The 60,948-nt window shown below is 37.5% G+C and overlaps 2 protein-coding genes and 1 pseudogene across 4 annotated transcripts; all 3 read right to left on the bottom strand.

Moving 5' to 3' along the window:
- Window positions 1-536: 536 nt before the first annotated feature.
- Window positions 537-8,229, bottom strand: LOC116260639 (sodium/calcium exchanger NCL2-like; annotated as a pseudogene).
- A 1,676-nt stretch (window positions 8,230-9,905) lies between these two features.
- Window positions 9,906-37,757, bottom strand: LOC116259865 (probable pre-mRNA-splicing factor ATP-dependent RNA helicase DEAH9). 3 transcript variants are annotated; one of them, XM_031637826.2, is made up of 23 exons: window positions 37,449-37,757; window positions 37,226-37,370; window positions 36,219-36,293; window positions 35,093-35,182; window positions 34,794-34,873; window positions 33,594-33,663; window positions 33,408-33,493; window positions 32,630-32,702; window positions 32,416-32,511; window positions 30,220-30,325; window positions 27,194-27,240; window positions 27,025-27,108; window positions 26,898-26,951; window positions 23,414-23,514; window positions 21,067-21,157; window positions 18,069-18,233; window positions 15,348-15,437; window positions 15,174-15,245; window positions 14,749-14,814; window positions 14,541-14,627; window positions 13,080-13,133; window positions 11,022-11,101; window positions 9,906-10,941 (listed from the first exon to the last, which is right to left on the bottom strand). In XM_031637826.2, the coding sequence occupies exons 1-23, from the start codon at window positions 37,559-37,561 to the stop codon at window positions 10,794-10,796; spliced, it is 2,073 nt and encodes a 690-aa protein (XP_031493686.1). In that variant the 5' UTR covers window positions 37,562-37,757; the 3' UTR covers window positions 9,906-10,793. The 3 variants fall into 3 exon arrangements, with proteins under 3 accessions (XP_031493686.1, XP_031493684.1, XP_031493685.1); XM_031637824.2 differs by having other exon boundaries at window positions 9,908-10,941; window positions 14,749-14,847; XM_031637825.2 differs by having other exon boundaries at window positions 9,908-10,941; window positions 14,749-14,847; window positions 32,630-32,699.
- Window positions 37,758-41,054: 3,297 nt separating this feature from the next.
- LOC116259866 (homogentisate 1,2-dioxygenase) lies at window positions 41,055-47,436 on the bottom strand. Its single transcript, XM_031637828.2, has 9 exons — window positions 46,785-47,436; window positions 44,864-45,094; window positions 43,442-43,521; window positions 42,724-42,891; window positions 42,443-42,618; window positions 42,027-42,096; window positions 41,770-41,924; window positions 41,567-41,650; window positions 41,055-41,482 (listed from the first exon to the last, which is right to left on the bottom strand). The coding sequence occupies exons 1-9, from the start codon at window positions 47,000-47,002 to the stop codon at window positions 41,207-41,209; spliced, it is 1,458 nt and encodes a 485-aa protein (XP_031493688.1). The 5' UTR covers window positions 47,003-47,436; the 3' UTR covers window positions 41,055-41,206.
- Between the last annotated feature and the right edge of the window lie 13,512 nt (window positions 47,437-60,948).

Here is a 60,948-nt window from a genome sequence, read left to right as displayed (position 1 = left end):
AACTGCATCAGAAAAAACAGATATGGAAAAAACTTTGCATCCAATTGAATTCAAATCCAGATTTAATAAATATCAACCAGATTTGGATGTGAATAGAGTATATTTTAAATATATATCCGATATTTGATGTCTTTAATGCAGTCTGGATTCTGTTTTAAAATCCGGGTGAGATATTAACTGCTGTTACATACTCTCAAAAAAGATTTTCTAATTTCTTATATACAGCAGGCAATGGGTTTTCATTATTTTCGAAAATCCAACGTCTGAGGTTTTAGATCTTTTCAGAAGACCTATTCCCTCGAATTCTGAATGGGAAAGGATTTTACAATATTATTTTGTGGGGTCTTTTTTTCCCAACTTTTGTATTATTTCATATCTTCCTTTCCTTTCAATAAAGGGGCACTGTTACTTTAAATGTCAAGCTTTTGGGGCTCTCATATAAAAACTGAAAATTAATGAGGTACTTATGTGTAAATAAAACAAATTCTATGGGCTGATGTAGGCAATTATCCACTGATAAAAGTGGTTTTGCCAAGTTATCCAACTATATTCAACGGATCATTTTCTTTCAAAACAAGATTATCGTGTCCCTCATTCCAAACGCAACAAAAGAATAAAAAGTTTATGACCGTCCCAGTAACATAGTCAAAAAAATATACCAACACCAATGATAAAGCATAGAAGAGATATGCAACACAACATGTCCACAGTGGGAATTTAGTGCGGAAGCTCGCGAAAAGACCCATTATAATCACAACAATGAGAATGATGAGCACCTCAGCAGTGAAATCCCAGGTTAAACGTCGAATATATACAAGTGCTAAGAAGACCGCCAAGCACAAGAGATTTGTCATGGTAACTGATCCGTAGATCTGCAAATAGACAGCAAGACCAAATATTATGAACTATTTAGAGCTTCCAACCTAAATTTAAAGAAGTCACGTCAAAACTAAATATTCATGCATCTGTAATTTACCCATAATGAAACCTGTGCCTTTGAAAAGATTGACATTAATGAGAAAATACACAACAGAAGGGCCAATTTCTACTATACAAACCACGTCAAAAGACTCAGAACTAAACATTCAGTAGTAATTTAACTATAATCAAACCTGTGCCCTTCAAAAGATTGACATTAATCCAAACTTTTACAGGAACCAGTTGTGCCCGCAAGCTTGTGATACAACAACCAGCATAACTATGTTCCCCAACAGGAAAAACTAAAACAATGCTGGCCAAGAAGACAGGACTATCCTTCAAAAATATACTTACCCCAACAATTTATGGTCGAAGCTGGCTATATGCACCACTTGGTGCACAAAAAATTATATATTATGGTCGAAGCTGGATATATGCACTACCCGGTGCACAAAAAATTGTGTACTCAAAAATGTTACTGTTCAACAAAAAAGGAGTCCTTTTATAAGGATAGAAAAAATAGTGAAAAGGTTAAAAGTCCAGAAAATATATTTCTTTTTAAAAATTTCTCAAAATACCTTAACTCCCCTTTGTTTTTTTTTTTTTTTCTAGTGCATGTCTCTTGCCGAACCTGGTTATATGCGTTAAAATGATGCACAAAATTTTTGTTCGCCCTTCAATTCAAAAAAAAAAGACTAAAAAGGATATTCCTTTTTAGAAAATCACCCAAATGTCTCTCTGCTTTTACTAAGTATATGGGTTGCGTGCACCTAATGGCGTCTCAATCTGGTTTATTGCATAAGAATGTCATGTGGAATATCTTTCAAAATATATTGGCCCAACAATTTATATTCGAAACTGGTTATATGACACCCAATGCACAAAAAATTGTGTAGTGAAAGTATAATGACAAGAATGCTCCTATTTAGCAAAAAATGAGCTCTTTTATAAGGACAGAAAAAATAGTGAAAGGGTTAAAAGTCTATAAAATATATTTCTTTTGAACAATTCCTCAAAATACCTCAACTCCCCTTTGTTTCTTTCTTTTTTTGCATGAAATTTTCTTTTGGAGTATAGTTATGATGAAAATACCCCCCAGTTCACACAAAAAAAAACTTTTTGTGAAAACAAAAATGGTAATAAAAAAAGTAAAAAGATTAAAAAGGACATTCCTTTTTTAAAATTTACCAAAATGTTTCCCTGCTTTTAATAGTATATGGGTTGTGTGCACATAATGGTGCATGCATCTCAATCTAGTTTATTGCATTCAGGTAGAATATCCTTCAAAATTATATTGGCCCAATAGTTTATGGTCGAAGCTGGTTATATGCACCATCCGGTGTACAAAAATTGTGTGCTGAAAGTATAGTAACAAAAATGCTCCTGTTCAGTAAAAAGGGAGCCCTTTATAATGACAGAAGAAAAGGTAGTGAAAATGTTAAAAAGTCTGGAAAATATATTTCTTTTTAATAATTCCTCAAAATACCTTAACTCCCCTTTGTTTTTTTTTCTACTGCATATCTATTGCCAAACCGGTTATATGAGTCATACTAGTGCACAAAATTTTCATTCACCAGTATAATTATGTTGAAAAGAGCCCCAATTCACAAAAAGAAAACTTTTTATGAAGACAAAAATGGAAATTAAAAAAGCAAAAAGATTAAAAAGGACATTCTTTTTTTAAAAAATACTAAAATGTCTCCTTGCTTCTACTGCATATATGGGTTTGTGTGCACCTAATGGTGCACTCAATTCAATCTGTTCTATTGCATGCACCAGGGTGGTGCACACAGCTCTCTCTCTTTATTTTAGGTAGATAGCTCAGTGTTTGTAAGGAGAAGGGAGGACTGGGGTTTTGGATGGCACATCACATGTGAATTTAATTTAGTTATGAGCTGAAGATATAAATAGGCTTTTTGTCTGTTATTCAAGCAAGGATTTCAGGATATTATTTTAATCATTATCCAGAATCTCAGAATTCTGCAACAGGATCACAAGGCATTAAAATGCCAGCAACAGACAATCAGGAAGTCAAAAGGAGATGAGATCATAAAGAGTAATTAACACAGAAAACAGTTAGACATTAAACAGGAAGCTGTAAGACATCAAATAATAAAATGATGAAGGTACCAATAATTCCTGATTGACTCATAAGTTCTACGAGAACACAAACTTGAACAAATGACCGAAGGAGTTCATAAGCACATTTCCCTGCACTAAAGCATATTACCGAAACACAATTATATCAAGCAACTCAGAAATGGCATTGGAATATTTTCCTATGGTAAAACTGGACCAAGGAAAGTAGAAGAAATACGGATTCGCTTGAACCTCAGAAAATGCCAAAGAAGCAGTCCTTTGATTCTTGCGGCTGGCAAAAGTTAATGCGGAGACAGCGTCGCTGGAGCTTATAGCCAAGGGCATTGCAATGAAGGAAACGAAGAAAGAAGGTATGCTCGCTGCGGAGGAGAAATTATCCACAGCATCCACAAGAGGGTCTGCAAATATGGCTGCAATAACCGTGCCTAGGATCAATAACATTCCCGCTTTCAAGTACACCTTTGAGTGATGATCAAAACGTTCAGTTGCCTCATCATTCAGAGCAGACACTTCACTGGCAGCATGCTGTCATGACAGAAAAATGGAAAGTAAGAACATTATATTATATGTAAGGTGCATTAAGAAGGGAAAAATGTTTGGCTTCTTGGCAAAGTACCCGGCAGAATTTGTCAAAAGATTTTGATGAGCCATGACCAGAGGAAACGACTTCCTTTGCATGATGAGGCCAACCTGAAAGACCCTTAATGAATTCTTCCTCATCAAGCCGGTTGTCACGAGAAGAATCGAACTCCTTCATCGTTCTGGCTGCAGCTTCTGTAGCTTCATCCATTCCCAGATCTATGCCATCAAACTGAAGACCAATCAGAAACGCCCTCAATTCTTCCTGCGAAATGTAGTTGTCCTTGTCTTGATCAATTGCATGAAACAATCTGTGGCATACGAAAGAGACTGAATGAGTAGTATTCCTGAAAGTCTGAAACTATTACAACTGAAAGCGATGAATTGGATATGCCGACTTTAGCATAATGTTTTTGTCGGGTTGGCCATTGTAGTCCACCAGCCCACCAAGTGGATGCTTGCACACATGCTTAAAAATGGTTGAAAGAAAATATTTATATTTTGCATAAGCCAGCCTTCTCTTCTGAATCCATGGAGCGAAGACCTTGCACACGACGAAACCAGAACATACAACATATGATCAGAAAAAAGAGATCACAGTGATATGCTACATGAAAAGAAAATGGGCAGACTAGAGTGCTGCATATCATGGAGAAGGAGTTGCTAGTCTGATTTACAAATGAAGAACATGCTAGAACAATTAAAAAAAGGCATATGGTCACAAATGCTTAGAGTGGTCGGATGATAGCGAAAGCAAGCAATTACCTGATAAAGGCAATAGGAGATTAACATTATAACAGCTGCAATGGGAGATTATGATACTAGTTCTGGCCCATGAAGCATGGTTAAGAGCCTGCGAAAGCTGCACAATGACAAAAGGGATCACTGACAGAACCATGATTCTTGCGGCTACACTGGTGTCTTTGTCAGTAGTAACTCCGGAGCCTGTAAATGGTGGAAAATTAAAAGTTGAAACTCCAGTATTTTCATATGAGACTGTGTTGAACAGGTGAGAAATAATAAGATATTGACATTTCTCGAAAAAGGAAAAAAGAAAATAATATTCTTGCACATATTTATCCTGGTACAAGAAAGCTTCCTTAACAACACACATACAGAATTTGGCAACAGTAATGGATACACCTCAATAATTTTAATACGCATTACTTTCTTTAGTTTCTTTTCTGACCTTATAAAAAAAGCAATATATATGATAAACAGAATTTGGAACCAAATATCAAAAATTGATAAAAGTGAAAAAGAAAACCTCACAAGAAAGCAAGCGAACCGAATACACAAGTGAACATCGGGAGGTATGGCATTTTGATGTAGTCAAACACGCCTTTGACACAAGTACTTGGGTTGGTTAGGTCATGGACTCGCACATTTACATGTTGAGTCTTATGAAAAGTAATATATGATGTGTTTTTTCTTATTAAATTGTCCCTAAATCAAACTTTGCTTATAATAATTAAAATTTCAATGGCATACTTCCATACTGTTATGACTATGTTAGTAATAGGTGGTTTCATTCTTGTTAATTGCTTTCTTGCCTTGCTTGACCATAGCATTAGTGTTGCTAGATTTCATTCGAACTTAACTGTCCCGCTTGTTGTTTAGTGTACAACTAGCCTATACGGCAATGCATGGGCATTGAATTTAGTGTCAAACACAGGTGAAAAGTTCCAGAAACTTCTATCTACACATATACACATATTCACGCACACATAGGGATGTACAATGAGCTTTATGAGGTGAGCTTGCCCTCAACTCGCTTAACCGAGTCCGAGCTCGAGCGCAACTAATTTCAGCTTGTGTTTCTTAATATATATTTTATGCTTAAAATTTTTATGTTTTTATTTAAGCTATTTTAAGTTTTTAAAATTATAAAAATAAGTATTATTGTTAAACGAACCTTATCCAGTTTAATCGAGTCAAGTCACCCAACTTGAACTCGACTTGTTTACAAATTCGAGTTATCGATTATGCTCAAACTCAATTTGTTTAACTTACGAGTCGAAGCGAGTTGAGCTTAACTGAACGATGGATGGGCTCAAGTTGGCTTGACTCATTTAACATTCCTACACACAGAGATATGGAGAAAAGATCTGAAATTTTAGAGCCCAATGCCCGGCCTTAGGATCAACCTTGCCGCCGATTCGGTGAATTAACCAGACAATTCAGCGATTCACTGAATCGATTGTGAATCACTAAAAAGATTAAAATAGAAGATTGGTTTCTGAAAAAACATAGGTGGAGTAGATATGACAAAATATTTTCAAAATAATAAACAGATTGACACAAGCACGCTCGATCACCACAGAATGGAAATCAGTTTGCCGCCGATTTGGTTCGAACTGTAAGATGAAAGGAACTGTTGGTAATGATTAATGAAGGCAAGCTTCTCCAGTGAGCGGCGGCATTCTCTGGCGAGACGATGTCTTTCTCCAGTGAACGCATGCGCGCTCTTCTCCAGTCAGCTTTTCAGTTTTTCTTCCTTCCATTAATTCTATGTGTTCCAAGAAGATCTCACTTCTTGTTAGTTTTCGTTGCTTCAACTTCTCTTCTGGTTCTCTTTTTCACTATATATCTGCCACACTCTCTTTCTGTGTACCGTCGCCCCTGTCTATTAGTTTGTCTCACAACTATATCATGATACACCAGCCATGACATGACAACATATTCGGAAGATAGACACTCTCTTTCACTATATATCCTTTTTTGTCTGGTTTTCTTTTAACCATCCTCATATTTTGGATTAGACGAGTTCGTTAGATAGCTAAGTGATTCTAATATATATATATAAAAGGATTGTAGACACAAAGTTTATTTAAAATCTTATTAATTAATGTCTACATGCAACCAGGGGCGAAACAAGATAATTTTTTTTGTGAGGCACTAAATATATGGCTAACAAAATTTTAATGACCATAGGGCGGTAAACCAGATGTCTCGGGGCTACGCCATAGAACTGAACCCAAGTTCACCAAAGTTTTAGCAATAAATTAAGGTTCTAAAGATTAGGTTACGTGGGGCATACGCCCCATAAAAACCCCACCTGCCTAACAAATTGACTGGGTCCTTATACATAAGTTGTTTTTTCCAAAGTTCTCCCTAGCCATATCAACAATTGTACCCGTACTTCATGATCATGACAAATTTCTAAAACCAGTCTATTTGCCTTTCCACAAAGAACGGGTATAATACATCCTAAGCTTTAGCTTCGACAAGGTGTAATAAATAGCAGAAATTTATTCCAATTTTTTAAACAACATGAATCAAATTACTTTTAGTACACAATAAAATCAGGCAAGCAGCGCTGAAGATATGTAATTTGAAGAAAAGAAAAACATGAAGTTGCAGATGTTGCAAACAAACAAAACGCTTAACAGAGAGAATGTGGAAATGAAAGGCGAAAAATACCTGACAAGTCGCACCTTCTTGAATCTCGCCCATCTGTTCCAGCAGACGCGCCTGAAAGGTCACTCTTTCCTACCACAATACAAGAACCCCAAAGTATGGTGAGCAACAACACTGTTGAACCAGCAAGCGACCCCATTCCAATCAACACTTGATCTTGAGCTGTTTCCTTGCTTCCAGAAAGACCACATACTGCAGAATTTTGCCAAAAAATCCAGTCAAACCCCCCAAAAAAAAAGTATCAACGACCGATTCTTTTTTCTTTTTCAGAATGAAAAGTGAAATTCCTTTTATGCTCAGGAAAACTAAAAATGTGTCTTATGTAGATAAAGCTAACCAGAGCTGATGGTATTGTGGAAATGATACGAATGACATGTATTTGTTTATAAGGCCGATAAACAAGGTAGCATTAGTAAAAGAAATAAATCGCACTCATCAGGATGCATGCAGTTGGCCTGATGAGGACATTGACGCTTCATCAGACCAAATAAATCAAAGCTTCAGTAGGATCATTCATCACAATTTGACACATATAGATCGAAGATGCAAGACAGTAGAGCCACACCGATCGGTTTAATCCGTCACTCAGCAGTTCTATAATGATGTACAAAAATAGAAATCAACAAGCTCTGCCATATTCGTAACAAAGGCCCACCGGAGAATCCAATTCAAACAATCGAAGGAAAAGAAAAACGAGACGAATCCAAGTGACACTGACGACCAACAAATCAAAGAGAACGAAACCGCAACAAAACCTAGAGCAGGAGCCGAAGCAGAGATTGATCTACAAGCAAAGAGAGAAGGCCACGGAGACAATGAAGCAGATGGAGCGAAATCCGGGTCCTCGCCTAGGATGATCAGTGCATCCGGAAGTGCTCCGAGAACCGGAAGGAAGAGGCCGCCGACGATGCCGGGTCCGAGAATCTGGAGAAGGAGCTCACTGCCTTCGGAGATGTACTTGGCAGCGAGGAACATGAGGTAGCCGAGGACCGTCGTAGTGCAGGGGAGGAATCCATACGTCTGCTCGCAGGAAGAGGCCGCCACGGTGGATTCAGCAGGATGCAACAAGAAGCCGTAGCGCTTAGGTCTCTGTCCGACGGATCCATCGGAGACGAGGTCGGTTGACAGGGTGCCGACCATACGGCTTTCCGCAGCAAAGGAGAAGAAGAGAAGGATGAGGAGAATGACAAGCAACACTCGAGCTCCAGCCATGGCGGAAATAGAGAGAGTGAGTGAGATCAGAGACAAAGCCGGAAATGTAGGTTCGCACATGAAAACGGATGCAATTTACGACTGAGGGAAGGTTAGGGGCTTCATTTCCTATGAATTGCATGGCTGCCAGCATCCCAAATGATCCACCAAACAATAAACAACGAGGTTTGCCATAGAAACCTCCAGAAACTCTTATCATACTGTTGAAGACGGAGACGGAACTGATTATTGGCAGTAGGTCATGCCAAGTGGAAAATATATATAGCCTGCTAAGCGAAGGAACAATGCAAAAAACCAGTAAGACTCCTCAGTTCATAAACATAACAGGCATGTATCCGGTATATTTTAATTTTGGCTGCAATGAATTCTCTCCATCTATCTATCTAAATCTGAAATAAGCAAGAGAGATAGGAATAGTCAAAAGGGAAGAGAGAGAGAGAGAGGACTAGTCAGGAGAGAAAAAGTACAAAGAATAGGCAGCATGTTGGTTAGCTGGAGAGAGAGAGAGAGAGAGAGTGACAGAGAAGACGACGGGCGAGAGAGGAAGAGAGATTTCAGAGCAGCTCGCGGGGTCCCAGATTCCGAACCTGGTTATATGATTATGGGTCGATATATATCCTTCAAGCCGTGAAAACGCCAATGATTTTGCAGCTTCTATCGAATTTAGTGACACCTAACACAAGTTTGCTAATTAATTCTCGCTCCATGGGCACAGCTTCGAACGAAGATGCCGAGCGCTGACACCGCTTCCAATCTGAATAATATATATGTGAAAGATTCGTATAAGTCGTTTTTAACAAATTTGGCTCGGAGATAAATATATTTGACAATAACAAATAATCATGTGACCAGTTGAGGAGGCAAATCTGGGCCTGTGTGGGCAAGTGCCCGCACTGACCCACAAGGAATGATTATTTACGTATTAATACCTTCTAGTTTTTTTTTTTCTTTTGTTTACATATTGGTCCCTTAAAAGTCTAGGGGGCGCTTGGATGACATGTTCATCTAAACCAAATATGTGAAAACTTGTTTTTTAATGAGTATTAGAAAATCGATTTATTTGTTCTGATAAAAAATTAAAAACCGAAATTTCTCATGAAGTATCTGGTAGTGCAACCCATATAAACTTTAGATATATCTGTAAATTCATAAAAAAAATTAAGCTATTTAACCTTTTAAGTCAATTTCTAAGGCAAATACTAAACAATATTTGACAGCATTGCTCCAGTAGAAGTGGAGTTTAGCAATTGACTTTGGGTTCAGAAATTTCTAAGACACCTTCTAATCAGATTTTGTGTTACAGGTTTCGTATTCAGAACCCATTTTAAAAATCAAATTGGAATATGACTAGCGTGAGATCCAAAATTTATACGTAATCAATCCGATTGTTATATGATTTCAGTCAAACATCAGACTCGGACTCAGATTCAGAATCCAAATCTGATTGGTTATCAATTTCAGCTGTGTATGGCTTCTACACTAACGAAGTCAAATTAAGCAAATGCAAGTAACATATTTACTAATCCTTAGTTGTCTGCGTCATTTGGAAAATCTGACAGTGTGACTGTGTGACCAATGTATTACCATATGTTTATATTTTTTCAAGATTTTCTCTAAAGACCTTCATATTTTAAAGGCTAATCAATAGCGTCACCTTTTAATGCAATTTGATATCAAGAATTTTCTTGCTGTTATCCCTATAACAGATCTGGCAAAATTTAATACACGTACATGCAGTCCTTCACTGTTGTCTGTACATGCCTCTACCACCTCGGCTAAATCTGATCATCAGCAGTCAGCACCTTTCCGCAACATGGGTTTCTACTCATGATCTTATCTGGCAATGGCGTTGTTGCTTTGCCACTGTAGTCTTCACCTGTCTGCTGTCCTGGTTGTACGTATGCATTTTTATTATTTTGGTGTCCATGGCTGCTGTGACCCTTTGCTTGTCTTTGTTGCTTTTCTTTCTTTTATTCTTCAGCTGTATCCAACATTCTTTGGTAATGAAAATGGGGAATCCTTTCCAGCAGGGAATCATAGAAAACAACATGAATTGTTAAAATTTGCTGCTTGAAATCCATGAATCTCACCCTCTCACTCGAGGGTCCAAGATCCAAGGATCCGAGTCAATTCATCTCTTTCAAAGGTGAGTCGCTTATGCCATCGAGGTTCAGGATAAGACGTTCACAGCTGCTTGCCTTTCGCTCTCTTTCGATTTAGGAAGAGGTCAAGAGCGATTGCAGTGATTTTCTCTTCCCAATCTCTCTCTACCTTGTCGAAGACATATCATGCGGCTGCAAGTAAAGCAATTTAATCTAATTACCTCGTACCCAGTCAATATCTGCCAGGCTAGAAAATGCAGAAACAGGATCAGATCATAAGTTGTCCTCTAAGGGAGAGGTTTCACATGACTCTTTCCATCTTATTTCTGGAATTACATGAAGTTTTTTATCAACGCATTTAGGGAGCTCTAGGAAACCAAAATGCCAAAATTATGCTGAGCCAGTAAAATCAGAGAGTACAGAAAGGTTAAACAACTTTAACTCACGAACTCATCATTTCAATCAATGAATTACGGGGTTTGGTTTCTGTACTTGATAAAAGTGTGGAGCAATTTCTGTAAGCCAAGAAGGATCAATTGAAATAACATTTCGCATGTAGTTTTTTTCAGTGGAAACAATTTCATGATAAATCACCCACTTTGGATTGACCCTGCCAATAAAAAGAAGCCAAGGGAGGAAAGTTAAACCAAGATGGCAGAAATTAAAATAATGGGCAGTGAAACCACTCACCTGAAAAGAACAGAGGATGGGTGGATATAAACCTCTTGCGAGCCCCTGATAGTTTTGTAAACTCCTTCTTGACCATACGTCTAAAAGTAAAGTCGAGAGAAAACAAAATGTAGCATCAATAATGTAGTAAAAGACATTCTTCCATACCACCAAGTCAAATTTATGTTTTTTTATTTTTTTACAGGAACTATTTACTGAGCTTTTGAATGACCAACCGCACTTGGATGGTTGCAATGGACAGCAGGTTTTGCTGCTTTCCTGTTTGGATGGAGGGAAAGGTAGAGAAAAGAATGGATGGAAAGGAAATGAAAGGAAAGGGAAGGAAATGAAAGAAAATGAAAAAGGAAAGAAAATGGATGATTATGAAAGCATGTTTGGATAGAAAGGAAAGGAATGAAGAGAAATTAAATGGGTTTACAAGAATGTCCCTAACACTTTAGAATTTATTATCCAAGTAAAAAAAAATTAAATAGTTTTGATTTGATTTTTTATATGACCCGATTCAAGAGTGTCACATGTTCATTTTTTAAAAAACTATCTTATATATAACTTATTTTTCAATTTGTGTATTTTATATAACTTAATTTTTCAATTTATGTATTTTTGCATATTATTGTTTATTTTTTTAATGACTTTTAAAAGTACATGGAAACTAACGTGAGATAAAGATAGAAAAAAATGAGCACAGTGCCACCACCCAACCATGGGAACCGCCGAACCGGCAAAGCTGACAAGCCTTACTACCAGTGATCAAAATATCAACCCGATTCAAGCCACTCACCAAATACTTGGAAGAGGGTAGAATTGTCGTTTCCATACAAAACCACTCCTTTCCACCCGAATCTCTCCAGTTTTAAAGGGATTGAAGATAAAAGGAGTTTTCCTTTCCTTTCCTTTCCTTCCTATTCAAGCACCAAATTTTATGATCCTTTCCTTTCCTTTCTCTCTTTCCCTACATCCAAACACCTGAGTCACCTTTCCTTTCCCTTCCGTCCGTTTCAGTTCATCCAAACGGGGCTTAAGGATTTATTACAGGTGAATCCAAGTCACACTTGCAGAGACCAACTCACTCTTTCAGTGACTCCAGTTGAGATATTCAATCATGATATCTATGCCCTTCTGTGGAAAGAAAGATTATGATGATCCATAACTTGACTTGGATAGTCACATCGTAGAACAGGCTTTGCTGTCTTGCACCTTAAAAGTTTTACACCAATGATCAAGTCATATGTGGGATTGCTCCACCTATGATACAGTTTATCTCTAAAATTGATGATATTCACATCTTAAACTTGACTTTTCAGCTGAGCCATTGCTGGACAGTAATGACCCTTGACAAATTTATTGAGGTAAGGCCCCTGGTGAGAAGAGCAATCAGCCAATAACACAACTAATAATGTTTTCACCTCTAAATTGACTTGACAAATTTATTGGGATAAGGGACCCCCTTGAAGAGAGTAATCAGCAAATTGAGCAACCAATAGGATCTTTCCAATACAGTAGACTTATTCCTATGAACCAAGTGACCATTCAACGCAAAAAATATGAGAGGTGTTTAACACAGGCTAATAGAGTTTCTGAAAAGAATGCAATCATCGGTCTCTCTCCCTCTGGAATAAGAGAGAGAGAGAGCACTTAGGAGCACCAGGCTGATAGAGAGAATGAGAAAGAAACACCACCATGATTTGCTTTTCAAGAATCTTCATGACCTGAGGGGCGTTTGATTACCTCTGATCTAGTCCCATCTTAGATCCTCAAGATCTGAGGTCCACAGATTTAAGATTAGACCCTTACCCCTTGATCTTAGATCAGACCTTTTCCAATGAAATAGCAAACTGAGAATCTCAAGTATGGATCTCAGGACTGAGCTAAGATCCTTTAGTTGATGAACTATGGATCATAGTGTGGATCTCTTGCCAATCAGCATGAACATGCCAAATCAGATCCATGGATCTAAGATCAGAGGTAAACGAATGACCCTTAGGAAATATTTTGCATGGTTATCAATAGTCAGTTTCTTTTTACAAGTTTGAGATATAAAAAAGCAAAGGAAACTACCTCCAAGCGGCAAGCATGAGCAAAAAAGCCAGAAGTAATCGCCCTTCTCATAACCTGAATTGGACATAGACCAAGGAGAAATAGGTACAATTTGTAAATTAAATTGGTAAAATGCAATTATAAGCAATAAAATTCCTCTAAAACACAAAGAATGACTGCAAGTCTGCAACTAAGTGCAGTAAGGCCAAGGCAACTTGAAGCAACCACACCCTTATTCCTACATAAGCATATACAGAATTTTTAATATCAGAGGCACATCATATTTATGATCCCCCTCAAACTTAAGAAGATCCATAAGCAATCATTTCATGCTTGGAGAAAATTTTATGGGGTTGAGGGGTAGCTATGCCCTTGGTGAAGATGTCTACATTTTGGTTTATGGAGCCAATACTTGCCGATAACTGATCAACAACCTCCTCGTTAAAACTTTCTAGGCAGCAGCGTGAGTGACATTTGTACCTCCTTAATTCAGTCATGTTATGGCCATGTTGGACTCGAATGCTTTCACTGTGCTATTGAGATCACTTCAAAAGCCAAGATTATATAGAACTTGTTCCTCCTAACTTACTGATTTACGTTAATAAAAGAAAGAATTTTTAGTCAAAACACAGAGAAAGGTAACAATCATATCCTCTTTCAAAAAGAGACATTTGGTAGTATCCCTGCTGGTTAAGCTATCTCTACTATTCTTAGATATCATAACCTACACATTATGAAGCCAAAGATTCTCATGTACTTGAAACTTAGGTTTGCCTTAATAATCTTGTGTAGAAAGGACTCTTAGGTAAAGAAATTTTTCTAAAAGAATTCTTCTGTAAGGGTGGGCTTACCATTATCGCTTGAATAGCTGCCTGAGCTAAACTTTCATATGGTCTTATGTCCAAAGTATCTCTAACGATCCCTAACACGTACAACAAAAAAAAGGAAAGAAAAAAAGGAACATTGATTGGACTTTCACAACCACTTAAGTGAGAATTCCAGAGACAAATGATATAAAATGTCTTCATCTGCAGGCAAGAGTCATGCCAATTATATGAGTAAAGCAGGCGCCATTTGTTGTACTCATCAAGCAATAGTTAAATTCTAACTGGAGAGAAAGGATGAATCTCTTGCTATTGTGATTCAAGGGAAAAGGAAAACAGTGAGTATCAATAGCTTCAAAAGTTGAAGCACTTACATGCTATGGCATTACACTTAAAGTTCTATTTTGTATTCTGCAGATTTTGTGATCAATGAATATTGAATAACATATATAGCTGTTACAATTCAAATGTCACCTAAAGTTATCACAAATGCATATAATTAGTAAAAGTCATAGGTTCCCTTTACCTTTAAATTATTTTCCATGACATTAATGCAGGTGTGGTTTCAAAATTTGTTTTGTTCAACAATACTAGAGGTAGAAAATGCAACCACGAGAGACTACAAAACTAAACAAACCCAAGTATATGAAAGATATACCTCTGTATCTTTCTCACATGACTGGATGACTAAGCCAAGTCGCTTCACTAGCCTGATTAATTGCTCTCTAACATCTATAACCTTTTTCTGCATAACTTCCATAATTTAGTATTCTAAAAAGGCAGAAGCATGCAGGAATTATTTTCCATTACCATACTATATCTAAAGAAAGAAATGTAGTTTCTATATCTTTTCAAATAACACTCACCATGGAATTATAATTTATAAAGTTCTTGTAGCACCATTGAGCAGATTTTCCAGATCGTATGAATCCCTGGTATATATTAAGGAAAGTAACATGGTCACCCTGTGAGGGACCAGGTGTTATATCAGTTTGAATTAAAGAAAAAGCAAACATCAAAAGTAAAACAACCAATAAGTTGTATTCTTGAGTTGTTACTTGAGCAAATGTCATGTAAAACTGTTGTCTTAAGTTGTATTTTAAAACAAAAAAGGGAGAGCCAAGAACTCAAAAAGAAAAAGGAATACAAGATGGAGGCATTAATGAATCTTTAAGCTTTAACAGTTGGATAATAAATGGATGATATTTCTTCCTACATGACAAAATGGCCATGTAAATAAGAATGGTTTTTAAAGAAAGACATAATATATCATAAAATCATAGGCAAGAACCTCTGCAACAGCAAATCGTAGTTTTGCATCATCCAACTCTTTTTGTGCCCCTCTACCAGAAGCCCAGATAGACTGTCAAGAAGATAAATGACCATAGCAATTAACAGATTCTCAAGTTAAGTAATTTAAAAAGTCAACTTATTTTAAGGCACTGAACAAGATTTTATTTCTTACCTGAACGGAGAGAACAGCAGCAATTATGATTATCTCCTCCAAGCAGCCTAGTGAGTGTGCTGATAAGATCATTGTACCAACCATAGGGTCCTGGAAATAAAATATGGTCATCATGAGAAAACAACATTCAGAAAAAAAAAAAAACCAGATCAGTGAAAGGAGTTGGTGTTTGCGTAAGCTATGAAAAGTTTGGAATCCATTTTTGCTGAGATATGAAAAAGAGGAGAAAAGAGAGAGGAATCACACTTGCTTTTAATACTTTCACTAGGATCCATATCCTCATCAATTTGACTGATGCTACAGACTTTGCAATTTAACATTCATAAATTTGTAAAATCTGGATCAATTACAAACAAATAGCTAACAGGATCCTGCATACTCAGTCAACTAAGGTTGCACCAGTACTACAAAGGAGGACCACGATTCTATTGGCATACGGAAGTACATTGACAATGCTGGAAGTAGTAATTACGCATGTCACAAGATGTCTTGCAAAAACTATTGTGTAATATCATCAATATAAATTAATCTTCTAGAATCATTTCAGATCAAAGCAGAAAAACAAAAAAAAATGCCTTTGAGGCTGCATTACATTCTCAAACCCCTGTCATTTTTCTAATAAAACTAGCAGTTTGCTAGCACCTTGCAAAAGATGGGTGCCAGAGGACTGCTCATTTTTACTTTCCTTGATGACAAAAAAATTAGAAACTTTACAAGAGAAGCTATGTAACATGGGTACGTTATTTCTGGTGGAGTACCCATACCAGTTGGGCGCGACAAGGGTACGGGTACGGGTGCGCCCTTGGACATGACTCGGGTACGGGTCAACACGTACCGGATACGGTCAACGTACCCAGGTTCGTATCCGTCCAAAAATAGACTCGGTCAATGTTGACCGAGTCCATTTTGTCCAAAACTTAGGTTTTTTTTGTTTTCGAATTTCCTTTCAAAAACGCAGAACCTTGACAAAATTGTGGGCTCTGTTTGGCTCTTCTGTCGACCTCCGGCGACCTTCTTGCGCGAACTATTTTTTTCTTTTTATTGTTGTTCTTATTAGTATTTTTGTTTTTTTCTTTTACTGGTTTGTCATTTTTAATCTTCATTTTCTTCTTCGAAAATCATAGTGTCTGCCCTTTCTCTTTTACATTTAGATGCAACTATGCTCCACAATGATGAGCCGCTCCAATATTTTCTGTATTTGGTGCCTAAATCCAGCATTTTCTGAAACTGAGCCATTCCAGTTCAGAATTTAGCTCTTAGATTCAAGTTCCACAATGTTGAGCCATTTTTTGGATGTGAAAATTCGACTAATATTTATATTTGACTGTCTAGGGGGCTGCTCGGCTGTCTATATGTTTAAAGTTTTTTATAGGTTTCTTAAAAGCACTGCTGCAAAATCTGTTGATATATGTTTTCTATGTTGTTTATTTGTTTATGTTGATATATATTTTCTATGTATTTCTTTTGTGTGTGTATACACACACACACACACATATATATATACATATATATATATATATATATATATATATATATATATACAGCTATACCCCGTACCCAAATTTTTTGAAAATGGTCCGCACCGGCACCCGTACCCGTACCTATGTGACATACAAGAGACGTTGATGAGGGTAACTCTAGTAACTAGTAACTGCTCTTCCTCAAAAAGAGGGATAAGTGGGAAACATGTGAGAAGAAGTAAAAAAAAAGTTGGTTATCTAATTTAAATGTCAGTTTCAAAGAGAAGAAAACGTGATTGCTTATTTAACAATAGTTATGATTTTTAAGTTTAAAATGTCCATGCTTTCTATATGGCATTAAGGTAAGGTGCATGAATCATCTGGTGTCACACGCTTCAGCTATGAATCTAGCCAAAAGAAAGAATTTTTGACCTCTTGCATGCAACCCAAAAGCAATAGATAAATATTATCAAAACAGGAAAAAAGGAAAGGAAATACAAATGGGTCTTTGCCAAAGACAGGTGTCTTTTCCAAAAAATGGACATATTTGCATAATTTGATGTCACTTGATTCAACGATAAAACCAGGAAAAATGAAAAATTTTGGTCAGTTCTTCTAGAGGAATGGTATAACATATTAGATTGTCCTGACCACAGATGTGAGCATAATGGATCAAAAACTCATTGAGCAGCAGAACATGCATCGAGTTGAAATCACAAGCAACTTGAGTAACGTAAGACTGAACCTTGCCAAAGTGAGTATATATATTTCTGGCAAATAAAATTTCATTTTTAGAACTAAAACCATCAAATCTCACCAGTGAAAGAATTTTTGGTTGATATGTATCTAACAAGAAACGTTTAACTGTTTCCATGCTGTATAGTACTTGATACACAAAGGGCTGCCACAAGAACAATAGCCACTGAATCTACTACTGAAAAACCTATATGAAACATGCACACAGATCCGTAAGTAGAATGAGATGCTAATTAGTAAACTAGCTTATAGTCAAACCAAACACAATATTCAATGAAATCACAAATGAAGTTGGCCCTACCCTATCAAATATAAGAAAAGAATGGTACATTTGGCACCGCACCAAGCAAAAATGTTGCAAGAAATTACTCAGATTAAACAAAAAAATATATAACACAATTCAAATCTCTCTTGCATTTTGAAGAAAAGGACTTTCATATACACAAGAACACCATTACATCATCATGAACAAGGAAATAACATCATAGCAGGCTTAATGTATTACCAAGGGAATTTCTGCAACTTGAAACCCCAGCGGTACTGTAAGTTTTGCATCATCATCAAGAATGCCTAGTGAGTAAAGAACCTCAAGTGCTCTAATCATGGCCTCTGGTGGTGGTGAAGCAAGCCAATCAAACCCCAAGATGTTGTCGATACCCAGAGCCTTTAGCTGCATAATAGAATGTTAGATTGAAGATCTTATCTCTATGAAAAACTTTAAAAAAGTCATAGGTAAGCCACAAATAGAAATTAGTAAAATGCAGCTAAATTCAGGTTTCTGACAAATTAGTTAAAAAAATGTAGTACAAGTTATCTTGTTTAAATCCAATATTTGTTTGTCTAAACTATTGAGATACCAAAGCCAAGAATAAATTTATCTCTGATATATGAGTACACCAACGCCAGCGAGAAGATTCTCTTCTTTAATCTAATATATGACAAAGAGAAGTAGCATCATCTCCCAAGTATGTTTTTAACATGCTGAAAGAAACTACTATATTAGGATCTTTATAGGTGCTCCAACTAAGGAAAAAAGTTTGGAGTTTGGACTACATGACTATGAAAGCTTGAAGATACTGCCAAATACTAAAAAATTGGGCAGGAAACTTCCTAAGCATAACAAGAATGAATAGTAACATACTCAATCTCCAATCCTTTCTGGGATGTCGAAAAATGAAGTCTGGAAGGAGACCCACAAATTCAGTTGCCAACAATGATTGCTTCGATCTTGAGCTATCATAGACACTGATTACACTCTCTATGCGACACAAGATCTATACTAAGTCGCCAGGGTGCGGCATTTCTGGACCCGCACCCACGTCATGCAGGTGCGACCCAGATTCGCACCCAAACTAGTCAAAGTTGAGTCAGGTGTGGTCAGCCGCACCCGACTAAAATAGTATTTTTCGGATGCGCACCTGACTCGCATCAAACGTGAGTCCGGTGCAGTCAAACCGCAACATGTCCATTTCCGTCCATTTTTGGGAGTTTTTTATTTTTAACAAATTCGAAATAGCGCACGATCGTCTCGCCCCTTGCCGCTGCTCTCTCTCTCTCCACTGCGACCGGCATTCGTTGCTCTCCGTCCGGCGACTGGCGTCGCATCATCTCCGTCCGGCGTCCACTGCTCTCTCAGTCTCTGATTTCTACCTCCATCCTCTCTATTCTTCTTTCACATCTTTCCACTTCTTCTTCACTCACGAATGAAGCTGCATTTTAGGAAGGTAAACTCTCTCTCTCACTCTTTGCAGCAGTGTGTTTTTTTCTTTTTATTGTTTGATTCTGATATCGCACTCTGATTTTGATTTCTCTCTGTTCTAGTGTTCTGTCTCGTCTTGTCTCTGTTTTAGTGTGCTGTTCTCACTCTACTATTCTTTTTTTCTCTGGTATAATGGACATTGAGTGCAATTGTTTGTGAAAATGCCTGTTGTTTTCTCTTGTGCTTATGTTTTTGGAATAGTGATGCAACCTCGAGAGTCCTGGTTTGTTTATGTGGTCGGTCGAGAGAGGTTTTCTATGAAGTGAGAGACTTCAATGGCTGGGCTTCTCATTGTTGCTCTGCAAAAAGGACACAGAATATTTGCATCATTCTTTTCTTTGAGCTCTGCTTCTGTGTTAAAATTATGTTGTTGCACGAATAAAACACCATATTATTAGGTGGCTTTGTAGTGTGAAGCATCGATGGTGTCTGTTGGTTTCTTTCTTTCTAGTTTGCTCTTTCTCTGTTGATGATGATTAGAGTATGCGGACTATCTATTCTTAAAGTTGAACCAAATTTGTGCAACTGACCCATTAAATTTGTTATATTTGAAATTTTTCATTTTGAAGGTAAAACCATAAAAGATGGCAAACAGAAGAAGGAAAGGAAAAGAAGTTATTATTATTATTATTATTATTAGATATATATATATATTATAAACTATTAATAATAATAATAAATACTTCGCCGCACCGCTGCACCTAAATTTTTTGAGATGTGTCGCGCCGGCACCTGCACCCTGCACCTTGGTGACATAGGATCTATATTGCACCCGACGTCACATGGGTGCAGGTGCTAGTGCGGGATGTCACAAGTTCCAAAAAAAAATGGGTGCGGATGTAGTGAGGGCATATAAATAAATAAATAAATATATATATATATATATATATATATATATGATTTGTTATATAAGTAATTTTATTTGTCTATGTTTTTAAACTTTTTTTTATCAAGGTTACCTTAATCTTATAACAAATTTTAAGTTTTATTAAATAAAATAGAGGAGAGAAAGAAGAGGGAAGGATAGGAGAAGGAAAAAAATGAAAAAAAAAAACAAGAGGGAAAAGAAAAGGAAAGGGTGCGGTCATCAACACCCGACTCAGTTTGACCGAGTTGGGTGCCACGTCGGGCCACACCCGCACTGGAGTTGACTCAGGTGCACCACCATATTTGGCTCACCCGTGTGACTTCGATTGCACCACAGATTTTGCTTAAACAAACCTGGACTAACATACCTCACTAAACATACAATAGGTTAGTTTATTTAAGAGATAAATTTTAAGGTTAATAATTACCTTTAAGCTCAAATAATGTTTTTCATATTCAAAATTCACTTTTACCTTAGATAAGCAATTACTGATGCGTATTTAAAATTAACTTTCTTGCCGGATCAGTTCACCAAGCTTTGGTAGTGCTATGCACACCCTGGGGTTATTAAACTTCACAAACACAGAAGAAAATTTTGTGCTTTTAGGCTGCTTGCTCTTCGTGTGATCATTGATGCATAGCATATCGCACAAGAATAATTTAAAAAATCATAAGATACATCTCAAAAGGGAAAACCACCAAATAACTTGGTCCATATGACAGGTATCCAGAAACTTTCACTCTGGTTGATGAAGGTTTGACATGAGAGGTACTAGAATATGTGGATTTTATGAATGGAACTGATTCACCTTAAAATAGCAGAACATAACCAAAACATGCAATGAAGAAAATGACTTAGCATTGAAATGCAACTTACTTGCATGACACATGAAACAAGATTGGACCTTTGCATCTCTGGAATCCCATGTGCTACCATTTCTTTATTAAAATATTCTTCGGTATATAACCTGTTAAAAACAGTGACATTGCACAATTTGAATATGAGATAAGCTCCACTTCCATTAAAAAAAAAAAGAGGTAAAATAGGATAAAGGTTTTGTGTGTGCATGTGTGTCAGAGAGAGAGAAAGAGTTTTCATATTTCCAATAATTCATTCAATCAGATTTGGAAAATTTCTATCTTTCAGAATTGGATATAGTATTCAAGAAAATAGAACTGTTTTAAAATTTAAACAATTTAAAATCATACATAGTTAAATTGCTTATGATTAGATCTCTCATCCAATTATGATACACTATTATTTCATCATTAAGGAATAGAGTTTCTCACAAGCATCTTGAATTCTTCTGAAATAATAAAAGAACTCAAGTTTATTTAGGTAGTCATTGTTATAATACACTATATTTTCCACTGTTTTCGGTCTAATTTTGGACTACAGTTGACTTTGATGTATACCAATCTCGTCCTTTCTTATAAAACTTTTCAATGTTTTGGTCCTTTTATCTGGTTAGTTGATATTTTAATCGCAAATATTTTATGGTACTTTTGACCTAGAGGCCTTGCATTTAAGTGACTTCATTAATCAATATTTTGGAAACTAAGATGTCCTTTAATACTCATTTACTTTGAAAATGATGTCAAGTCCCACTCTTTATATGTCACACAAGAGAAAGAGAGAGAGAGAGCTCCTAGCAAGTCATCTAATTAATTTCACTTTTGGAAAAGAGACCTTCATGCATTTTGCTTAATTAGCAAGTCATAGAATTAAATTCTCCTTTGGAAACTTAAATTTCTTTTGTGCTTCCATTTACACCGAAATATTCATACATAACGAAAACTTGCATGGTCATTAAATCCTTTTTTCTCCGACTCTTTCCTGTGTATGGAACGCACTAGGCCATTATGTATTGGGTGTGCCCTTGCGCCCAAGTTCATTGAAATTGGCACGGAATATGGGTTTACCAACTCACCTAATTTAAAGGAATTTTTGAGTTAGAGATCAGCTTTAGAAGCTCCTCATGATCTGTCATATTATCAAGAAGGATGCATTCTAAGTTGGTGATGCCAGAAAAATACAACAGCTATGATGCATGGACACTTCAAAAAAATGTGAAGTGTCTTGTGTCCAAACATGTCCGACACTGACACTCATTAACACACCTGAGACACTCTATTTTTGAAATATGAAGTGTCCAGCAGGCATGTCTTGTTTTCCATCTCTTTTCTTTTTTCCCCCTTTTTGCTCTCTATATCTTCCCATTTTCTGTTCTTTCCTCTCAATTTTTCCCCTCTCCCTTTCTTAAGTCACACCTCTCTCTCTCTCTCATCACCCCCTGTCATCCATTCAAAAGGATGACAGTGGGTCTCATCATGTTAAAGGGCAACAGTAATGTTTACAAGTATAGACAAAGACATCTATTAAACAGTTAATTCATTAATTATATAACAGTTTTTAAATTAGCATTTTGTCATTTTCTCTGCTTGTAGAATTTGTTGTCTATTTTCTTTACAAAATTTTATATATATATATATATATATATATATATATATATATATATAGATTTTAAGGCTTGTCATGTCCGACCCTCGTACCCATGTCAGATATTGACACCCGTGTCCATGCAATATAGACCAACAGCAAATAAGTCAATATGCAAACATGAGTCAAAACACAGGCACAGAAATACATGCACAGTTAACTGAGAACAAGGTCTTTGTGCATATAAACAAGTGTTGCACACACACACACACAAGTGCAAACACATATACACACAAATTCCAATTGGAAGGGTGTCACTGTAAATGGTAAGGATACCAAAGGAAATCACTGGCCATACACTGCTTACTTGTTTAATAACTGAAAAACAAAATGCTTGAGTATATAGTAAAGTGTTGGAAGTGGTTCAGCAAAACAGACTAAACCTTTTAAGACTGTGCATCTGTAGACTAATCAGTAAACCAAATGTTGCTGCTGAACAACATAAGAAGTTTTGATATTAAGAGATTCTTTATCTGAAATTATCATCGAAAAGTTATAAACTTAACCTGATTATGGATGGTCACATGGATTGGAGATTTCAGCTCTGAGAACTGCCTATATGGCAGAGGGCAAAAAATAGGGTACTCCAATGCAATGATAAATTAGATGCTCTACAGATCTTGATCAAAGAGCGAGCTAACGTAAAAATAACATTGTCTGCAGCAATATAATAGCAGTAATAAAAATTACCGGACATCAGAATCAACTGGATTAAGTCAAGTACCTGTAACATTTGCCTGGACACACTCTTCCAGCCCTTCCAGCCCTCTGCCTTGCAGATGCTTTAGAAATTGGTGCCACAACCAAGTTTTCAATGTCAGAAATCTATATGCAAAGCATGGAACCACAGCATCAAGAAATCAACCTTCACTACCTCCAATAAAGCTTACATGTCCATGAAACAATTTCCACAGTAAGACTACGATCAGATAATGTTAATCCATAGCTTCAACAACATTTCCCCAAAGATTTAATCGCTCCTTCATTTTTCTAGCCTTTTGTGTAAACCTTTGTCATGTCCTAGGGAAAGTCTTTTGCCTAAATTAAATTGCTTCTTCCCCTAGGACTCACTCCTCATTTAACTAAACATGAAAAAGTCTTCTTTCTATCAAGAAAACATGGCAAAATTTTGCTACATAAAAGTTTTGCCTAGAAAAATTGTGCTATGCAAAAGTTTTGCCATGGATAAAAATTTTCGTTGAACCAAAGTTACAAACAACCCGTAAAGGAGATACTCAAGAAACTTTAGACATGGACCATTAGGAGTTACAGCCCATGTTCAGAAACAGCAAGGAACAAGAGAGAAGTTAAAAAATTCTAACTTCAATTTTCATTCCATGTCAAAAGAATGGAAGAAATTGCAATATTTCCCAATTAATGAACAGCTATATCTCATTGCAACCTACAGACGTGAGTAAGTGCTCCTGAATAAGGTGCCAGTGACTGCTAACAAGACCAGAGACAAATCTAAAGAAAAAATAAATTATATCTAGTAGCCCACTTGCACAAAAAAAAACATCAAAAGCCCAAGAAAGAATAATAGCCAAAGGTGACAATGATATACAATCAACGAAACCAGTGTGCAACATGAAGATGAAATGGGAAAAATAAACTTTATCTAGCTAATGTATGTTTAACAGAGGAAATTTTTTAGAGGGAAAGAGTAAGAGAGAGAGTACAAGTAGGAGAGCCTCTTTTGAAAGTTCCTTATAGAGATTACATATGCATTCTTTAAACAATCAACTACATTAGTAAGTACCGTTTCATAAAAAGTAATAAATGATTTTGTAATAACTTTTGACTTATGAAGCTATCAACTGAAGGTTTTCAAATGCTTTTAAAAGTGCTAATTTTAAGATCATACATTCTGGATATGTTCTTGTGCTTTTACTTTTTAATATTACACTAAATGACCGAACCAAAGAAAAGTATGAGAACATGCTTTTGTAAAGATTTCCAGATGCATTCAAATTCCCCGATTGGGATAAGCATCGATGTTAAGACAAAATCGTGTAATTATTTGTAATTTTCCTGACCACCTCAAATTGCATTCAGTTGATACTGAACACGGAATGGCTGATATTATTTCTAAACTCTTAAGTAATATATTAAAGAGATAAACAAGGACTTAGAAGGTACTTACATGATATGAAAGTGTAAAAAGGAACCGAATGTTTTTAATGATATTTCTGCTTGTTTCCTGACTGTTAAAATCCAGTTGTGAATCATCTCAATGTTGGGATGTGGACCCAGATGACTTTGATTTCGAAGAGTAACACAACTTATGTACTGCTAACATTGACCCTACTATTCCTTCTAATGATTTTGGTGATGATTTCAATGAAATCATTGAAGATAATCAGGATATCAACAGAAAAACAAAAGAATTGTTGAAGTATGTACTCAAAACTTAAAGACTCCATTCCATGTTGATCTGTCTATATAATATATATATATATATATATATATATATATATATATATATATATATATATATATATATATATATATATATATATATAATTTTTCCTTTTTAAATGTGCCGCACTGACACCTGCACTCTGCACCAATGTGACATAGCAGTCAGCTGTACTAGTCATTATTAATAGTCCTCATTTTTGCTCTTCCTTTCATTCCCGTACAAATATATCCCTTGTGTGCAGAATTTGTTAAGCATGTGCTCTTTTGTGTGTGTGTGTGTGTGTGTGTGTGTGTTTCTATTTTATTCAGTGCCTCAATTCTGAGGTTTGAGTGTTGTCCTTTGTGACAACAGAGTGCTCTTGCTGTTTTCTTTTTTTTCCTACTATAATGGAATTGGTTTATTCATCACGAGTGCCTCAGTTGTGTGGTTTGTATTTTGCCCTTTGTGACAAAATAGTTCTTCCTTAGTTCTTTTTTATCAAGACATGCCTTAAGGTGCATTTCTTAAAATATACATCATGCTTTTGCTCAAATCTGAATTTAGGACCAATTTGAGTTGAGTGCTTACAATTAATTGTATACCTGCCCATAGTTAAATGGTTCACCACTATGAATGTCTGATATATGTGTTTGAAGTAGTGAAATGCAAAATGTGAAGTTCTGTAGTCACCTTCAGTGTGGTACGTATTGTAGTGTATCATATAACACACATCATAACTTTTGCTATGGGTGATACACTAACAATCTATATTACACTGCATCTTATGATATGCGGCTGTATGGCACGACACGGTGCGCTAGGCCCTATCTCATAGTACATGGAGGTGGGAAAGGAGAGGACCCAATCCCCAATCTTTTGTTTTGGGTCTTAAAAATTCTCTTGCACCTAACTCCTAAACACTCTTAGGAGTTGTCCGAGGGAGCTTGCAACTTTGAGGAAGAAAATGCCAATCTGAAGCTAGATTTGCATGTGAGACATCGATTTGCAATTGAAGGAAAGGGGTTTCCAATTTCTACCATGAAAAAGGCATAAAATCCCCCACTTTTGCCATGGATTTTTATTGTATTTTAAGGAGATGATGCATATGACGATGAAAATGAAGATGAAAATAATTTCTATCGTCATATTTTACATTGAATAGATTCATTTCATAATGCATAAGACTTTAAACAATTGTCACAAATATTGTTTTTGGGTGTAAAACACAAAGGTTTTTCTCGGATATAATACAACAAAGAATTACTTTTCTCAGGAAAATCTCGACAAATTCTAAAAAAGTTAAAAAAAAAAAACTGGTAATTAAAACTATAAAAACGTGAAAAAACACAAAAAACGAAATAAAAAAATGAATGAAACACATTTTTTTCATTTTGGCTTGTCTTATTTTATTCTATTTTTAACTTTTTTAATATTAATAAATAATTTTACCGTTTTTTCATGATACATTAAGTCGGGTTAGCCTAACTGATACACATTACAATACGCACTTTACAATAGTTGGTCATATGACAATTTTCAAGAGTAACCATGATTGAAAGAAATGCACTGTGCACTATAATTTCAAAAAAGGAGCTCTAATGAGTGAAATACCATATCTCAGCGCCCCACCCCATGTTGTTCAAATAAATGCCCAAAACAATTTCCAAGGAAAATACAAGCAAATAGATTTCTTAGGAAAGTAAAAGTACCAAAAAAGGTGCATAAGAACCAAGAAACTGCTTCTTTGAAGTAGTTTGAACTCAAGAAGCAAAGAGCAGCAAAAGAAAACAATAATATGCTCTTTTACCGGATTGTAATAACGCTGTTTTGAGAACCCACTGTCCACAACATACACCACTCCCTACACAACACATGAATAAGTTACTACATTAATTTGTCTTCCAGGAGATCCCAAGTTTATTGCAGCGAGGTACCTCAAGTGTTAATGAAGTTTCTGCAATATTTGTTGATATCACTACTTTACGCTTTCCCCTAGGAGTGGGAGAAAATATCATGTCCTAAAATTAGGTTAAAGAATCAACATGGTCAGCAGGCAATTTTTTAAAGGCCTATTATCAAATCAAAAATTAACCTCAAAATAACCTGGTCAGCACGTGAAAGTCCAGCATATAGAGGCAAAATGATAAGTCCTGAAATTAGGCAAATTATATGTTAGACTTTGTTCAACATAAAATACAGGAAGATCGCCAGGAAAATAAAGCTTAAAAGAAATATATAAGAAACTGCTAGTATCCTTTGATTTGCTTGCAATGCTGATCATCAGAATGAAAGATCTAGAAAATGAGCCAGATATTGACAAGACCCTAACTATAATTTTGGATTTTTTCTTATAAATCTTTTGCACTTTTCTGGATTCCTCCTTCTCATGCATTAACATTATTTATTTCTTCCAATCTTAACAAATTACTCTTATTGTCAGTTGTCACCTTTCTGGTAAGCATGATCTATTGATCTAGTTCAATCGTTTTGGGCCTGAAATTAGGTTACGAGTGGACCAAAACAAGAATGACCAAGTATATCAGCATAAACAGTCAGCTGAACTTGAGTCTTACATGAGGATGAAAGGCCCTAGTCTTTTCTACAAATTCATAGTGACCAAATCAGTTACAAATGTTATTGATAACTCTCTCTTTGAACACATTAAGACAAACCCATGCTGAAACTGTCGTTAGTTTAGACAAACAAGCATAGCTCATAGGAATAGCCTGGTCCAGTGCAGTGGTGTGCCGCTTTTTAGAGATCACCCAAGGGATGCCCAATGAAAATAATAACCTACCATCATCACCCGCATTTTCACAAATCAAAGAAAATTTATGATCATGAAAAAAAAGACACAGAAAAATATGACTGAAACGATGAAAAGATTTCTAGAATATGAAAATTTAGAGATGATCTAGAGACTATAATTGTGTCATATCTATATGATAAAGTTTCATATAATTGTGAATAACTGTATGATACTACAACTGCATAAAATATTTCAGTTATTTATATTTTGGATCTTCTTTATATTTTTAATAGAAATTTACAAAACCTGGCCAAGCTTTGACATATTAAGAAAAAAGTTTAAGTTAATTCACATGTAGCTACTTCTGTTCACTACCATTTAGTTAATTTTGGCATGAGTTGGAGGAAAAACGACTAAGCTACTCTTCATGGAAGTACCACACACACACAGAGGGTAAGCCATCACAGACAAGTAACAATATTGAAGATACCTCTTGGAAACTTTGATCCTTGAGATTTCTCTCCCCATCTATTTCTCTTTACACACTCAGGGGAATGGTCTATGAGTGTCCTCATTTCCTCCCAATTACTAGTTTGAGTAATTGGGAGGAAATGAGGACACTCATAGACTTTCAATAGCACCTGGGATGGTGCAACTCAATTTCTCTTCTCACCTGATGGGGCAGGTTGTTGGACCCAATGTAGGGAAAACTAGCTCCCCTTCCCACCTAATGAAACAAACAGACCCTTAGGGATTTGGCTTTGTTTTATTTGTAAAAAGGCCAGTCATGGGTACTGAGTTTTGCTTCAATTTTAATCTGAAATGGATTTGCAGAACATTTTGCAGTGCACTAGTGCAGCTATATCTAGGCCTTCCTTCTTGTTTTTCCTTTTTCTTTTCCCCCCTTTTGTCTTTCGTATGCTACGCAGTTTGGGTGCAGGGAGGGTTTTTTTTATTGTCCTTCCATGATTTAATGATTTTAGGGTTCAGGAATTAGAGATTTTAGATGGAGCAGAAGGTGTTAGGCTTTTGAATTAAGTTTGAGTCCTTATTGTTTCTCCCTTTGTTTTTCTACATTTGATGATTGGGCTTCTAGCCTGTAGGATATGAGTATAAATTGGGTCTCTGCTTGCCCAGTTTACCAGATTTTATCAGCTACAGGGTGAATAAAGGGAGATTTTAGGTTTCTTATGGCTCAAGTTGCCTTCTAGTGTCAGTTAGGGCAAGCTTGCGCCCAAAAGATTTCCTGTTCTTGCAAGAGAGAGAATAAAAAAGAGCCCTAGAAACAGAGAAAAGAAACTCTTTGATAGGATAAAAAAAGTAATTATATTTTATTTTAATAATTTTATTCTGTTAAGCATCCGTGGAGAACCTATCGAGGGAATTGTCATAATGAGGGCAGGTAAACAAAATTTTTCAACGTTTAGACAGTTAGTTGCACAAAAATAAACTGTTAGGTGGACTCCTATAATTTCCTCTAATTCTAATTCTGTAGATTCTTTTATTATAAATCTTACAATACAATAAGTTGGTATTCATATACCCCTACTAAGACCTTTCCTCCGTTCTTTTTAGACATTATTTTGTGATCTAATAAGAATTATTTCCTAGTTCTTGTGGTGTACACATAATACTATAATAGAACTACAGAACATGCAAATAAGAATGTCAGAATGCCAGGTTAGAGCTTTAACTAACTTGATTATGAATCTCCAAAATTGGTCATTCACTAGAGATGAGAGAGGATTCACTAGAGATGAGAGAGGCCCACATAGAAACAGACAGCTGCACTTGTTTGTCCTACTCTTTTTAATCTCCTCCTGCCACCATATTTCTGGTTTCTGGTTTGATAGTGTAGAACAATTATTTGTTGGACTAACATTTACTAAGATTAATCACAAAATGTTAGTCCGGAGCAAGATCTCATAAGAAATCATAGTATTTGCCTTAGCATAATCTCTTTTCATCTTTTGCAAGGAGCAATATAACAAAGTGACTAATTCTAAAAATAGTAGTTTAAGCTTTAAGGTCAGCCTCTTCCTTGGTACGATATGTCTTGACAGAAACATCAATCCTCAAGAAGAAATCATCTTCCAAGAACCATCTCTAGGTATAGGTAATCACATTGATAAAGCACCTCAGAACTCCTGAAACATTTGACGTCTTTAGAGTTCCAGAAAATGAAACTAGATTGCCCATCAAGAAAATTAAACAATTGAACGTATGGATAGATTTGGTGAATTCATAAAATGGAAACCAGTTGGCATGTATATGGGAACATGAGAATGACAGCAGCAAGTTTATCAGACACTAGCACTATGAAAAAGTATAGTAGTGAATTAACAAAATAACTTGACAGAGAACATGGATGCTCAATAACCTGAAGATCTTTTCCCTAAATTTTGACATTCTTCATTAAGTAACTGAACTGCGGCCTCAATATCATCTTGACCAGTGAGGAAGACTAGAATATCGCCCATCGGTTCCTTAAAAGGACACAGCACAGGGGAAAAATAAAACTACATCTACCAATTATGCATATGAAGAATAAATGAATACAAAAATGGAAAAGATCAAGTGGGTACTCCTTTAATTGAAAAGACATCAACATTTGGAGCAAGAAAAGAACGAACAAAGAATCATGTTATGACAACAAAGTCCACCAAATAGCTTTAGAAACAAAATTCCACCATCTAATCCCCCCCCCCCCCCCCCAGAACTGACCATGAAGTTTTCAACAACCTTGTGCAAAGGAAAGATGAGCATTTGCAGTTTTAAATGCACATAGATACCTGGGTTCTAAAATGTTAGAAATGTGGAGCATATATACGACAACTAGTAAACCTGGAGACTTCTTGGTGTCTTAGGAACAGACAATCATGCCTTAAGATCTCTCACTCCCCTGTGTGTGTGTGTGTGTGTGTGTGTGTGTGTATTAGATTTGTAAAAAGATGACCAAAAGTGCTGAAATACATATTTATGGACTGCATAACCTGATAAACACAGGCAAGTCATCTAGTACTAGAAGCATGTGGATGAATTGCTGTTGCACTTGGACAGGTATTCCTCATCTAGACAAGCGAACGCCTCTACTTCTTGTTAGTTAAGACGGAAAGCAAGACCACAGGAGGCCTTCGAGCATTCCCTGCCCTCACCAGCTAGTACAAGAGCACCCATTTCCTGACCCACTATGTAGGCCTGACACCAAGTATAGCAGCCTCAATGAAGATTTGGTGGGCTTTTGGCCTAAATATTTCCAAGGATAGTGTTAGTGGAACAGTTCCAAAATTTTCAGTATTGTAACCAGAAAAAAGAGACTTTTATTTTCCCCAAAACTGACACGTGAAGCCAAAATTCAACCATCAACTCCCTATGGTAAATATTTCCTTCAAGTAAATGCCTTACAAAACAAGCAGTAAGCAAGTGGATAGTACGTTAAATAGAAAAATGACCCTACAGGGTCGTTTCATTACAAAGCATTTACAGCCACAGAATAAAAACCATTCCCGTCCACATAGCTACCATGTAACATCAAACTCTGGAAAAAGGAACATCCAGAACAGTCCCTTCCACAGATTCCACAAATCATGTTACAGGTGTTCATCGAAAACAGGGAGCAGAAATATTTAAACTTCTTCAATTGCTCATGCATCTCCACCACCCTTTGCATCTAGGACAAAGAATCCTTCACTGCATCTCTCCCCTAAGGCTGTTCACGAGCCAAATTCGACAGGAGCTGAGCTGGCTCAAGTGGCATAAGCCAGAACTTGAGCTCGGCTTGAGCTTAGAGAGCTCGAACTCGGCTCAGCTAAGCTCGAGCCATGTTTCGGCTGGAGCTTAGCCAAGCCATGTATAAAAAATTACTTAAATATAGAGGGAGACATTGAGGTTTGAACACCAAACATGAGGGCTGCCAACCTCAAAGAAAACCATTGAGGTAACTTTTCACTTGTGATTAAAAGAGGGAATTTCTTTTTACATATTTTTTCTCCATGAGCTTAATTGAGTTAACCAAGTCGAGCCTGCCTACCTCAAGCTCGACTCATTAAATTAGACGAGTTCCATTTCTTTTACTCGAACTTCACTCGTTTATTAAAGAGTGAGTTCGAGTCAAGTTTTATTGGGCAAGTTCAAGTCGAGCCTGAGGAAGCTCAACTCGTTGAACAGCCCTACTCTCCCCATCTCCTACTATTCACCTCCAAGTGAAGCTTTTCCTGCACTTGCCTCCTTTATTGGTAAGCCTCTTCTTTTTCTTCTTCTTGTTTTTCTTCTCCCTTTTTTGGTCTCCTTTGTTTCTTAACTTTTTGGTTTTATCAAGCTCTCTCCCTCTTTCTGTTATTCTGTTTGGTTGTTTCCTTTCAGTTTCCCATATTCCATTTAGACTTTGGCAGGGGGAGTAGAACCAAACCTCTAATCGCTGTGTCATATACTTAGGCATTTAAATGAGAAATGTCAAAAGAATCATGATGAATGTGACAAAGAAGCTATATTAGGTCTCCAACATCCAATTTTAAAATTTTTCCAAACTTAGCATCCTTTTGGGGTGCAAGAACTTGTTCACAATGAGTTAGAATACCTTCTCATCAATGGATAAGACAGTTGAAACTGCCTCATGCAGATAATTGGACGTAGGCTCCTGGAGAAAATACACTTTTACTTCATAGCCTCGTCCCTGGGATGAACAGAAACTATTAGTACATGGCTAGCCATTGCATTCAATATAGGATAAGAATCCACATATTCAAGTTAATGGCTCAAGGCTGCTAAAGAGGAATAGAGAAGGAACAAACCTCCACAGAGAGAATAGCAGGTTGCTTACTGGGTACAACATCTTGGCTTTCAGGATCATGTCGCTTTCTTCTACTTAATGAGAAAAGAAAGGATTATTAGAGGACAAAAATCAAAACAAATTTTTCAGGGAAAAAAAAATAGAAGGCCTGCACTATCATAGCATAATAACAAGAAGTTGCACTCAAACAAGACAGAAAGTAAAAGGAGAAAACTATGAAAACTGAAAAGTAATGAGAACTAAAAAAAAATCATAATTATTCCTACTCTAAAAGAATGACTCATCAGACCCTGTTTCTTCCAAATAATTCCTGTGTAGAATCAAATCAATATTTGAATGCATGCCATGACATTGTTCCTCTCAAATTTCTGTGGGACTCTATTTTCTTTTGCTTTTTCTTAATATATTTCTGGCCATTGCTGTATTAAAGAAATAGATGAGGAACCTGTACTAAATAAGGAAATATAAGAGGGGACAAGCTAGTGTTTCAATTCACTCAAGGCTAAAGCTAGAGAAGTGCAACTCCTGATGAACTGTAAAACCCTTTTTGAAAGTGATTTCCCATCAAAAACTTCTTGGTATGATGAGCATGCACAATTTACAAATTAAATATACTGTAACTGGATCTTTCTCAAGGCCAATTGGATGAATGAAAACTGCAAGAAGCAACCAATGAAGACAGCATATAAGCAACTAGTGACAGAATTCAACGCAAAAAACTGCAGGTTCTCAAAAGAAAAGAATGTTGGGACACATATACAGCAATTAAAAAGGCCAACCTGTAAGAAAAGAAATTCGAGATGGATTTTGCCTCAATTGTAGCAGATGAAATGACCAACCGCAGCTCAGGTCGACGATTTTGGATCTGGGATAGCCACGCTAATTAGCATAATCACAGGCATAGAACTTAGAATACAGTGTCATCAACCACCAAATACAGAAGCCAAGCCATCCATACTTCACACCTTTTTCAAGAGCCCCATTAACATGTCCGTAGAGAGGCTCCTTTCATGTGCTTCATCCACCATGATGACACTGATAAAATAAAAGAAAATTGAACATGTAAAGCACTTTTTCTCCTCACAACACAGTCATTTCCAACAGAAGGAAGAAGAGAACTTCAAAGCTATGAAAACATTTTAGTGCACATACATTTCATTAATTTTCTAGAGTAAAGCCATGGAAGAGGGGAAAGATATCTATAAAAACAGATCAAGGGAGAAACTAGAGTAAAGCTAGGAACCAGCTTATCTACTGTTAAATATTTGGTTTTGTTAGTTTATCTCAGGAATGCTGTTGCAATCATTTCAAAGGAAATATTTGAATGTACAAAAGATTGTAATGATTTATTTAATAAACATAATTGATGTCTGAAAAAATCATCTTCTTGCTTCCACACGTTCTTCTTATTGATTTGTATTGTATGATTATAGCAATGAACCAAAGGAATCACGACAAGGAATGGCTCTATGTCTATTTTGAGCCATGACGTATCTATTCAAATTTCAAAGTACATGAGTTTTATTTGTTTGCCTGACAGTGGCATTGTCCAACCCATAGCAACTTAGAAACTCGATGAGTTTAGCAAATTCATGGAGTTAATTGAGTCCAATATACTACATTTCAGACCTATGGGGCATTGAATATAATCCAGCCAAGCAATTTGAGACCACGCAGTGTGCCTTCTATTTAACTGATGCTTTACATCTTCTAAACATGGAAGGGAACCATCGAAGCACATACAGTGGTCACCCTCTTTTATTTTCTCCCCAAGTCTTACTGCGGCATACTTCAGTGATATTCAAAAGTTTCTAACTTGATACTATATACAAATTTGATGTCATTATCACAAGAAAACGAATGGATCTATTTTGAGAAGTTCATCAAAGTTGAAGCATCTTGAGTAAGAATCACATCCAAGACACTTAAAGTCAGCCATCTTAGGTTTTGAAGCACCTCTTTTTATATACATATATGCTTTTGCACCTAAGGTGCAAACAACTCTGAAGGTGCATAACTGTTAAAGATACAACAATCCTTACACTGTACTGTATTAAAAGCTTTGGGCATATAGTCAACTTGCAGCAACCATTACTCGGTTGCAGACTTTGTTCTAAATTTCTAATATATTCACATGCAGTACAGCATTTTTAAAGCTAACTTACCTGTATTTGGTTAGAAGAGGATCGTCCATCATCTCCCTTAGCAGCACACCATCCGTCAGAAACTTGATCATGGTAACACCCTATAAATAAAAAGAACTAAATCCTTAATTGAGTGTCCTATATACTCAAAATGTCAAGACCTAGAGTAAGCCATTTCCACTGAGCATGTACATTAAAGCGCTCAATATCGTTCATGAATAAAGATTCCATCCATCAGAATCATAGAGGATCTAGCTTTACATTGTCAAGATAGAGAACCAGCACATATCCACCACACAATAAGTTACATATAGACATACCGGCTTTGACATGTCCTCAAAACGAATTGTGTAACCAACCTCCTCTCCGAGCTTGACACCCATTTCCTCAGCTACCCTTGAAGCAACAACCTAGTTGTCATGTTTAATAAATTGAAGATAAGATCACCTTCACAAGTCAATACAAATTGATAATACTAATAACTGATAATAGCGATGCAATATTCTTATGCTTGTCATAAGAAACACTAAACTGATTTTTGGCTAAATTTCTTCAAAGAATGTGGACTTGCCAGCAAGGAGAAGGTTCTTCAAAAAGCAACAACATGAAATTATTAAAAAAAATAACTGTGATTACCACGAAGCTTTTCACTGAACCTGGGAGAGAAAAAAACATTACTACTTTGACACTGTACAAATAATAAAAGTCTACAACTTAAGAAAATCATCCATTGCCAGATTTCTCCTGTGGATAGGTTTTCTAGGAACTTCACAGTGCATGGAGCATGTGCAAGGTTTATTAACAAAAAAAACAAGATCGTGCACACAAGCTCTATCCAGCTGTGATCACATTCACAACTTCAAGTGGAAAAATTAACTAAGACAAACTTATTTAGAACAGCCAGCTTATTTAGAACAGCCAAAAGACAAGTTCCATAAAATTTTTCATTTATCGACCAAAAGAAGTTCTCGATTTTTCCCATGGGAACAAAAAAAATGCAAGTTCCATAAAATTTTCAGTAATATACATGAAAAAGAAACTACAAAATCACAGATCAAATTAAGGTAATGATTTCATTTGTCTCATGCGCAGGATAACCATGAGAACTTGTCACAAATCCGTTAATTATATAAAGCAACTTCAAGAAATTCATCTACATCCTTGTCAAACAGTTATAGAAAAACATTAACCCGAAGAAATACATGAGGTTCTGCAGTCATGGATGCTTTGGATTTAAATTCTAGAACAATATGGAATATTGTAATAAAAGGGATATCCCCGTGAAAAGGAAATCAGAAGTGGAGAATTAGTAAGGCACCTATAAAAGGCCGAGTACTTAATCCATTTCATCAACCAGAGAGCAACTTTACACTAACAAAGCATCTAAGCTATTTCTATAAAAAAATCCTTTTGGAAATAGAAGTGGTAATTGGGAGTTGAAAAGACCTGAACAGCCAAACGCCTAGGCTGAGTGCAAGCTATTACACGTCCATCGGATGCCCAACCAGCTTCTTGAAGATACTGCAGTGGCAAAGCAGACAGAAGAGTATTATTATTTAGTATTAACTGTTGAAAAAACAGTACACTAGCATAAACACCGACAAGAACAAAAAATAACCTTGAGGCTTGAAGATAACTTTCCGTTTTCAGTGGTTATTGGAAGTATTAGCTGTAGAAATATATTCAGATTGGTCTTTCTACATTTGAAGGGAAGTCTTTGGTCTCTTAAGGGCATTTTGCTCTTTCAACAATTCATTAATGAAGTGAATTCTTATTTACTATGACTCCACGGCAGACTGCTTTTTCGTCGACTCTCTCCAGAAAGGCAAAACTTTGCGGTTTTGCAGCTATAGCGGCTATATAGTTAGCACATCTCCCGTTCTTTGTCATAGCCCAACATGAGGAAAAGGGATAAAAAGCATATCCACTTAGTCTCATAAGCAAAACCATTGAAAAGTCTACCAACTTTAACGCTATCAATGAATTCATTCACTTGATAGCAGTCATACTACGCAACTCTTCTATTTTCTTCCAATGCCGAAATCAAATGACTGCATACATCAAAATGGACATCGAATGTCAACAGGGATGCAGTTTCCAATCACAAATCGAACAAATAACATCAAAGACAAAATTAATAGACATTCAAATACTATTCTTGTCATGGTATCTAGAAACGAACGTAGGAGTTTTTTTTTTTTTTTTCGGACGCACCCGTTTGTCCAGATAAACGGGATGCTACATGAACCACGACAACTTGAACAACCCAGGACTGCTTTCAGACAGAATGAAAAGAAGAACACACCGGGAACGAAGATTCGATCTTCACCCGTCCCGTTCATGTGAACCGAAGCCCTGGAGAGAAACGTCCCATCTTCCAGTTGCAAAGTAAATTCAAAGGGACGGATGAATAACTGTACAAGAAAGGAAAAGCGGAAGGGCGGAGAAAACACCTGAGGAATCTGAGTGGTTTTGCCGCTGCCAGTCTCCCCAACGATGACGGTGGTAGCGTGATTCTCGACCAGATAAAGGATTGCCGTCCGATACTCATAGACAGGGAGCCTCTTTCTCTGCTTCTCCAGACTCGCATGCCCGAAACTGCCACCCATAAATGGGGAGTGAGAGAGAGAGGCAGAGAGAAAGAAAGAAAGAGAAAGAGAGGCTTAACTACAGTACCCGGAGTGAGAAGAAGAAGACGTAGGGTGGCGGACGTAGAGGACACCTCCGTCTTCATCCTCGACGAGACGAGAAGTCGGCTTCTCAGAGCCTGGCTTCCAGAACTGGGACATTCCCCTTTCTCCTCTCCTCTGTTGGTGCTTACAGCTTATCCTGCGTCCCTCAACTCCACAGAGTTTTGAAAAGGAGATGAACGAGGGAACTGGTATTTCCCAGAAGTTTCGGCCCTAGAGTCGAAGCATGCGAGACTCTCCCTTGATTAAGCCAGAGCCGCCAACGAAAAAAAATAGCAAAATTTTTATGAGACTATGGTTCTGTTGCAGGGTATGGAAATGCCCATATAATGTTGTGGAAACTTGTTCGTTGACACCTAAAGAGGTGTCTAATGACATAAACCATTTTCCGACAATGAGTTCGCCAGAAATTGTCCATCTTTTTTTGCACTAGTATCTGAGGTTGACACTCTTAACACTTAAAATAGACACTCTTAACACTACACTTAAAATAGGGACTAACCACCTACCAGCCCTCACCTCAAACCTTTGCACTAACTTCATTGGAGACTACTTATACTACTTACTACTGGAAATGGATGGATCTTTGGTAGCTTTTGATTATATGAGATCGGAATGATCCAAGAGTACTCTTATCTTAAATTCAACTGGTCATCAAATTTTTTTGCACCAGAGACCACACACATTAAAAATTAATAAGAAGAAGGTTGTGTTTGATAGCCTGAGGCTGCATGAAAAAGTGTGCTTTGGTAAGATCCTCAGTTTAAACAAACTAAAGATCTTAATAGAATTGATTTGAAATTTATGCTACAAATTTAAAAAAAAAAAAACATAGATTTAAGATCGGATGGAGGGGTGGTTTGATCTTAAATCCATAGAGGATCTCTGATCACCACTGATATCAGATCGGCAGTAAAACAAACACATCCTAAAGTAATTGCATCTGTCTCTAGTTCCGTGAGTATATTTTGCAACTAAATAAAATTGTCTCAAAAGCATTATGACAATTATCCATGAATGATATTCTATTTCATTTGACGGGTCCATGATCATGTCAGTTTTTTGTGATTTATTGAAAATTCGGATCTTCTTTCAATGCTTGTAGCGAAATGAAGCAATGACCATGAGATGCATGCGTAGCAAGCAGCACCATCAGTGACACAAACATCGTTTCCTCTTTTGCCCTACTGAACTTGCATGGTGGAAATGGAAGTATGTGAGATTAGTGATGTTTTGTACGATGTAAAAATTATATATATTTTATCAGGTAAACTGAAGGAGTACTTCATTCTACCATTTATGGGAGAGCCAAAGGCCCGCCCCTTCCCATCCCCCCAAGATATAATAGAATTGTATGTTTATATTTTGATGACATCTAAAAATGCATCCAACTTATTGCATATCAATCCCTTGGTGACACTTATGTGTCATTGCTGAACGTCTTTTCAGTGACACCAAACTTAATGTATACCCGAACACTTTGATTCACCAAATGTATGCCACTGCTCCCACTACGTAATAGTGGCAACTCGACTTAAGATGCTTGCAGCGGTGGCCACCATACCGTTACCAGACGCTCATAGTAACACTTATCTAGCGTAACAGAATATGGATACACCCGCCAACTTCAAGGCAGCAAAATTAACCTGAAGTGGCCAGTTTTAGTTGTATCGATGGCAAATGTATTTTGCCCATTGGCTGCTACAATGATGTCATATGTCACACTTTAGTGTTTTAAAATTATAATGTTGCAACTTTGTAAATTGCCTTTTTTAAATTTTTTTGCCTGCCTTCATGTTGTTTTTCTGCATATAAGCGTTTCTTGGCGGTGGAGATAGGCAAAATGCTGAACATGTCTCTTCTTTTACCGCCTTAGCTGAGGCTGCTTCTTCGACGGCCTATTGGCTAGTAACTGGCCAAATCAAGCCAAACTAAATATCATTTCGGCTCTCTCTGCGAGGTGGTGGGTTTCTCATGCTCACCCAAGTAATGCAGTCAAGTTACTAGGTTCATGAACAGAACAGTGAGCCTCGCTATGCTTTAGCTCGCCATAATCAGCCACTGATAGAACGCCTTAGAGTCCGATCTAGTTCAACTACACCAACTCCCTGCACAAATCGATTCCGCCGTAGACCTTGGGGCAAGGGAATGGAAGGGAGTATTGGCTTCTCATTCTTGACCATAATCTTGTTAAGTTTCCTTGCTTTCATACTAAAGTAGCTAGTCTGCATTTTAAATAGGATTTTTACTGCTTAAACTCGTAAAAAAATGTTATCTGAATTGGGTAGTCACTAGAAAGACTCGGTAAATCAGCAAACTGAAGTTTTTTAATCAATCAGATGGGGAAGAAGAGAATGGAAAACAAGAGTTAAAGCTTCAATTGTCGAGTGACAGGTTTTCAGTAGTTTGAAAATTCGGTGAATGGAATTGGCCTGTTCACTCTGGATGGTTCGAGTAAACATTCTGAGCCAATTTCGGCCTAAAATCAGCCAATCCTTGACGCCGTGGAGTCGTAACCTAAATCAAATCAAACATTGGTCAGCCTGATCTGAAAACGTGTTTCTCAAGAAGGAGAGAAAAGGTTCTTTATTTTTTTTTCTTGTACAAAATTCTAAGAGGTCCATAAAATTTGTAATATAATTTATCGCCTCATGAAACTTTTGAAAGTTTCAATTGGGAATCAAAGGTTTCAGTCGAGCTAAGTTAAACAAATGGCCACAAAGTTACTTGCCATGAATAAACCTTCGTTAGGATTCATGACAATGACGATTCTGTCCAACTCAACTCGAAAGCAACTTTGTGGTAGGAGAAAAAAAATGGATCCCTGGAGATTGTTTTGGAAAAGAAAGAGCTTGAGAGTTTTTTCTGAATTGAATTTTGGCCAATTCCAGCTTCAGCATCACCTGGTTTGTTGAGAGAATGTCTTGCAAGCTCCATCAGCTTCCCTGAAAAGCATTCGGTTGCGTTTGATGGCCTCGGATCTTAGATCCAAAGCTGCATTAAAGGATGCATTTTGGGAGATCCTCCGTTTGTTTTAGCATGAAATCCATGCTACATGTTAAAAACCATGGATTTAAGATCGAATGGGGAGTGGGGAGGAGGTCCAATATTAAATCCATGGATTTGAGATCCTAGGGATCAAGATCCGATGTGAATCAAACACAACACTTCTTCACCTGCTGTGGGAAAGAAAGCCAAAGAAAGCCTCTTTCATTCGAAAGGACCTTTTGCTCACCCCCCACAAACCCATTCACTTTCCTAGCAAAAAAGTAACTAGGCTTGCACAAACACTAGTTTCCCTTTCATCTAAAACTTAAAATGACGAACTCAAGATGCTAGCAGAATTTAAGAAGGCGCTGGACTGTAAGTGGCTGGTTAAACTTCATTGTGTCTCTTGCGAAATAGAAGCCTCCCATCCTGGCATGCTTGAAGGGTCCCGAGGTTCAAATGGCCAACCAAGAATGGGGTTGGTGATTATAAGTATAGCATGAAACCAGCAGCTAGATCTCCCACTCGGGAAACTTCAAATAATGTGATGCAACAAACATTCTAGGAGTACCAGCAACACATTTACTTTTGAAGATTGTGTACGGGTCACCAGAATACCGGTATTTTATTTAATTATATGCGAGGCAAACTTTGGTTTGGTCATTTACAACTCTAGTTGTTCCATGTGCATAAACTATTTCTTTACACGTGAAGATCACAAGTGAACATCGTCAACCACAGAAGACCCTGAACTCTCTAAGGACAGCCATGGATAGCAGTCTTCCTGCAGTCACCTTCTACATGCTCATGAGCGTCATCAGTGAGCAGGTTCCTGCTTGCTTTCAGTGTCCCCTTCTCTTCAATTGAGAAGTGGGATTTCAGACCTATCCAGCATTGGTAGTAATCATGATCTCTGTAAGGAGACTCTAGTGCCCATTGACAAACTCGGGGTATCAAGCATGACTCAAACATGAATGCCATAGTGTCTGCTATTCTGAATGGTCCAGTATCCTCTCCACGTGCCACTGTCGCCTTTTTGCCACAGAAAAATAAAAGATAGTTATTGAAGCAGAAAAATTGTAGAAATACAAGCAAACAAGAGGAAATATGAAGTACCTCAAAGGTCTTAGTGTCAGGTCCATGAGGGGTCATGCAACTATGCAAACTTGCACCACCAGGCAGAAACCCATCTGCTTTTGCCTATTAGCACCAGTTTCAGCAAGCAGTAGCTCAGAAACATCTGTTTTTAATTCTTGTCTTTTGATGCAGAGATGCACTTAACCAAATTTGAGAACCGTATGCATTAATTACGTACTGACCTCATAGCCACCATAAATCAATCCCATAAATTCACTCATGCAATTCCTGTGGTAGTAAGGAGGGCGGAAGGTGTGCTCAGCCACCAACCATCGAGGAGGGAAGATCACAAAATCTAGCAAAGCTACACCAGGCTTGTCTGAGGGCGCTGTAAGTACTGTTATGGGATGACAGAAACTAACAAAGTTAGCAAGGTGATTGGACTAAACAAAATGGCAAAAACTTGACACTAGATGCTAAAGTTTGAATGCTGTTGTACCTGTGTTTATTGAAGGATCTCCATGATCAACCAAAACGGTATTGAATGGGCAAAATTTGCTGAGATCATACTGCATAAATCATACATGCACTTCTAAAACGTCCAGAATATTCATTTTTACAGAAACAAAAAATAAAAACATTCGTGAGGTTAAAATACACAATGATGAATTAATAACCAAATGTTCCATAAGCACATGAATTTCAGCCTTTCAACTGGACATTTCATTGTGAGTTTCTGTTTACAATGGAACTTCTTTTTTTTTTTTTGAAGGCGCCATATCTGAGTAAATGTATAAGCAGAAGATAGTAGCTCCAACATATGGCACCTTTTCTTTGTTCACTTGTTTATATGTTTTTCCTTTTGTTCCCTGATGGATAAAACAAATACAGGTACAAGACAATATCTATCTTTACCTTGTAAGGGACGTAGTTCCCATGCCAAGCCACCACATTAAAAGGAGAAAAATCTTGTTTGGCCGTAAAAAGCTCACCACCATACTTTTGAACAATTGTGTATCCTGGGCGAGATTCCTTTTCAAAGAAAGCGACTGGGACCTGAAAATCCCTCGCTGCAGCCAGGCCATTGGCACCTGAATGCCAAGCAGAGACAATCATAAGGCACAGCCAAATGGAAGTGCATTAAGCAGGATAACTATAAGAGTCCATGTGGCGTGGGATGGAGAATGTCCAATTACCTATAGGACCAAGATCAGGCAATTGAAAGTGGGTACCAAAAACCTCAGCAATGTAGCCACGTGATGGACCGTCCGGCAGGTCAACAGAAAAACGAAAGCCCTGCTGCAAAACAGCTACTTCACCAGGAGAAACCTGTAATCTTCCGAACTCAGTTGTGATCCATAACCCTAAAAGAGCAAGTGAAACAAGAGGATAAGAAAATTAATGATGACATACTTCTATCAGTGATAAAGCACAAATATACATATGAAAATCTCATTCCCAGAGCTACAAAGGGGCTGGCTGTTTCACAATGAACGTGTAATTGCTTCTGTGGCATAGAAAAACAAACAAAACATTGAGCTTGAGACAGGATCCACTAAAGAGAGCAATCTTATATACTTCCATGCTCTTATCCACAACAATCAAAATTAATACATGTTCGAAAGAAAAACAAGTAAAGCAAAATTCGCTGGCATAACTTAAAAATTAAACCCGGTCTTGTCCAGAATTACTTATACATTAAGATTTTGACACTTGGCATTGCCATCAAAGGTGGTAAAATCAAAATATCATAACCATTCAGATCTCATAGTCTAGTATATTTATTCTCAGCATATTCAGAAAAGATGTACTAGTAATAAATCAAGTGATACCAACACAAATTAGTGAACTACAGCACCATGAATTTAATCAAGAAAAAAAAACTTTGAAATAAGGCAGAAAAACTCGTCTTACTTCCTATCTGGGGGACAATCAGAAAGTCACCATCGGCATTACAGAAAGCACAATTATCCATCGATTTGTTGGCAGCATACCTGTAAGCATGATCTTAAATCAGATTCAGCTGAGCTATAAAAAGGTAATGCCAAAAAAAAGGTAATGATACAAAAAAAGGTTGCAAACAAAAAAAGGAAGGAGTTCAGAACATCATGCAACGATGCCAAAACTTAAAAGAGGGATCCACAGTTTACTGGAATCATACTATTTTAAGTTTTTAACAGTACAGCATGGAAATAAATCATCTAACAGCTCCAGTTGATGGAACTTGGGTGAAGTATGAAGAATTAAATGAGGAGCAAGAATTCAACAGCATTTGGCAAGAAAAAGACAAGGCAATGAGAGTTCCTTGGATCTTTAGTTCAAGAATGGCATCACATCTAGATACCAGCAGGAGAATAGTGTCAGGAGTTGCATATGATCACACTTTCTTGGGAAATAAGATGCCAAAATAACACAGTTGCCGAGAAATATCTGTAGGCATAATAACAGACAACAGGGAATCAACGTTTCACAATCCATGCAGTCTTCCAGAAGGCAGAAAAGATGTATCTTTCCTTTTTGCTTAAAAACCCACTCAATGCTTTCCCCCTACTTCAAAGTTCTATCACCCTGCGCAGGTAACACTGCTCTGAATAAGAAAGAAGACCACGTTGACACCTAAGAAAGTTGTCTTATCAGTATATGTACAGGGAAGATTCTATATTGTGGGAACAAGAAGCTTCACTGCAGACAAGGAAATTCTTTTAGATGGTCCTGTCTATCCTGAAAATCATTCTATTAATGCAACATGACCTGCTGGCAGGTGATTTCTCCAAACCAATACAATGCGACCAACAGAGGGAGTCAAGTCCAGGTATACATATGTGTGTGTGACGTGTGTGTGTGTGTGTGTGTATATATATCCTATTCTTAAGCAAAGAAGAGTATCAAGATGGGTAAAATCTTTTACCTGCTTTCTCGAAGCAGAACTGTACAGAAGAAAGTGCTGCCATACATAACCCATGAGCCAAATACATCTAAAAACTGGAGAAGCGAATATAGAGGTCTATGCTAACCCGCTGTTATCTGGACACTTCTAGAGGGCAAGGTCTCAGTGTTTCAACTGTCTAATTTCCAAGATGATTCATGCTTTGTTTGTGCTTAACCAGGACTGTCTTTAGATTTAAAAGATGGAAAAAATCAGGATATCAAGCAGCAAAAATATGACCTGCAGTATTAACTTCAGCATGATAAAAATATTCAGGTGACAGGATGAGAATAAAAATGTAAGCAGAAACCATCTACTTGATTATTGAACAAAAAGAAGAAACAGCAGAAGCCAGATTATCTTTACATAACAAGCTTAAAAAACAAAAGAAATTGTGATGTTGAAATTACATGTGGATGGCATAACCATGTCGCAGGAAAGAACTTCCAGCTCCACATATTGTGTAAATCCCATCAATGAAGTCAGTAGGTGAGCTAGGAAAATCAGCAGGCTTCCAACGCAGTTGAGTTGGTGTAGCAGATGTTAAAGAATTACTAAATTCTGATATCAGATTTTCGTGGCATGGATTTCTGTGTTGGAATGGTTCATGTGTAACAGAAGGTTTAATCCGGTACAGCCAACTGCAAAACAAAATATTCACATACATAAGATAGAACTTCAGAAACTAAGGAAGCATTCTTTTTCCATCTAATACATAAAACCTCACATGTTTCAATGTGCATTGATAAATAAAAATATGAACATCTTAACACAGTCAATGAAGTGAACCAATCAGAAGCTGGCAGTGTATGACATGATTTAGTAAATAATCCTTCTAGAAGCCAATGGGGATCATTGCCTTGGTCATGTGCTATGGATATAACATCCATGCAGAAGGAAAGCTTTAAAATACTTTTATGTCAATGATATTGATAAATCTTGAAAAGCTTGACAATACTTGTGTCACACAATCTAGTTTCCAGCTTCACATTTTTTTTGAGATGTGAATCGAAGTGTGTTATGACTTATGAGACAAGTTGGGATCTATCGCACTTATCAGTTTTGATTCTTTTGAATTAATTTCTACTATTGATACTAAAGCTATGTTTAACATTATGACTTGGGATCAAACACACAATGACGTTTGTTCCTTAAAGAGGGCAGATTGTAGCATTTCATATATGAGAATGACTTTCTTCTATTGAAGTTTTTTTGATAAAACTTGAGGGCCCTATCTAGTAGCAGAGCTACAAATATTTTCTGGAGGGGCACTCATTCACAGATATTCATATCCAAAAGGACATTCATATATATAACAGAGCAAATATTTGAAGATGTTAATGTAAAAATAAAGAAACATTGAGGGGGCCCATATGCGGCTCTGCCACTGGCCCTATCTACTCATGTCTTGCATGACCTAGAGCCCAGATCCATATTTCTTGTTGAGGTGCAAAAGTTGGCTACAAGGCCCGTTGCCTGAGTTAGTTTTGGCCCGAGTAGAGCCTTCTATTTTGCTATACCACTTAATCCTGCCTCACCAAGGGGAAAAAAAAAGGAAAAAGAGTTACTGGATGCAGAGAGAATTCTAACTCTGCAGTGTATGCGGGTTGGAGAGCAAATTCAAATGTGCAGTGAATGCAGGCTTTCCCATACACAAGTACAGACTGCTATCCACCTCTCTAACGGCGCTTAGAAGCTTGGCATAGAAAGCTGTAAAGAAAACTTCCAAGGCTACTGACTGGCTAAGACAGATTTTCTCCTGCCCCTTTGGCAACTGGAAACATATTGTGGCTGTACATACGTTAGAAGTACGAAAATTATGAAGGTTCAAGGACTCAGCAAGAAGCAACCACCCGTTCAGTGGACGAATGCAGCCAAGGGACAGAAGAATCAGGAACTAGAGTGAAGCATTCTTTGCAGACTGGGATCTCACAATCACCAACTTTAAACAACCGTCATTAAGAAGCCCAGCGTGTGATTCACATTTTTCAGTTACATATAGGCCTATGCACACTCATGTAACCCGAAAGCCTAATGAGCAACTAATTTTTCTCCCGTTATCTAAAAAGGAAATCAAGAACCAAAGAAGTTGATGCAAACTTGCATACTCAGATGTCAAACGTAACAATCATAAAAAAAGACGCGAGGAAAATAAACAAGAGAAACAAAGAGGCCCCACTTCAAAATTCGTGGGCATTTTCAACCATGTTGATAACCCATGAAAAAAAAATACGGCATCGTTCTCAACGAGGTACCAACAAAAGCACAGCGAATAAGCACACAAGCTTGAGAGAGAGAGAGAGAGAGAGAGAGAGAGAGAGAGAGAGAGACCTCCTGAGATTATATTTGCGGGGAGCGGTGAAGGAGGTGCCGGAGATCTGCTCGGCGTACAGGCCGTAGGGGCAGACAAGGGGGCTGTTCTGCCCTTCGGGGAGCGCACCAGGAAGCGCTTCCGACGAGAAGTGGTTCCCGAACCCCGATTGGTACTCCAACAACCACTCCGACGATACCAAACCCGATCCCAGCGCCCCTCCCTTCTCACCGTCCATCGCCCCCTCAGTTTCTCTCCCTCTTTCTCACCAGATTAATGGGGGAAGATTTCTCAGCTTTTCCAGTCAACAGTTATCGCCGCCTTCCTTTTTGTCAAAGCGAGAAGGAATCCCGCCGACGAATGATAATTTAGTCCGAGAGAAACAAAGCTGTCGCCGTTATCTGCCTCCCAGTTTGTGGATAAATGACATCAGAAAGCTGAACTCCACCACCAGCAGCACCGGCGCCAGAGGAGCACTCTGCACTTGAGAACCGATGAGTTGGTGGTAAGCTCCTTTGCGGCCCACCAACCCACCTTCTTCCTCAAAGAAGTGAAAAGGGTCCCTCCATCGCGCAAATCTGGCCACGTTGCAGAGTAGGAGACGTGTTGGACTCTGTTTTAGAGGATAGTCCGTCACCAAAATTCTTGGGCCGCTGGCGTCGCCTCTTGCCATTGGCATGCGGCCTCTTTTCAGCAGATGAGGTTCAGAGTTCAATACTCGATCTGACTCGGCATGCTGCCACAAGACAAATTTCATGCAATGTAATTTGTACGAAGATTCTTATCAACCATAATTTCCATTATAATACTCAGCCTGGTCGATCGAATGCCCAAGATCATTTGTTCAGCATCAGAGACGAAGTTGGTATGGATGCTCTTGCAGCCAAAATCATAAAATACTCACATGATACTCTTAATGCCAAACACACTCTTCCTGATTATTATTTATTATCTAACAGAAAGAACACTTGGTAAGTATTTCATCAATCTTCATTACAGATTGAAGCAACTAAGCATTTTATGATATCAATCTTTGGAGCAGATGCTCTGCTACCAATGACCATTTAATGTATTTGTGGTCTTTTCTGATCCGCCAGCTGCCTGTTTTCTGTCCAAGAGGTTTCTCCATCCTGTGTAAGAGCCTTCGGACATATAAGAACTCCTCTTATTCTCAAATTGCGTCAAATTCATTGATGCATGAGAAAATTAGTTTCTTCAGCCATCCTTAGACGCATCTTCAAATCATTAAGCCACAAAATATACACATAGTTAGGGTTCAATTTAGCATATATACTTTACTCTCGAGCAACCCCAACACAAGGACATGTTTTCTCTTCAAAGCTAAGCCATGCTTCAATGGAGGCCTTCATTTTTCCACATTGAGCATCCAATAATCCATCAGATCAGCTGAGTGGCTCCACCATTGTGCTAAGAACGGACTCAAGAACATCTGTCAGAGCTTTGAATCCAATATGTAGAATTATAGGTTCTGGAAAAAAACTGCAGAAAAATTTGGGCCAATGGGATACATTGATACTTTCTTAGTTCAAAACGAAGCAATAGTGAATCAGTGATCCCTCTCATTTTTTTTTTTCGGTAAGGGACGATTTATTTCGCAGAACTTTTGAATGAAGCACAATAAACATGTATGTACCTCATCAGCTAAAGAGGTTCAATTGATTTGTTCAAAAATATTTAGTAGCTTCTCTCAATGTGAAAATAAAATATCTAGTAACTGTTCATTTGATTTGTGCATTTAAATCAGTTCGTTAAACCAAGGGCTGATGAGCTTTAAGTGGTTATGTGCACCGGCCTATGCAGCCTCTTGTGCATGATACGTACCTCATGAAGTAAGCAGGGGCAGCACATGTCATGTACTGTGGGCTGTGTGCCGTGCATCTTGGTGCACATAATTGAGTGTTCACCCCTTGAAAAAAAAGAAAAAAAAAAGACCCAACACACCAACCAGCAGATGGCCAACCATGAAGGTGGTTATGTGCACCGGCTGTGCAGACTCTTGTGCATGATATGTACCTCAAGGGAGTAAGCTGGGAGCAACACATGTCACGTACTGCAAGCCGTGCAGGGTGCATATTGGTGCACATAAATGAATGCCCACCCCTTTGAAAAAAAAAAATGGACCCAACACAAAGAAACCTAGATTATTTTATGTTTTTCTTTTATATATATGCCAACCAGCAGCGCCTCTCCTCAAAATGGAATTTATCAAAATTCTAAGCTACAGATTTTATTTTACATTTAATACAACGCTAGCTAGTCCAACTCAAGGATGGGTGCTCTAATTACGAGAACATTGATAGGCTTTTCTGGAAATGAAATTCCTTGACCTAGACTTTTGAAGTCTCATGGATTATAGTAACATCTTATCCAAGGCATTCGAACAAACTGATCTTAGAGTAGATTTATGAGTTTTTGAATCATGGTATACATTTACATAGTGAAACTTCTTAAGAAAAACTTAAAAAATTGACATATTACATGTCCTTGCAAGAGAGAGAGAAAACTTAAACTAAAAGGAAGAGTAGCACCCACAAAAATCAAACAGAAAATGGGCTTCATCGCCCGAACAACTATGCTAGCTGTAACACCAACACCAGCCATGAATCAAGGTGAATGTGGTCTCTCTCTCTCTCTTTCTCACAATGGGAAACCCATTTTTTATGTGAGGCAAAAGATACACTCTAAACTCATGGTTCATCACACTAAGGTATCATCCTCAATTTTGTATTTCATAGCCTTTCAGATCCAAAGGTGGTCTAAAATTTAAATTATTCCACACCACGTGAGACAAACGGTATAAACTCAAAAGTGCTACGGAAGACTTGACTCGAATCCATGGAACTGAGATCAACAGTGATAAACATCAAAAATCAAAGAAAGAAGCAGAGTCTGATATTAAATTCATGAATCTCAAATCTTTGATTGTCAAAGATTAAAGGTAATCAAATGTCCCGAAGTCATGTCAAACCTTGTTAATACAAGTGCATGTTATGTTAGAGATGATAAAACAAAATGAGAAGGGACTACAAACACGCCGTAGTTCTTATGAGAACTTGCCCAAAAGGACCATCTATGCTGAGTTTGTGTTGTATTAATGCCCACTTCAAAAAGTTTAGTCTTACAGTTCGTACAGCTTGTTCCCCTCCTGATCCACGCTACCACAGCTAATTGTTGAGTTCGCTCCCCTGCAGCAACGCCTCAATGGGTCTTTGAGTTTGTAACCTGAAGAAAACCAAACTCAAAGTGACCACCATTAATGCTCAGTTGTTAAATTTTGTATAATCAACAGATCAGAAAGACAGAGCGAGAAAGCAGGGGAAGGGGGAAAGGATGCGGACCTTGTAGCGTGGAGGTGAAGGGAGCGTAGAGATTGAGGATGGCGATGGCGGATGGGCGGCTGAGGGCACCTTGACGGTGTCAACGGCCTTCTGCAGCAGGCTATTGTGATAGACAGCAAGCTTGTTGCCGGAGGCATCGCAGCGAGCGTAGGATGTGTTGGCCGTTCTCAGGGGGGATGCAGCCCACCGGCGGCAGCCCCATCACCGCCACCTTCTGCACCCCAAATCGCAGGATCCATTCCAGGTTCACCGCCGTCTGGTTGACCACCGATTCTATTTGGCGGGAGCCACCTCCCCTGAAGCTTTACAAACCGCTGCCACTTCTAAAACTTTTTCCACTGTGAGGGCTCTAGCCGTAAAATGGTTCTTTAAATATTTCTGGAAAGTTGGGGGATGAAAAGTTTTTGCTCCTTGGGGTGCTTGCTTCAGTTGTGTCTGGACAACCCATGCGCTAGTTCCCAACCCTACTTAAAAGCTTATCACGGAAACCATCCTTATGTCCGTTTTATGTCCGTTTGATGAGGATAAGTTTTTGAAAGCGATGATGTTGGGTTTTGCTTTATATTTATATTAAAGAAAGAAAGCTTCTCCAGGACATAATCACTCAAAGGTAGTTTTAAAAAATAAGTGTATAAATAATATTTTTTGTAAATAAAGAAATCTCACAATGAATTCAACTTGGAAAACTTGTACAACTATAAGATAAACAATAAGAATGATCTCAATTTACTTATATAGAATGACCCTCTTACCGACCACCTAAAACAACCACCTAAAACAAGAAATCTCAATACATATATACATAGATAATATATATATATATATATATATATATATTATCAATAATCTTAAACATATATGTTTTATCGAGAGGGCTTACGGGAAAACGCATGGGTTGTCCAGACACAACTGCCAAGCAAGCACCCCAAAGGAGCAAAAACTTTTCATCCCCCAACTTTCCAGAAATATTTAAAGAACCCATTTCCCGCTAGAGCCCTCACAGTGGAAAAAGTTTTAGAAGTGGCAGCGGTTTGTAAGGTCGCCCCAGGTGGGTCCCGCCATTAGTGTTACCAACCAACTGAACAACCTCCTCATCACACGGACAATTAATTCATCAAACTACATTAAAAAAAAAAATTTGCAAAAATCTCACGCACATACAGTCATACACACATGTAATTGAAAATATATATTATACACACACATAAAATTGTTGCTCCATGTAAAATCACATATTCGTTCAATTAAGTGGTAGAACTGTATATTAAAAAAAAAAAAATTAAGTTCTATGTCTTATTCACTGTTAAAATGGGACATGTGGAACTTCCCTATCTTGCATTTACCGTTAATGGTGGTGGAGAAGGCCGTCCACATGGAAGAAGGCTAGGACAAGGGGAATGAAATCCCACGGGTACTGGTTCACCAAGCAGTAGACTCAGCGAAATGGCGAGAGCAGGTAGAGGGCTGAGAAGGAGGAGAAGGGAAGAAAGAGAAAGGGTCAAGGGGAGGGGGCGATGGTAGCTCGGGGCGAGAGTAGGGGGCAATAGGGGGCTGATCTGTTCCACATTGTTCCAAGGGTAAGCTCAGAAAAGCACAGAACACAAGATGATTTATACTTTTTGTCCAAGTGTCCATTGTGTTCAACCTGTCCTCGACAGTGTTTGATGAAAAATGGACAGTATTTGATGAAAAATTTGCTTAGACAGGACATGCGTGTCCCGTCAAACGACCTCTGAGTACAAGTAAACATTAAAAAAATTAGAATACCCCTGATCTCTCAAGACAAAAACCCTAGAAAAGAAGAAAAATAAAAAAAACACCATAATATTCTGAAAATGTTTATTTCTTTGTAAAAAATAACTAAAATGCCTCCAAATGGATTTGGCGCATACATATTGCATTCACTAAGATGGTGCATGCAACATGGTCGGGCTAGATTTTGTTTTTGAGAATTTTGACAATTCTTATGGTGATGAAAATAACATTTTCGAAAACCTAGCAGGTAAACTTTTAATTTCCAAAATATCGAGGAGCCCCGTCCCCGCCTTATTTATAGTTCTTTTCTTGAGTTTCTTCTGTTTGCTTTTGGAAATCTTGATGTGCATGGGGCTCGATCGACCGGGAAATTCATTTTTGCATTCTTCTTGTGGTTTCTTGACAAGTCGATCTCACTTTCTTTCTTGGTAAGTGCTTCGCCTTGTACGCTTGATTTCGCATCTGGTCATGCAAGTCTGCGTCGTGGTCCTGTAGATGGCACGTCCATCCACTGCGTTCTTTTTGCTGATCATGCAGTTTCTAGAACATCTAGCAGAAACCATTGGAACAATTTTCTTTTTGCTGTTAAGGTTTTCTTGTAGAATCTGGGTTTCTTTTGCCTTCGTTCTGTTTCTTCTCTTAAAGGGAATGATGAATCTCATTGTTTCTTAGTGAATGTAGTCCAAACTAAACCTTGTTGCTCTAGGATCATAACATGATATAATTGTATATGCATAAGTTGATGGGTCGTTTTTGGCCTAGATGGGTGTTAATTTGGAGCCCTGCACCTGACATTGACATTTATTGCTTGTTTCTTTGCCTTGTTAAGGGCCTCGGAGTTGGTGATTTACAACTCATATCGGCTATTGCATCTATATCTTTGCAACACTGTAAAATGTTGGGTTTTTTTCCAATTTGCTTTTGGAAAATGCCAAAAAAAGAAAGAAAAAAAGAATAATAGACCCATTTTGTTATCCTACGGTTACTTAATATTTCCCAGAAATTGGTGCTACCAGCCACTCAATATTTTGAATGATAGCTTGTGCATTATCCTTAATAATAATAGGCTCAGCGAACATGGTGTCATATATATTTACCGCGTGGGACATGAAGATTGAAGCGCAACCGTGCAACATGCAAGAGGCCGGCCGGGAAATTTTTTTCTGTCACGTATCGTAGATCGTTCATTTCATTTAGTTTCCTTTTCCTGTGCCATAGCTGTGTGTTTTAGAACAATTGCTTGCTAGTTTCCGCTGACATGCATTGGACATCCTGAATTACTGCCATAGGAATTGCAAAGGAGAATCCGAATGGAACCGTGGGAAACGCCATCCGAGATGCCTTCATGGCCACAGACAATGAGTTTCTACGGCTGGTGGAGAGGTCGAGAGAAGAGAATCCGCTGATAGTTTGTATGGGAAACAATCAATACAAACTTGTGACGGCCAGTTGTCCCTCCCCGTAGCTCTGTCATGTCCTTCTTCCTTCTCCTTTCATGTCCTTTCTCTTTGTCATGGCAGAGGCTAAATAATCCATCCGGCCAGACTGACAATTAACGAGTAATTTTCATCATCTAATATTAGTTTATACATCATTTTCATTGTTTTTCTCTCAATTGTTGATCTACTCATATACCATCATAAATCATTATTATATATATATATAATGCACTAGCAAGATTTTAAAACCTAATTTGCATATTTGATTTGTCTAATTTTTGTGACGAGAATCCACAGACAATGACTCCTAAGATCTCTCCCCAACTCTCTTTTTCTTTTCTCTTCTCTTGTTTTCTTTTTATACAACAATCAATACACAGTTAGCTACTCTTCTTCTTCTTCTTCTTCTACTCTCCCTCCCCACCCCATTGCATCCCATTCAATTTGTCTATATAGTTAGTCTGCTTTACAACACACCATGAAGCAATAATAAATTTGAATAGTTATTGGTTGAGATTGAAGCGGCTGCGGTGGCCCCTCTCCTCTACCTACTGAGACGTGTCTTGTCCTCTCCTGCACTTGTAGTAAGCTTTTTGCATTGTGGATGTCGGGGCAGGGTCTCCAAGTCTGGATTTTTTTTACTTCTTTTCTTACACGATTCTGGCGAGATGAATAAGGACAACTGATGATGACGATGACTCTCAGCATCCCATCTTCGAACATGAACAGAAAAAGCAAGGAAAAATCATAAAACCAACTCCAGAAATTGGTCGGCCTTTAATTTGCTTGCATCTACTGGTACCAACTTGAAAATTCCTTTTTATTTATTCCAGATATTTTGAGAGCCATTCAGACATGTCCACCATTCTCTCTCTAAAGGAAAAGAAAAGAAAAGAAAATGCTTTCACATGCACAGGCATCATATATAGTTTTCCATATCATTTAGTGATCATTGGGAAACAAATTCAAAACTAACTTTAGAGAGAGAGGGGCCACCGCAGCTAATTACTCGTTAATTCAAAACTAACTTTAGAGGCTCTAAAGTTAGATTTGAATTTGTTTCCCAATGATCACTAAATGATATGGAAAACCATATATGATGTCTGTGCATGTGAAAGCATTTTCTTTTCTTTTCTTTTCCTTTAGAGAGAGAATGGTGGACATGTCTGAATGGCTCTCAAAATATCTGGAATAAATAAAAAGGAATTTTCAAGTTGGTACCAGTAGATGCAAGCAAATTAAAGGCCGACCAATTTCTGGAGTTGGTTTTATGATTTTTCCTTGCTTTTTCTGTTCATGTTCGAAGATGGGATGCTGAGAGTCATCGTCATCGTCAGTTGTTCTTATTCATCTCGCCAGAATGGTGTAAGAAAAGAAGTAAAAAAAATCCAGACTTGGAGACCCTGCCCCGACATCCACAATGCAAAAAGCTTACTACAAGTGCAGGAGAGGACAAGACACGTCTCAGTAGGTAGAGGAGAGGGGCCACCGCAGCCGCTTCAATCTCAACCAATAACTATTCAAATTTATTATTGCTTCATGGCGTGTTGTAAAGCAGACTAACTATATAGACAAATTGAATGGGATGCAATGGGGTGGGGAGGGAGAGTAGAAGAAGAAGAAGAGTAGCTAACTGTGTATTGATTGTTGTATAAAAAGAAAACAAGAGAAGAGAAAAGAAAAAAAGAGAGTTGGGAGAGATCTTAGGAGTCATTGTCTGTGGATTCTCGTCTCTCGACCTCTCCACCAGCCGTAGAAACTCATTGTCTGTGGCCATGAAGGCATCTCGGATGGCGTTTCCCACGGTTCCATTCGGATTCTCCTTTGCAATTCCTATGACAGTAATTCAGGATGCCCAATGCATGTCAGCGGAAACTAGCAAACAATTGTTCTAAAACACACAGCTATGGCACAGGAAAAGGAAACTACATGAAATGAACGATCTACGATACGTGACAGAAAGAAATTTCCCGGCCGGCCTCTTGCATGTTGCACGGTTGCGCTTCAATCTTCATGTCCCACGCGGTAAATATATATGACACCATGTTCGCTGAGCCTATTATTATTAAGGATAATGCACAAGCTATCATTCAAAATATTGAGTGGCTGGTAGCACCAACTTCTGGGAAATATTAAGTAACCGTAGGATAACAAAATGGGTCTATTATTCTTTTTTTCTTTCTTTTTTTGGCATTTTCCAAAAGCAAATTGGAAAAAAACCCAACATTTTACAGTGTTGCAAAGATATAGATGCAATAGCCGATATGAGTTGTAAATCACCAACTCCGAGGCCCTTAACAAGGCAAAGAAACAAGCAATAAATGTCAATGTCAGGTGCAGGGCTCCAAATTAACACCCATCTAGGCCAAAAACGACCCATCAACTTATGCATATACAATTATATCATGTGATCCTAGAGCAACAAAGTTTAGTTTGGACTACATTCACTAAGAAACAATGAGATTCATCATTCCCTTTAAGAGAAGAAACAAAACCAAGGCAAAAGAAACCCAGATTCTACACGAAAACCTTAACAGCAAAAAGAAAATTGTTCCAATGGTTTCTGCTAGATGTTTTAGAAACTGCATGATCAGCAAAAAGAACGCAGTGGATGGACGTGCCATCTACAGGACCACGACGCAGACTTGCAAGACCAGATGCGAAATCAAGCGTACAAAGCGAAGCACTTACCAAGAAAGTAAGATCGACTTGTCAAGAAACCACGAGAAGAATGCAAATTCTCAAGCGCGCAGACAAATGAAGAAAGAATGCTAAGAAATGAATTTCCCGGTCGATCGAGCCCCATGCACATCAAGATTTCCAAAAGCAAACAGAAGAAACTCAAGAAAAGAACTATAAATAAGGCGGGGACGTTTCAAAACTATAAATAAGGCGGGGACGGGGCTCCTCGATATTTTGGAAATTAAAAGTTTACCTGCTAAGTTTTCGAAAATGTTATTTTCATCACCACAAGAATTGTCAAAATTCTCAAAAACAAAATCTAGCCCGACCATGTTGCAAGCACCATCTTAGTGAACGCAATATGTATGCGCCAAATCCATTTGGAGGCATTTTAGTTATTTTTTACAAAAAAATAAACATTTTCAGAATATTATGATGTTTTTTTTTTATTTTTCTTATTTTCTAGGGTTTTCCTCTTGAGAAATCCGGGGTATTCTAATTTCTCAATGTTTACTTGTACCCATAAGTCGTTTGATAGCCGCGTGTCCTGTCTAAGCAATTTTTTCATCAAACATTGTCCACAAGACATGTTGGACACAATGGACAGTTGGACAAAAAGTATAAATCATGTGTTCTGTGCTGTTTCGAACTCACCCTCGGAACAACGTGGAACTGAACACGCCTCCGGCCCCACTCGGCCTAGGTCCTGCATGTGGAGCTACGTCTTCGACTCGCATGGATTCACTTGGGAAAAATATATAACTACTAAAAGAAAAAAAAAACTACAAATCACGTTATACATCAAGCTTAATCAAGTCTAGCTAGCAGTATGTCGCATTCATTGAGCTGGTTGAGCCTTAATGCAACCTTCTTTCACGTATCTGAGTCTAAATCGAGTGCAACACACTACAGAAGATTCCTCTCAGATATTGATGGTCACTCATTCAAAGTCATGAGATAAAGTTGATGGATCAATCTGCGGCCACATCAAAAAATTTGGAGGAAATAAATGTTATATATATATATATATATATATATATATATATAAAGGCATTGACTTAATATAAATACATATTGCCCTCAATAGTTCTTACTTTTACGATTTATGCATCGGTCTAGAGAAATCATAATAAAAGCAATGTTTAAATAAACAAGTCATATGAATAAAATAGTACATGTTAATGACAACTATAATGAAAGAGCCAAAACTGAGTTACAAACAAACTAAAACATGTAAAAGAAAGGAATTTGGAACAATTTTGGTTCAGATTATGTAAGACCCAATACAAGAGTGACATAAGTTCCTGAGTTTTCGATACCCTATAAGATTGAATACATGTAAAGAAAAAGCTTCTCTGCTGGTTGGGTCTGAACAAGCATATTTCACACCTAATATTGAAAACTTCAATTGAAAACTTCAATTATCTGCTCCTCAAATGGATTCCTTCAAAAACCTACCATTGTGTGGAGTATCAGGCTTTTGAAAACTAATTTCCAACTCAGGTGCTCGACTTGAATAGGTGCTCGACTTGAATAGTTTAATTCTCTTCGTAAAAAGACAGAAGACATGATATTTAAAACCACAAGATAACAGATGTGGGAATTCTAAACGTAAGAATCTAACGTACTCATACATGAAAGAAAAATATTTGTAGACAAGCATAAGATGTTCAACTATTTATGATGGTGGTTCATTAGCTCTGTTCTTATACATTAAATAAGTGATATATAAAAAAAAAAATTCAAACTAGCTAGCTTTATACAACACAACCCATAAATCAAGTTGATGGACTACCAATGTCTGCCATTGAACCGGTCTATCCATTCCAAGGGCTTCTGTCGGTTCTGGCTCAGGCACGGGCAGATTCAAGCACATGGTGCGAACTCTCACCCACACACTCGCACTCTCTCTTTCTATTATATAAATAACATGAATTCCTCATGTTGTGAGAAGAATCTCTCTCACACACGCAGCCCAATGTATTTTTTTTTGTTTGGGTTGTGTTAATGAGGCTGTATATATATATATATATATATATATATATATAATATAGATTGAAAATCATTTGTATATATAGAATTTACAAATTTCTCCAATCTAAGTTTAGACCGAAAATCTTCAGTCCTCAGCACATCACTCGATACAATGTATATGTACACTCATTTTCTCTTTTTGACTAGTGTACAAATAAAGCAAGTGTAAAACAAATTTAATAGCCCATGCTTGAGAAAATCGAAATAATAATAGTGCATCTATTAATTCTCCAACCAGCCACTCACCCCCAACTTCCAAAATAAAAATGCTAAATAAAATTTATCTTGACTTTAAAATAAAAAATAAAAAAAGAAAGAAAGGATTTCTAATTTCTTCCAAAAAACTTCGATCTTTTCACTCAAAATTTTTAGACTAAAAGTAAGTAAAGGAGCATCAATGTCTCAACTTGGCCCCTCCAATAGACCATGTAGATTATAAGCTAACATCAATTAGAAGTACTTCTTTTCTTCTATTTTGCTCAAGCAAACTACACTATAAAATAAAGTTGCCTGACAATTATGTGTGCTAAAATTAAAATATGAAAAAGAATACATTCTTTTTTTCCTTTTAATTTAGCAAGCCACCATCAATGGAGCCGATGCCTCCATCATATCATCGAGTTGTCACAGTCAGCCTACCAATTAAAAGTAGAAAATTTTAGAAGAAAAAAAAAAGATAAAAAGAACAACTCAACACTGTTGAAGAACACTGTTGAAGAAGAAGTAATCTAGATAGATAACTTACAAGTCATTTCTTTGCTATTGAAGTGAGAGTGTGCCAAAGACAAGAAATCATAAACAACTTTTAACAAACAAACATTAGAAAAATGCACTACATGGTTTTCTGCCTGACGTTTAAGTTCTCAGCAACTCTAATATGTATCCCAATGTAATCACTTTTATTTGTTAACACATTTGTTGTCAAATTCCAATTCTGAGGAGGCTCCCATGAGTGGATTCTTTCACATTTGTTCCCAGTTTTTCCTTTTCCAATTTCACATTTTTGGTGCAATTAACAAAAACTTTTCTGGATTATTAGGCCAACTACCTAAAATCTCATTCCATTCTCTAAGTTTATATATCGCGCTTCTACAAACCGATCATCTGTTTATAGAGATTATTATTATTATTATGCATGTAAAAAAACAAAATGTAGAAGATGGTGCACAGTACAAAATCCAACATACTTTCTATTTCTGTTAGGACACTGAATTTCTTTTGTTAGGTTAAGTAATCATCTTCAAACCTGCAATTGGTGGTAACAATCACAACCCTCATAGGGTCAAATCGCCATCAACAACAGTCACATGCATAAGAAAGCATTACTTTCATAAAGACGTTTGAAAAGGAATCACATGTCATACATTTTCGTTATATAACTTGTGATCTATTTTTCTTGAGTGACGATCAGCGCCTAAAAAAATCACACGACTTAAAAAATGTTGTGGTCAAAGCAAATGTGTAATTTTATAATCACCCCAAAAGAGATCACACGCTTTTGGTCGTTCTTATTCATTTTCACCTCATCAATGTAAAAATAAAAGAAAAACGATTCACGTTATTAGTGATGTATGAAAGAATTCTTGTGTGTCAGATAGAGTTCAAAATTAAAAGGAAAAATTAAACTAAGTTCATACAACACAAATGCTCCTCGGAATTAGTCGAAGCAAATCACAATTGCTGAGTATAGATTAAGAGAGAAAAAAAAAAGAGTTAACCCAGTTTGTTTTTTCTGACGAGTTGATGATCGACTAATTGAGATTCTGGCATTTTAAGGTCAATATTCAAGCTAGTAAATTTTAATGTCTTAGTCAAGGGTCATTTGGCAGTAGAGACACTCTCATGATTTCGTCTCAAGGAATGAATCATGTTCATGGGATAATTAAACATGAACTTACTCATTCGTTGGGACATATTCACGAGACATTGACAAAGTGTTTTTGCTGCCAAACAACCTTTCAAGTTTCAAGATGTAACTAATTAAGTCAGTAATTTTGATTTATATGTACATTGAACATTATTTTTGGCCAAACAGTGCTCCAATGCACTTGGATGCAAAAATGAGCTAGGTCTCTTGATCAAATATTATTGGTACGGATCAAGACGTTGGCTGGGTTTGACCAGACTGACTTACGGCACTGTAGCCGTCGCCGGGTTTGACGGAGCAGACTGGCTAGGAAGGCAAGCAGTACATGGGAGGACATTTGAAAGTAGTCGGCTGTCTGTTTCTTCCCCTCTTTCTCTATAATTAGCTTTGTTATAGCATGTTTAAAGGGAGTAGTTGCCCATTTGAACATTCAGATCGATTTGTATGAGCAGCTGATCCGGTTGGGCAATTGCAGCGAATCGGATCTCAACTCTTCAATCGCACTAGTATCGGTTGCCGGCAACGATTATGGAACTTGCTTTACTAGAAATGGCAAACCGGAGGTTTGTATTCACCGCGCACTCGAGTCGAGTCTTCTTGTGATTGGGTTCGAATCAAAGTCCTCAATTCTATGCAAACCTTATTCGATTAGGAACTTCACTTCAACAACACTTTCGTAATTGATCATCCTTTCCGTGAATGATGAGCGCCATGGCAGAGTGTAAAAAGCCTGGTAGAGTCGGTGGTCAACCAGACGGCGATGAACCTAAAAAAGATCCTAGGATTCGGGGTGCAGAAGGTGGCGGTGATGGGGCTGCCGCCGGTGGGCTGCATCCCCCTGAGAACGGCCAACACATCCTACGCTCGCTGCGATGCCTCCGGCAACAAGCTTGCTGTCTATCACAATAGCCTGCTGCAGAAGGCCGTTGACACCGTCAAGGTGCCCTCAGCCGCCCATCCGCCATCGCCATCCTCAATCTCTACGCTCCCTTCACCTCCACGCTACAAGGTCCGCATCCTTTCCCCTTCTCACTCTGTCTTTCTGATC

This window comes from Nymphaea colorata, chromosome 9 (assembly GCF_008831285.2).
Source record: "Nymphaea colorata isolate Beijing-Zhang1983 chromosome 9, ASM883128v2, whole genome shotgun sequence".
Taxonomy (NCBI): Eukaryota; Viridiplantae; Streptophyta; class Magnoliopsida; order Nymphaeales; family Nymphaeaceae; genus Nymphaea; species Nymphaea colorata.
This window is presented reverse-complemented; position numbering and strand designations above follow the sequence as displayed.

Coding starts and splice junctions, on each gene's coding strand:
- LOC116259865 (XM_031637824.2), bottom strand. CDS start 37,561: ATGTCCCAGTTCTGGAAGCCAGGCTCTGAGAAGCCGACTTCTCGTCTC. Junction 26,952..27,024: donor AAACTTCATTAACACTTGAG/GTACCTCGCTGC, acceptor TGTGTTGTGTAG/GGAGTGGTGTATGTTGTGGA. Junction 15,438..18,068: donor AAGTTGCAGAAATTCCCTTG/GTAATACATTAA, acceptor TTTTATTTCCAG/GACCCTATGGTTGGTACAAT.
- LOC116259866 (XM_031637828.2), bottom strand. CDS start 47,002: ATGGACGGTGAGAAGGGAGGGGCGCTGGGATCGGGTTTGGTATCGTCG. Junction 43,522..44,863: donor CATGGTTATGCCATCCACAT/GTAATTTCAACA, acceptor TCATGCTTACAG/GTATGCTGCCAACAAATCGA. Junction 42,892..43,441: donor GATTGTCCCCCAGATAGGAA/GTAAGACGAGTT, acceptor TTGCTCTTTTAG/GGTTATGGATCACAACTGAG.